Genomic DNA, 60,948 nt, shown 5'->3' with positions numbered 1-60,948 from the left:
AGGTATAAATGTGAGATTCTGATCAATGGGTAGACTCGCCTGAATCTGAAATGCCCTGCACTTTAAGGAAACTTTCAAGAGGAGTTTTCTGAAGATATTTTAGAAATATAAAGCTACTTCAAATGAGTTGCCCCTTCTTTTCCTCTTCCTAACACCTTAGGAATGGAGAACCATATACCAAAATCCAATGGTTCTTTCTATCTGAAGTCTAAATACTTTGCACCATGGCAGCTATCTCTCTTGGTGTATAAGGGGCTAGCTTTTCTCTCCCTCAGATAGCCTGTAACCTTGAGACCAGGACAATCATTAGAGTAGTGAAAACAGAAACTGTCCTCAGAAACAGGATGAGTCACAGTCCCAAATCTTTCAGAAATCACTGTACCCCTAGAAATCTACACTTGCCATATATCAGCATCAGTTCTAAATAGAAATGCATATGTTCACATTGTAAGCCTAAGCCAGATTTTTAAATTCTAAAATTCTGTAAGAAGGATGGTTATTACCAAGTATAATGTCTAGCATTACACTATATAGGTTTCTGTATGCAAGACCATATTTCAAATGGTCTCTATGCCAAAGACTCAGTAATAGTCATTTGCAAATGCAGCCCAGGAAAAGGAAAGAGCAGAATCATTATCTTATTTGACTAGGCTGAACCCAGTTCTGGGTTTCACTTTGCAAAGGACAGTCCCCCATATATCCCCAGACTTATGAAAGGACCTAATTGATGGCCTATTGGTTGTTACTGAAACCTGGATTGTTCTCCCTAGCACATAGACACTTACTTTTCAAACCCATCTAGGTAAGCTCTTTTGGCTTCTCAAGATGGAAGCTAAGTTTATTTTGGATGAATTTCAAATCTATTTTATAATGCTATTTTGTTCTTCCTGAATCAGTCTTGTCCAATATAAAGCATTTATTTCAATACTTCCATAGATCTTAATGATATATGAATTTTCAGCCCATCTTTTATTCATTTCATTCCATCAAATGGAATTCATCATTCCATTTTGTTCTTTCTTATTAAATTATAATCTTATAATTGTCAAATCTTTTCTCCATACACTCTAATGAAAACAAAAACTTTCTGTTGAGAAATATAATTTCTCTAAAAATAGAAGTATCCCAATCATTTAAAAACATATTGGCAATCACCCTGTTTTATAATTGTAATTGGACATTTCTGGGCATGGCCAGTTATAAGATGGAGACAAAGGGAGCATGTCCCCTTTGCCTAGCAAGAGCCCACTGCATATCCTAACCTGAGGGTAGAATCTGTCTCACTTTTCATTAGTACTAAGACACCCAGCAGGATATCTAACACAAAAGACACTTTTAAAATACTTTTTCTTGGGGGGGAGGGGAAGGATAAGGCAGCTAGGTGGCTCACTGGATAGAGCACCAGCCCTGAAGTCAGGGGGACCTGAGTTCAAATCTTACCTCAGATACTTAACACTTCCTAGCTCTGTGACCCTGCGCAAGTCACCTAATCTCAAATTACCTCAGGGAAAAAAAATACTTCCAGGATGATTTGATTGACTTTTAAGATCACACAACTAGTAAGTAACAAAGGCTAGAGAAATCTATTTTCTGATTTCCAGTCATGTGCTCATTCAGTTTCCCTAAGTATGTCTGCAATCTAAACACATGTGCATACTTGAACATTTCAAAATTCTGTAATTTCACTTTCTCTATCCACCTAGATCTTAACCTAACTATACCTCAAGGGGCAATCTTTATGAGTTACTGTGACCGAAGGAACTTGCCACCTGGTAACTAATCTTCTGTTGAATAAACTTGAATAGGATAGGCTGATCCTCAGATGAAAAACACAGTTTCTTTGGTGACTGTTCTCAAAGCCTTTCCAGTTTGCCCATACTCCCCCTGTAATCTCTAAGGATCCAGCTTCACTTTCGCAGTATGATGAACAGAAGAAATAGAATTTCAGTTAAAACTCATTGAATAGCCTAGATTTGTAGCTGGAAGGGACCTTTGATGTTATCTGGTCCAACCCTCATTATTTTACAAATGAAGATACTGACACAGAATAGTTAAAACATGCTTGGGCTATAACTTAGAATCCTAAATATAGAACTGAATAAGGTCATGGAGATTATAAAGCACTCTCTTCATTTTATAAATCAGTAAACAAGGGCCCCAAAATGTCAAGAAACAGATCATGATGTACAAGAGAAAGAACTCCTTTCTCAAGACACAACTAGTCAGTGACATATTTGTACCCAGGGACCTCTGAGTCCAAGTCCACTTTATTCTCCAAGGATGCACACGCACAAATAGAATTTAGAACGGTGACTTATGCGAAGTGCTCAGTAAAAGTTAGTAGAATGAGTCTATAATTATTTTGGGATATAAACATGGTATAATGAAGTGGTGTCAAACACAAATAGAAACCCAGGCTACAAAACTATATACATGAAGATCCCTGTGGACTATATGATGATATTTTAAAAATCACATATTAACGTTATCTGTTTAATCATTGTTTTCATTTATTTTGTAATATTTTTGTTTGGTTGGTTTTTTGCTGAGGTAATTGGGGTTAAGTGCCCAGGGTCACACAGCTAGGAAGTGTTAAATGTCTCAGATCAAATCTGAACTCAGATCCTCCTGACTTCAGGGCTGATGCTCTACCACTGCACCACCTAGTTGTCTTATTTTGTAACAGTTTCCAATTACATTTTAATCTGTTCGGGAGCATTTAGGGCTCCGTGGGGCCCAAACCAGAAGAGACGTGGTTTAATTCTGGCATAGTCATGTTGTGTGACCCAAGGCAAACAGCCTCTCAGAGGTTTATAAACTTTTCTAAGTCATGAAGAGTGTCAATCTGTACCGGGCGAGGGAAGCTCCTCGCTTGAGAAGTCCCCAATATCAAGAAAATCAGTGCCCCTATTTCTAATTATCTTCTTTTTATACAGTAGGTGTGCAGAGTACTCTGGAGAGTTTAGTGATTTGCAGACTGAAGAATTAGAAGGCCCGAGCTCAAATCCTGCCTGACGCTGGGTCGCAATATGAATTTGGATTCTTAAACGTTGCTTCGCTGGGAGCAACATCTTGGCAAATTATGCAGCATCTTCCTAAAGCGGCTTTTTCTTTCCCATCCTGCGAAAGCCCTGGCTCAAAGTACAGCTAAAGCTCAAAGCTCAGCTAGCGGGGTAAACCAAGCCAAATAGCGCCAGATTCTGATTGGCCGGCTCCTTTCCGAGAAAGAGCCAATGGAATGAGAGCCGAATCCCGGAGAACCAATCACAGTACTCTTCGCCACGATCCGCTGCGGGAGGGGAAGAGGAGGGGGTGGAGGAAGAGTTGTTGGTCTGGCTTCACGCCTGATGCAGCCTCAATTTAAATGAGGCGGTGTGAATGTCTGGAGGCTCTGAGCATCTTCCCTGTCACCTGTCTCCTTGTGGTCAGACCTTGAGACCTCGCGGGGGCGAGCAGCATGGGCGCCGCTCTGCTCCTCTGGGGCTTGTTGGCTCTCCTCACACCCGGCATCTGCGGTGAGTAAGGAAGGCGTGGGTAAGGCTTCGAGGCGCTAGCCAGCACTACGGAGCACAAGAACTCGGTCTCGTCCTGAGCGCGCGTGCTCAGCCCCTGCTCTCTCTTTCCTCCTCCCCCTCACCAGGGGTTTCTCCACGTAGCCCTCCTCCTCCGTCCCATCCCCTCGCTCTCCGCTGGCTTCGCTAGTCCTTCTACTGGTCCCTGCAAAGATGGGACTGGGAGGCGCAGGTAGTGGCAGGCACGTGCCCTAAAGCCAGGGAGCTCTGCAACACCTGCTTAAGTGCCTTGGTCTCCAATAGCCTCGTAGGTCTCTTCCAGCCCAGCCCCCTCCCCTCGAATTTAGGGCTTAGTTTAGAGCTTAGAGCAGGGGAATTGGCAATCGGACATATTTGGGCTTTTTAGGGAAATCAACATTCATTTTGTGCCCGGCATTATTTCTGTGACTATACAGGCTTCTCGCAGCCCATTTTTCCTGTCCAATAAAAAGGAAGGAAACTGATTTCTTGCTCCTTATTTCTTGCTCCATATTATTATGAAGGAGTAAGTATTGGCCGCAGAATTTTGATCTTATCAAATACTGGAGTAAAGAGTGAAGAATGAAATTTTAAACCTCAAATATTTGGAACTGGAAATCAAAGAGCGTAGTTATCTCAGCATTGTACTTCTTTAATAGTAAAATGCGTACCTGATGGTCTCATCCATATTTGTGAAAATATTTCTGTTACTCTAATTCGAGTGAATCATAACAATTCAAGAATTTCTCAAGAAAGTGAAAATTATCTAATTTTGAGATAAGCATTGTTGTTTTAGTGTCACTCTTCTGGGACCCCATTTTCTTGGTAGAGATACTGGAGTGGTTTGCCATTCCGTTCTCCAGCTCATTTGACAGATGAGGAAACTAAAGCAAACATGATAAAGTGCCTTGCCCAAGATCAGGCAACTAGTAAGTCTCTGACGCCAAATTTGAACTCAGGAAGATTCATCTTCCTGACTCCTAGCAGGGGACTCAGTCCACTGAACCATCTAGCTAACCCTTTTGTAGTTAGGTAATAATAATTTGTTACATTATTTCACAAGAGTAGTAATAAGAGTTTACATGAAGATGGTATAACTTTGAAAATTTTGAGGAAATAAGTAGGGGAGATTGTGATCATAGAAATGGCAGGACTTAATTAAGCAAGCCACTTATTGAGATTTAGTATACTGTACTTGATTTGAAATGGAACTAATATTTGGTTCTGAATATTCTGCCTCCTATTTTTGTATTCTTTGCTGACATCTTCTCCCAAGCTTTAAATTTATGGGTTATTCCCCAAGGTTCTTAACTTTGCATATGTATTTACTCCCTTAGAGGACTTATCCAGACAAAGATAAAAAACAATGTTCATTCAGTAATATGCTTGGGATTTTACCTACCCTTTCTGTACAGATAAGGGTAGGTAACAAACATTTATTAAGTACCCACTATATGCCAAACACAGAGTACTGGGGATGACAAAAAAAAAGCCATACTACGGTCCTTTTAACCTCAAGTAGTTTCCAGTACAATAGGGTAGAGAATACAAAAACATCTATGTACTTACAAATTGTTTATTGTGTAAATAGGACATGATCTTAGAGGGAAAATATGAGGAGATGATTAAAAAGGGGCAAAGTTGGAATGAAGGAAAGTCTCAATTTTTTCCTCTATAAAACAGAGTCTGGATTAGATGATTCCTTGCAGTCCTTAATGTTCTGTGAATTTGAAATTATACCATGGCAGTAAATATTTAAGAGATATTATATATGTATGATATATGTATAATATGTGTTGTGTGTGTGTGTGTGTTTGTTTCTGGGAGCCACTGTGGGTTTCTTTATTTCCTCTTCCCCAATAATCCAATGAGTAAATTGGATCCAAAAAATCCAAAGTAAACATCCAGGAAACAGTGTCACAAAAGGCAACAGGTGAGCTGAGTCATATAAATAGAAAAGAAGAGGGACAGTATAGTCACTTTGCCTTGCCTGGTTGATTTAACTACATGCCAAGGAGAAGCCACCAATCTCCAACAAGTGAACAGCTTGAAAAATTTATGAAGGTTATAGAAATAGAATGAATATAAATCTGGTTCCCAATAATGAAACTTTACTTAGATATGGACTTTTTCTCCCTTCCTGTAAAAGGGGCAAATTGAAAAAGGAAATTGCACAAGTGTGATCTCAGGTATTCATACTGGTCAATAAAAGTATTTCTGGTCTTAGTCTATTGCCCTTAATACTTTCAGATTTGTTTGGTGGGTGGTGGTGTGGAAAGGAGGGGAAAGGTTTACATTTTTTTATTCAAATATATTGCTGTTCTAGAAGAGTTTCACAAATACTTCAGCAAAGCATATAGTAACTAGGTGCTTTCCTTCTCAGGTCACTGTCAGATTCGGTCAAACCAATGATTACTATTATTTTATGACAAGTTTTTTTCAAGACTTGTCCTTTTTGAGTTTGGGTTCTTCTAAGAAGTGCCCGAGAGAATGATTTCTTCTTGCTTTTAACACATCTTAACCGCATATACAAGTTTGCTAATTTGTTTCCAAGGTCTAGTGACCTAGTCAGACAGGCCACTGGTGTTCAAAACAATTGCTTTTACTATGGCACATTTGAACATACATTTGAACTTCCATATGGGTTAAACATGTGCTCTTCTTCTGAACATATTTCCATATTCATCATGCTGCATAAGAAAAATCAGATCAAAAGGTGAAAGGAAAAAAAAAAAAACAAGCACACAAGAAAAAAAAGTTGAAAATATTATGTTTTGATCCACATTCAGTCTCCATAGTTTTCTCTCTGGATGTGGATGGCTCTTTCCATCACATCTATTGAAAATGCCTTGAATCACCTCATTGTTGAAAAGAGCCACGTCCATCACAGTTAATCATCCTCACATGTAGTTGCTGTGTAGTGTTCTCTTGGTTTTACTCACTTCACTTAGCATCAGTTCATATAAGTTTTTCCAGGATTTGTTGAAATCAGCCCTGCTCATCATTTTGTATAGAACAATAATATTCCATTTACATTCATACCATCACTTTATTCAGCCATTCCCCAACTAATGGGCATCCACTCAGTTTCTAGTTTCTTGCCACTACAAAGAGGGCTGCTTACAAACATTTTTGCATATGTAGGTCCTTTTCCCTTTTTTTCCTTCCCAGTTTTTTCCCACATCTCCTCCAACAGTTATCAATATCTATAATGTGGGAATAATAATGTGGGACATGTGGGACACTAATGCATTGCTGGTGAAATTGTGAAATGATCTAGACATTCTGGAGAGTAATTTGGAACTATGACCTATCAAACCATGCTATCACACCGTGCATATCCTTTGATCCAGCATTGCTACTTCTGGATCTGTAGCCCAAGGAAATTATAAAAAAGGGAATTTTCCTAGGATTGTTGAGAAGCTTCCATGATATAATATTAGTAAAGGACTTACCACAATGCCTGGTATATAATGAGTACTTAATAAAAGATGTTTTTCTTCTCTCATTCCTTCCTTCCTGACACCTTATGTCTAAAACATGCAAAAAGAGGGAGAAGGGAGGAAGATTCACAGAAAAAAGATATAAGCAAGACTCTGTCCCCAGAAAGAGAGTAGTAATAACTTGGGCAATGGTCTTTAAACTTTATTCAGAAGGATAAGGGGGTCATTAGGAAGATGGATGAGAAGCTTCCTTAAAAGTTGATACACCCAGATTCAGCCAAGCTCTTATCATTTTTCCTCACCTTGATTCCAGAACAGCTCAAACACAGTATTGAATTTTATAAGGAAATGGTGGATGGTGGTGTGTGATTTAGGTGTGACTAGTTTCTCACTCCTAATATCGTATGAAGGGAAAGATACTGGGGAAAGGATAGTAAGGCAGGCAGGGGACATAGAAGCTCCCAGAAAAGGACAAGGTAAGGAGAGAAGAGATGGAACGAATGTTAAACAGTAGGAATATGTTTAGAGGAAAGAAAACTTGCTGAAAACGAGTCTTATGGATATCAGGGAAAAAAATGTATACTGCCATACATGGTTTAGGTTTTATTTCATTACCTAAAGGCACCAAAAACTACTTTTTTGTTAACTTAGTAGCTATCAACAGATTTTTGCTGGGGTCTCACCGGAGTCTCTGTAATAACTATAAAGTAACATAGTCTTGGCACAAAATAAATATCAATAAATGTTCGTTGACTCCCTTTGCTCAATGAGCTTTTAGCTTAATAATTCTATTAAAGACACAGTCTGCCTGTGATACATCATAGGAGCTCAAATAAAGCAATATTGAAAGGAAATTCATTATGGAAATACCAAGTTTATGGGACTTTTTTCCTTTTCAGAAGTCACATTGCTAGTTTAGAAACCTACTTCTAAACTTTGGTTCAGAGCACTCTGGAGCCAAGCTTGAGCCTGCCTCAGTTACATTAACACTTGAAAGTTTACATACTTCATACTTTTTCTCATTTGATCTTCACAGTAACCTTATAAAAATAGATGCCCCAAGTATTGTTATCCTCATTTTAAAGCTAAGAAAATAAAGCCCATGAACATGCTTATGATCACAAAGTAAATGCCAGAGACATGATTCAAACCCTCTATTTTCCTGACGTCAAGCACATCACTCTTCTCTACTTTACCAAATTGCATAGTAATTATATAGATTTATAGATATTCATATAGCAGCACATGTTCCTTCAATAGGTTCTATTCCCAAATATTCCCTTGAATCTCTCAGTTTGCCTTAAAAATTTTTATATAGATTTCTTCACATTGTTTTCTAGGATGATGGTTGCCTAGGTAAATTTTTCTTCATAGCAAATTCTCATTCCAGAACTTAAAGTTACTAAAGTTATAAAGCAGGAAGCTTAGTCTTCCAATGTGAAGAAGCTAACAAGCATTATTGTATATTGTCTTGGTCTCTAGATCAATGTCTCTCCCCACCAAGGTTAAATTTTGCAATACCAAAATATAACTCCAAATCTGTGTTTAACATTGGAGATGCTTTGACTTTTGAATGCCTCCCTGGATACATGTCAAAAATGTTTCAAATCACCTGCCTGAAGAACGCAACATGGTCCAGTGTAGATGACAGCATATGTAAACGTAAGTAATCACAGATATGATACATCTATCAACTCATATAGATGAGTTAAAATTTTCAAATTGTTAATGTATGTTTTATTTGTGTTTCCCCAAAGTCCTTAGACCAGTGCATATGTGAAAATGAAAACTTCAGTAAGTAGGATCATGTTATGTTGCTCAGAGATTTATTAGGCTTCAAGAATGAGACTGAGCTGATAAGTTATTATCCCATTCAATTGTTTGAGTTTCTGAATCAAAAGGTTCAGTTTTTGCCTAGTTAAAGATGAAGACTGAGCGGGGCATTGAATTGCTTAGAGCTCTTTGATTGGAGATAAATATTCCTTTCTTGTCCACATGCCCCTCTTCCCAAGGTAAGGGAAGTCCCAAATTGACTTTTGGCTTGTTCTCTGTTAAGGAGAAAGATACTTTATGGGAACAAGATAGTTTTACCTTATGATTATTGAAGCTACAATTATGGAAGACAGCTTTTTGAATGTTCCCTTGCTCTGGGCATGAGAAATTCAACAAGCTCAATGTGGGAATGATATGGTCTATCTGGTTTTAAGTAACATTTTAAAGAATGGTTTAGCTGTTAACTAAGTAGATTTTGTCAAAATGATAAAAACTTTATGGCAGTCAGGTGTATGGGCTGGCTGGTAATTTAACAATGTTCAGGCTGGAACTTTATTTATATAGAAACAAAGACATTTCCAGCCCCAAATCATTTTTCTTTCTTATAGGCAAATCATGTAGGACTCCTGCAGAGCTCCTCAATGGAAAGGTGCAAATAATAAACACCCTGTTTGGTTCAACAATTAAATATTCTTGTGATGACGGGTGAGTTTTTAGTCAATATCTATTGTAAGTATAGGAATTAGGAAAAAAAGGCAAAGGCCCTGTCCCTTAGTCTTGGGGGCATGAACTATTGGCATCTAAAAATGTAGAAAAGGAAATAAATGATTTAAAACTTTCTCTAACCCTTTCCTGCCAAGACAACTCCTCTACATCTTCTAGTTCAAGGTTAACCTTTTTTGTATCACAGATTCTTTTGGTAGCCTGATAAAGCCTTTGCACCCCTTCTCAGAATAATGTTTTCTAAATGCATAAAACCAAATACAAAGGAAACCAATTATATTAAGTTACAGTTATAAAAAAATTTTAACAAGTCCACAAACCCCTCCTGCTATAGAAGGCAGAAAATACACCATATGTTAGGCTACAGGCCTAAGGTGATCTGACATTTATTTATCACTTAAGAAGTGATCTGATCATTTGGTACTTTCCTTATTTTTTCTTAATATTTTTATTTTTCCCAGTTACATATAAAACAAAGTAGTTAGAAATGTCTTAGCTGCCTCTAACAATCTTGAGCTTTTGATCCTTCTTTGGATTGACTCTGTTTTTTATTATTTTATTTTATTTTATTTTCAATTAACAAACTTATATTTGTCCTCCTACTTCCATCTATTCCACTAGAAAAGGAAAAGAAAAAGAAAACTCTTGCAACAAATATATATAGTCAAGCAAAACAAATTTTTTCATTGGGGCATGCCTAAAATATATGTATCATTCAATATAGTGAATATGTGATTTCTAGGTGGATAACATTATTCATCACCAGTCCTCTGGAATTATGTTTATCATTGTATTAATCAGAGATCTTATAATTTTTAAGCTATTCAGTTTTACAGTGTTCTTGTCTTTATGTAAATCGTTCTCCTGATTCTGCTTACTTCATTCTTCATCGGTTCATACAAGCCTTTCCTGGTTTCTTTGAAACCATCCTTTTTGTCATTTTGTATGACACAGTGGTTTTATACTATATTCACATATCATAATTTATTCAGCCATTCCCCTGCTGATGGGTACCTCCTGATATCCTAATTCATTGTCACCACAGAAAGTTGTTTTAAATATTTTTGTGCATAAAGTATTTTCCTTCTTTTTTATTGTCTTTGGGATGTAGGCCCAGTAATTATATTCTTGAATCAAAAGGTATAAGGCACAATTTTGTTGGACTAGTTTTTATAAGATCTTTTCTCATATTATAATCTTTCAGAACTGGAGACTAGTTCTATTCTACATTGTGATCTCAGTAGGGAAATTGTATATTTATAATGAGTGTTATCTTGGCTTGGAGTAATCATTTCACATATACTTTCTAGATATCAACTTATTGGCCACTCATCCAACCAGTGCATCATCTCAGAAAATACTGTCATTTGGGAGAATGAAGCACCTCTATGTGAATGTGAGTAAAAATAACATCCATAGAGTTTGTTTCATTATATTTGGTTTTTTTCTGCATGGGAATGAAAAATGATGTACAGAAATCAAAGTCTACTTACCATGAAGGCCTTGTTGTTCCCTGCCCCTGAGATACAGAGGTATGTTCTACTCAGGATGCTTCCTTTTTGCTTACTTATTTTCCACCCACAAGAAAGATCATAGGGCTAAATGAAAGCTCAAAAATCAGTCAATCAAATTATGTCAGCTTTATTCCATTCTGGAAGCATGACTTGTCTAGAAGGTGATCTGACATTTATTTATCACTTAAGAAGTGATCTGATCATTTGGTACTTTCCTTATTTTTACTTAATATTTTTATTTTTCCCAGTTACATATAAAACAATTTTTACATTTGTTTTTAAAAGTTTGAGTTCCATATTCTCTTTCTTCTTCCCCATTTTCCCATTAAGAAGGCAGATGTGAAATTATGTCAAACATTTACATAAAAATCATGCTGTGAAAGAAAACTTAGATCTCCTCCCCGCCCCCCCCCAAAAAAAACCCTTGAAGACAAATAAAGTAAAAAAAAAAATAGTATGCTTCAATCTGTATTCAGACACAATTAGTTTTTTCTCTCAGTATGGATATCATTTTTCATTATAGATCCTTTAGAATTGTTGTGGATTATTGTATTGCTGAGAATAACAAAATTATTCACAATTGATCATCCCACGATATTGCTATTACTTTGTACACAGTATATTTCACTTTGCTTGAGTTCATGGAGGATTTTCCAAGTTTTTCTGAGAGCATCCTGCTCATTATTTCCCACAGAATAATAATATTCCTTTATAATGACATACCACAGTTTATTCAGCCATTCCACTATTGAGGTTATTCATTCAATATTTGATTTCAATTTATGATACTGAGAAGAGAGCTATTATAATTATTTTTGTGTATATATAGGTCCTTTTCCTTTTTTAAAAAAAAGTCTTGGATTTTATGCCTAATAGTGGTATTGTTAGGTCAAAAGACAAGCAAGTTTTTATAGTTCTTTGAGCATAATTCATATCTTTTGATCATTTATCAACTGAGAAATTGCTCTTTTTTTTTTATAAATTTGACTACATTCCCTATACATTTGAGAAATAAGGCCTTCAGAGAAACTTGCTTCAAAATTCTTTTCACAATTATAATTGCTAATTGTATTTCTGCCCCATTTGCTCTATTTTTTCTCTCTCTCCTTTCACCCTGATAGCCCAAAAGTGTTTTCCTACTGACCACTCCCTCCCCTAACATGTCATCTCTTCTGTCATCTTCCCCTCTTCTCATATCCTTTTCCCCTCCTACTTTCCTGCAGGATAAGATAGATTTCTCTATCCATATTGAGTATGTATGTTATTTCCTTTTTAAGCCAATTCTGATGCAGGTTCACTTGTCTAGATATTCTAGATCCAGAGGGTTTTCTCTCTTGCATCCCTTTTCCCCTCCACTGTAAAAACTTTTTCTTGCCTCTTTTATGGCAGATAATTTATGACATTCCACCTCTCCCTTTTTCATTTTCCTAGTATATTCCTCTCTCATTCCTTAATTTTATTTTTTTTAGATATTTTCCCTTCATATTCAACTCACACATGCCATAATAATGAGAAAATTCTTATGAGTTACAAGTATCGTCCTCCCATATAGGATGTTAACATATAAATCTTATTAAGTCCCTTATGATACCCCTTTCCTGATTACCTCTTTATGCTTTTCCTGAGTCCTGTTTTTGAAAATTAAATTTTTCTATTCAATTTTGGTCTTTTCATCATGAATGCTTGAAAGTCCTCTATTTCACTGAATATTCACCTTTTCCCCTGAAGAATTATACTCAATTTTACTGGGTAGATGATTCTTGGTTGTAATGCTAGCTCCATTGCTCTTTGGAACTTCATATGCCAAGCCCTCTGAACCTTTAATGTAGAAGCTGCTAAATCTTGTATTATACTGACTATGGTTCTACTATATTTGAATTGTTTCTTCTTGACCTGGGAGTTCTGGAATTTGGCTATAATATTTCCTAGGAGTTTTCATTTGGAATATCAGGAAGTGATCAGTGGATCTTTCAGTTTCTATTTTACCTTCTGGATCTAGGATATCAAAAGTTTTCCTTGATTATTTCTTTTAAGATGATGTCTAGGCTCTTTTTTTTTTTTTTTTTGATTGTGGTTTTCAGAGAGACCAATAATTTTTAAATTATTTCTCTTGGATCTTTTTTCCAGGTCAATTTTTTTCCACTGAGATATTTCACATTGTCTTCTCTTTTTTTTTCATTTCTTTTGGTCTCATAAAATCATTAGCTTCTCTTTGCTCAAAAATAATTTTCAAGGAATCATTTTTCTCAGTGAGCTTTTATACCTCCTTTCCCATTTGACCAATTTTGCTTTTTAAGGCCTTCTTCTCCTCATTAGCTTTTGTATTTTCTTTTGTACCACTTTCTCTTACTAATTTTTTTCTCTCTTTCTTTTACTTGATTTTCAAAATCCTTTTGAGCTCTTCCATGGAGTTCTTATTTTTCTTGGAGACTTTGGTATAGGAGCTTTGACTTTATTATCTTTTTCTGAGTCAGGGTTTTGAACTTCCTTGTCACCATAGTAACTTTTTATAGTCAGAATCTTTTTTCTGTTGTCTGCACATTTTCCCAGCCTATTATTTTGCTTTTAACTCTTTGTTAAAGTAGAGCTGTGTTGATTCCTCGGTCTTACTAAAGAGATTTCCTTTGAGCTGAGGCCTCTGGAAGCTGCCTTTGCCCACAACCACTTCTGATTTCACAAGGCCCTCTCACTCTATTGACAAACCTTTCCTGCTGACCTTTGTTTTGATTGTCTGTGGGCTGAGAGATCTGCTAACTGCCAGTATTGCTACTAATTCAACAGCCCCTATTGTTCCTACTTTTCTGGGGAGGAGCGTGTGACTAGGGTTAGGATTGGGGCTATTCTGGTGTGACCTTTGGTGGCACTGCCCACTGGACTCCAGAGACTTTTCCTGTTGACTTTCCAAGTTTGTTTTTGGCTGGAAAATTGTTCCACTTTTTCTTTTTGTGTGTTCTGACTCTCTAAAACTTGTTTAGAGTCATTCTTTAAAAGAATTTGGAGGGGTTTGAGGGAGAACTTGGCAACTCCCTGTCTTTATTTCTCCATCTTGGCTCTCTGCCTCTCCTCCCCTGGTCTATTTGGTACTTTTCTAATGGGGAGGAGATAGACAGTGGCCAGCATGCTGTATATTTTAGGTAAAAATGTGAAAAGCAAAATGTGATAAAATTCAAGTTTTGTTTTCAAAGAGAAAAGATGAAATGCCCAAGAGAGTGCCATTTTCTATTCTCTCTCCAGCTATTCGTTGTGAGCTACCTCCTGCCATTCCCAATGGAAGATATAAAAGCACTAATGAATATTTTCAATATGGTATGGTAGTATCCTATGAATGTAATACTGGACCTAGAGGAGAAAAGCTATATGACCTGGTGGGTAATAAAACATTATACTGTACTAGCAAAGACAATAAAGTTGGAATCTGGAATAGTCCTCCACCTCAATGCATTACTCCAGCCAAGTGCCAGACCCCAGTAATTGCCAATGGAAGAAGAGTGGGGGGCTTCAAACGTATCTTCTCATTAAATGATGCTGTCCTATTCGAGTGTCATCCTGGCTTTACTATGAAGGGCAGCAAAATAGTGCAATGCCAGAGCAACAGCCAGTGGGAACCTGCATTGCCAGTGTGCTTCAAAGGTAAGTTTGCCAGAGCCTTTAGAAATTTGGGAAGGAGGTGAACTTCTTGGACTGGGAGATAGAGATAATTTTCAGGCCAGAAAGAATGAGAAGCAAGAAAGTCAAATGATTATATTTTCAGGAAATAGCTTAAAAATGAAAAGCTTTCCTAAATAATGTTGAGTAACAATAGCTGAATGTAGAGAAGAAATGGAAATCTAAATTGAGAAAGTCCTTTATTTCATTGAATATAGTATTAATATATAATTCATTATCTGTATAAATCTAGAGAGATCAATGGCAAATAAGCCAAAAGAACAGATAAAAAAAATTTGTTTTTCCCTCAGCAGAATTAATTCCCTGATAAAGTTTTTGTTCAAGAGAAAAATAATATAAGTTTGCATTTCCTGAGCTCACCTCAGGAGCTTTTGTATAAGTTTGCAGCTGAAATCAGATTTTGATTGAAAGGGACGCCCCAAATATGTCCTTTTTAAATGAAAACTCTTTCTGTTCATAAAACAGAATATGGCTATTTGGTAAAGACTTAGAAGGACTGTGAGAACAATTCAATACTCTTAGGACACTGGCTTTTTCCTTTTGGATATGAGAAATTTGAGCTTATAGACTGATGCTATTTCTCAAATATCAAGATAGAAAAAGCAAACCATTAAATGGATTAGAAACTTCTTAATGAATAATCAGGAGGACGAAGTGCCCCCAGTAGAACTTCAGGCCTAGACCAGTATGTTTTTCTTTCCTTTCATCCACCCAAAGACTTCATTTGGAGGAAGAGTATTCTTCTATAATAGCTAACAGCATCTTTTCTTCTTGCTTTTTCTTCAGGGTGTCTTCCACCTGAGAAGATCTCCCATGGTAACATCAGCAACACTAAGGACTCTTTTTCCTTTGGAGAAATTGTATCCTATGTTTGTGAGCCTGGCTATTTTCTCATTGGAACTGCTTTGATTAAGTGTATAGAGCCTGGGAAATGGAACTCCCAAACTCCTAAGTGTGAAGGTGCTTAGAACTAGATTATCTCTTGGGAATCTCTTCTTTTTGTTTCTTACTTGCTGGTCTCATCCCTTTCTTGTTCTTCTAGTGAAATCATGTGAAAACTTATTGGATCAACTTCCTAATGGCCATATTATTTCTCCTGATCCCCAAGCCTTGGATCAAAGGTTTCCTTTGTTTGTGATGTGGGGTGAGTGTAAGATTGCCTGAGTCCTGGATACCGTGCCTGCATGTAGCAGTTTGGGAGCTTTGCAAAGCAAGTAATGATGAAGATTCTTCCTCTTCTTTTCTTCCACTTTCTTTTCTGTCCTTGGGGGGGAAAATAACTTCTGTTGTCTGCTAACCACTATCTACTAACTTATTTTCAGTGGTAACTTTTCTTCAATGCTATCTGAAATGTATTGAAGACAAAAATCAATTATTTACCTAAACATACTTTGTTGTCAAGTCAAACTAGGAATTGTTCTGTCTGGTGTTACTGAGGGGACGTAAATTTAAGAATATATTAGAATAAATTACTCCTAATAGTGAAAATAAGTGGGCTTAAGTTGGAGCAGGAGAGTCATTGAAAATTGTACTTTAAGGTGTGTGGGGATCTTATTTTTAGCTGTTTGAAAGCTACTGCTCTTACATGGACATTGGGCCCTTGCTATTTGGTAGTGCTTTACAGTCAACAAAAAGCAAATGGAGATGGAAGATGGATCAATGATCATAAGACACTGTGACTCACTGGAATGATTTGCACTTCTGCTAGTTATTAAATTCATGACTTAATTTTTATTCTTTTCAACCTCTGTGTAGCCTTTGACACTATCCCCTACCCTGTTCTCCTTGATACTCTTTTCTAAGTTTTGTAACACTACTCTTCTGATTCTCTTTCTCTCTGTGTAGTAACTATTCTATCTCCCTTACTGGATTTCCTTCTGGATTACATCTACTCACTTTTCCCTTTGTCCATTATTTTGCATGGGATATTAAATCCTATGGATTCAAGTAACATCTCTGTGCAAATGACTTTCAGATCTATAGCCCAGTCTCTTACTTGATCCCCATTCTTCAATCTTTAGCTACCTATTGGACATCTCAAACTGACTGTTTGTTCTGTAGTTACCTAAAACTCAGTATGCCCCAAGCTGAACTCATTATCTTTTCCTGCATTCCTTCTTCTCTTCTCTGTCACTGCTAAGGGCACCAAGTTGCCAGTGATCCAGTCATCCAATCTACCTGTCATCCTCAATTCCTCACTTTCACTTCCCTCATAATTCAGTCTGTGGTCAAGTCTTGTTATTTATACCTTCCCAACATCTCTTATATCTGTGCCCTTTTCTCCTTTAACATCGACACTACCATAGTCCAGGCCCTTAGTGCCTCTTGCCTAGTCTGCTGTAATATCCTTTGGATTGGTCTCCTTTCCTCAAGTCTCTCTCCACTCCAGCTCATCCTTCATCCAGCATCTCTGAAGTTCAAGTCCTTGCTTGCTTGCTTGCACACTATCTCTCCCTCTCTCTCCCTCTTCCTCCCTCCCACCCTCTCTCTCTCTCTCTCTCTCTCTCTCTCTCTCTCTCTCTCTCTCTCTCTCTCTCTCTCTGTCTCTGTCTCTCTCTGTCTCTCTCTCTCTCTCTCTCTCTCTCTCTCTCTCTTTCTCTCTCCGTTTCTCTCTCTCTTTTTCTCTTCCCCCCCCCCTCTCCCTCCGTCTCTCTTTCATGTGTACACACACACACACACACACACACACACACACACACACACACAAAATAAACTCCAGTGGTTCTCTTTTACTTTTAGGATCCAATATAAAAAGTAAGGTCTTCTGTTTGGATTTTAAGGCTCTTCATTACTTATCACTCCACTCTGCCTTTCTAGTCTTTTTATACCTTGCGCCTACCATGATCCAGCAACATTGGTCTCCTTGCTATTTCTTGCACAAGACACACCATCTCCTCACTCAGAGCATTGCTTCTCTGGGAGACTGTTGCTTTCCATGCTGGAATGTCTCCCTCCTCACTTCTGCCTCCTAGTTTCTCTGATTTCCTCAAGACGGCTGAAATGCTACTTTCTGCCAGAAGCCCTTCCCAATCCCATTTAAGGCAAGTACCTTCCATTTGAGATCACTGTCAATTTACCTTGTGTCTTGTTTGCATATGGTCATCTGCTTGTTGTCTCTCCCAGTTCAGTTGTGAGTTTCTTGATGGGAAGGATTGATTTTACCTTGCTTTTGTATTTTCATTTCTTTCAGTAAGAGCTTGATCAATGTTTGTTGACTAACATACTGACAGAATTGAATTGAATACTGGAATTGGCAAATATATATGATTAAATGTTTTCTTTTCCAGCAGTGAAGACTCTTCTCTTTCATTGAGGTTTGTTCTTGTGATCTGTACATAATTCCCTTGTTCTCTAGGTTCTGGTTAAATGGCAGCTCTTCGAGTACATGTGTCCTAAGAGGAATGACAGTCTTGTGGAATAATAAGATTCCTGTCTGTGAACGTGAGTAGAAGCACAAATCAATCCTTGAGATTCTTTTCCTTGCTTTTGAGGGGCACATTTTTACTACATGCATATATGTCTCCTGTCAGTGTGTCACCCATTTATAATCTCATATATATATATATAATTTCAAATATAATATTTGACAAATAAATGTGTCACTCTTCATTTTTCAAACTAAGATTATTGTGGAAAAGTTGTCCTAATGTCAAGATACTTGAGTTGTCCTGTGTCAAAATACTGTAGCTGCTGCCTTTTATGTTACATAGATGGGGAAGCTCAGTTCCTTTACCTTTTATGTAACAATTACTCATGAAGCCAAAGGGAATCTGGCTGTAATCATTGATACTGAGAGTTCCCTGCAACTTTTACCTATTTGAGGAAAGGACTAAGATATATAGAGAAAACGGCAAACTACGGCTGTCTCCAGGGTGGGGGGAGCAGATAGACAGAGGATGTGAGGTTACTGTCAGTATGTGCTGGTCAGTTTATCTATTATTTCATAAGCAACTGCTTGACCTACTGATAGTAAATAAATGGAAATGACTTTAGATAATTTAGATTATTTTGTTTTTCATGGAATAACTTTTATTTGAAATTTAAAAAAATAAATTGCTGTCTCAAAGCAGTCTTGGAAATTCTTTCCTTAATTCTAACTTTCTGTGATAATGAGTTTTTTAAGAAACTACATTAAAGAGAAGGCCTTTGGCAGTTGAAAATTAATAATGCAAGGAAAAGAGGAAACAAGAAGAATCAGGAGAGATATGCAGACTAGAGCTTCTTCCTTAGGGGCCATATGACTTGCACTTAAACCTTAATTTACATTTTTACATTGATTAACATGAGTCATTATTTTATATTTAAAAATCTATAAATATTAAGACAGACGATAGAGATGTCAGTTTTCAGCACCAAGTAGGTTTCTTTTTGAGTAGCAAAATTTAGATTATGGCAAAACTTGAACTTGATACACTTAATTTATGTTCCTTGTTTGTCTTTAACCCCTTTAGGGATTCTTTGTGATTCCCCTCTTCCCATCAGCAATGGTAGATTTCCACCCCTTCCCTGGGATAAAAAAGTTCCCTATGGGACTACAATAAGATATAGCTGTTTCAAGTCATTCCGTATGATTGGAACCAAAAGTACTATTTGCACAAGTAAAAATCAAGTGAGTGGAGTCTGGAGTGAACCTGCCCCTCGGTGTGAAGCTTACAGTAGAACTACTCTTTGTCCTGAGCCAAAAGTCTTAGACAGACATCTAAAGTTGAGGTCCCGACCTCCATATCGACATGGTGACACCGTGATATTTGCCTGTGATACCAACTTTACATTAAAAGGCTACAGCACTCTCTGGTGCCAAGCAGATAACAGATGGGGACCATCACCAATGCCGACATGTGAGAGTGGTGAGTGAGAGAAAGAAATTGATGTGAATCACTTGGGGAAGAAGTTGAAGGAATGTTATTACTGATCAAGAGAGGAGTTTCTGTTCAGCCCCAATCCCAAATCACACTTTAGAGAAAGGGTGGGGGTAAAGGGAAAGGAGTTACACATCCATATTGAGGCATTACTTTTCCCCAATAAAAATGAAATGTAGTCAGTGTATGCAGGGAACCCGGTGTAATAGGGCCAGTGCATTTGGGGGGCAATCAAAAATAACTGGATTGATTATAAGACACTAAGTCCAAAATGGGGCTTGTACAAAATAATACATGATTTTCTGATCTTTCAGTCTGGGTCAATGTTGTAGCCAATGAGAATTTGATTTTAATTAATTAAATCTGCAGCTAGTTGTTAATGTCTAGCTTTATAGCTATGTCCCAGAGAACAATTTTCTGTGCCTAATTTCTGATGTCATTTTTTACCATGGTTCTACCATATCCACTAAATGTAGGTAGGAAGGTACCTAAAAGTTACACTAGTCCAATTCATCTCTGAACAAGGAGCCCTTTTTCAGTATACCTGCAGGTTATCCTCTAATCTTCACTTGAAAACCTCTAGTAAGAGTTAACTACTTTCTGACACACCTGTTCACTTTTGGATAACTTTTGGATTAGAAGGATTTTCTTTACATAAAGCCTGAATTTTGCCCCTCTGTAATTTTTGTCCCAAGGCATGTTCTTGTCAGCAGAGAAATTTGACTATATATAGGAGTCTGTTGTTTCCTAAGTTGCTCAAAGAAGGATAAAATTTACTTGGATTTTAGACAGCTAGACACCATAGTAGCTAGAACAAATCCTTTAATCAGGAAAATCTGACTTCAAATCCTGTCAGACATTTTACTAATTGGTGACTCTGTGAGTGTGTCACTTAATTGAGGTCTGTCCCTGGATACACAAGTGTAAAATGGGGATCATAACAGCAACACTTCTCAGGATCATTTGGAAGATAAAATTAAACAACATTTATAAAGTGCTTTCAACCCTTAAAATGTAATATAAATAGCTATTTTATTATTGTATTATCATGTATTTTAAAGATGGTTATAAAATAAAACAAGGGAAGTGATCTAACAAAAGTCTGGTATATAACATAATTTGTTTTCATTCTTCTATAGTATAGGTTCAAACAATAACTATTGATTGATCCTTGAAAAGCAACTTTGTGAATTAATTGCCATTTATCCAAAATTTCTTGCTGTTTTTAAGCATTCTTTGCTGAAATTCATTGTCATCTGACTATACAAACTAACAATTTTTATCTTGTGTGTATATGTATGTATATGTGTGCATATAGATTTTTCATTAGAATGTCCTTCACCTCCCATAATTCCTAATGGTCAGCCTAGAAATGGCCACAGTGGTCCAGTTGCTCCTGGCTTGTCTGTCACTTATAGCTGTGAACCTGGCTACATTCTTGTTGGAGAAAAGACCATTCACTGTTTGTCTTCAGGAGTCTGGAACACCACTGCTCCCAAGTGTGAAGGTATAAAATGGTCTGGTCCTATTTCTTGAATTTCATCTGTGGCATTACTTGCCATGTACTTAGTCTGTTACTTTCTTCTTCATTTAGAGGCACTGTGTGATCCTGTAATAAAATTCCCCAATGGACAGGTAGAGAAACCTTCACATCTACAGATTGGGGCAGTCATGACCTTTTCCTGTAATAAGGGGTGAGTGTGATGTTGTCTTGTGATTCAGAACACATGAATTGCATATGAACTGTGCTCACTGCAAAATGAATTCTTACAAAGACTTTTTTGGCTATTTTTTTGTATAATCTTTTCCACTGGTTGCCCATTCCAGCATCACTACCTTCTATAACTTTCTGCATCTACTGGTTCCTTTCCTGCAGCCTCTTAATGTCCAAGTCTTTCTCACATAGAACCTGTCATTCCTTCAACTCACTAACCTACATTTCTCTGATACTTCCACTTGCTTTTTCACTTTCTTCCTAACACCCTAAAGTCTGGCTTTGGAGTGATATAAATTGTGTCTCTTTAACCTTTTTTTTTTTTTTTTTTTGGGGGGGGGGGGCTGATGTAAACTGTGTCCACTTTGGGGGAAGGGTGTTTCTGACTCTCAAATCCTCTCAGCACGCTTCCCAGACAACTCCCAGATAAGTAATCTCATTCAATTGGAAATCTCGGCCTGGGGCTTAGTCAACATTCTCTATGGAATGGCTCAAACTGCTCCCCAGCTCCAGGTCAACACTGGCCTGATATAACCCAGGCCAAGTCAACCTCTCTTTGTAGATGTCCTAACAGGATTTTGTCCACTGATAAAGATATTTTCTTCTCAGTGCAAACTTATCTTTGCAATAATCCTCATAGGATCTTGCCTACTAGGAAAGCTGTCTTCTTAGCAATCTGTCTTCTTAGTGCAAATAAATCCCATTCTCTGCCACAAACCTTGTGCCTGTATTTATTGGGATTTTGTGAATTCTTTTGCAAAACCTGCAACCAGCCAAGGGGATCCCACTGATGTTAGGGGATCTCTTGCCCTCAATTCTTGTACCTCATCAAGATCTTGTCACTCAATTGCAATCATTCTCTCCATAGTGACCAGACGTGCTATTCACTTAAATCATTTCTTGGTTTTTCCTCTTCCTTGATCTCTGTGCTGCTTTCGGCACTGTTGGCCATCTTCTTCTCTAGTATAATCTCTTTTCTTTGGATTTCTAGGACATTGTTGTGTTCTTCCTTTCCTCCTATCCATACAACTGATGAGGTGTGAGAATTGAGGGTGAAAGACCTAATAGCAACGGGATCCCCTTGGCCAGTTGGCTAGGGAGCAGTTTGAGCCACTCACTAGAGGATGTTGACTATGCCCCAGGCCGAGATTTCCAACTGAATGATATTACATATCTGGGAGTTGTCTGGGAAAGGTGTGCCCCTCCCAGGGTTTGAGAGTCAGGAGCACCCTTCCCCCAAAGGGGACATAGTTTACATCAGAACCCCCCCCAAAGGTTAAAGGGCACACAGTTTACATTTCCCCTCCCTCAAGCAGGGCCCCCAAATTCATTTGGGACAATGGAGGAAGGTCTCATCTTCTGTAGTTGCTTCAAGCTGACAAGGGTTGTAAAACTGTCACTATGTTCACTGGGGGTTCAGGTCAGGAGGGGAAGTTCGAGATCTGAAGATAGCAGCAGCCCAGACCAGGAGATGCAGAGCGTCCTATGATCTTCTGGCTGCAGAAGTAGTTAGAAGTTCACTTGGAGCCTGCAGGAAACCAATCTCAGCGGCAGATTAAAAGTGGGGTAGCCTCCAGGGTGGGAATGGTGACATTTGGGAATGGGGCCTTTGCCAAAAATGCATCAGGTCCCCTCTGTGGGCTGCCTTAATGATTCTGATGGTCCACCCAACAATCCTGAATGCCCTACTGCCCGCGGAGCTCCCTAGCTGAAAGGCTCAGGAGTTAACTATTGGCAGGGGCCATAGAATGACATCAAAAAAAGCCGGAGAGAATGCTAGGAGCAAAGTTCTCATGGTGAGAAAGGAAGGAAGGAGATTATAGTGAGAAGGATACAGACAATTTCACCCTTCTTTCTCCAGAGTTTTTTTCAGGGATCTTGTGGAAGAGAAACTTCAGGGCCTCTATGGATTCACAAGAATATTCTAAGATATCTGAGAAGTGAAAGCTGGACTATTTGTCACTCTGCAAGGAGCTAAGCAGGCTTAGGCGAGGTATGATCTCTTTTAGCAAGTGCCTTGATACCTCCCAAGCCTTCTCAGACCTGCAGGGAAAAGCTTCTACTCAGTTAGCAAAAGTGTCAGTAAAGATTAAAAGCACCTTGAAATCAGTCTCTCCTGGGTAGGTGCCCTTTCTCTGAACAGGCTTCAGGAGAGGGGGAGATTTAACAGCTCTTTCAGGATTTACTTGGGCATAAACTGGGCAGGCTTGGCAGACCTGCCTGATTGTTTCTCCCAGGTAGTGACCAGTAAAAATGCATTTCAATGAAACCTCTCTGCGTCTGTGGACAGCTTGTGTTAATTGTAGAATTTCTCCTGTATATTTAATAGGAGAAGTCTTTGCTGTCAAAAATCCTCTTTCTTTCCATATAGCCCCGTAAGCATGCAAAATATGAAAAGCATATTTGGAGTCAATATAGATGTTCACTCTCATTCCCTTCCCCATTCCAAAGCTTTGATCAGGGCAATGAGTTCTGCTTTCTGGGCAGAAGTCCCAGCGGGCAGTGGCTTAGCCTCCAGGGTACTATTCAGGGTCACCACAAAATAACTTGCCTTTCCCCATTTTCAAGAAAGCTCGACCCATCTGTAAACTACTCCCCATCTGGGTTGTCAAGGGGAATGTCTTTTAAGTCAGGTCGGCTGCAGTAGACAGAATCTAAAGCTTCCTCACAAGTATGATTGATGTCTCCTGACTGAGTGTTGTCAGGGAGCAGGATGGCAGGGTTAAGAGTGTGACCCAACTGGAGAGTCAGTTCAGGGGTCTCCAGAGAAGAGCCTGTTATCTAGTAAGCCTCCTACTACCAACCCACTGCTGCCCTTTGGTTTTTAAAAGGTTCTAGTGACTTAGGGTAAATTTTGAGGCTTCTCTAAGGCACAAGAGCCATTCTAGGGAAACTGAGTCCAGTTCCTTTGAGAAATAGATAATCAGTCTGGGATTGCCCAGGGTGTGGCCCTACTTTTCAGGACTGAGATCAAAATAAGATTGCAGTTAAGTGTCTCTGAATCGCTTAACTCTGTAGGTAAAAGTTTGTGCTTAAGAAATTTTTCAATTTCTTAAGGATTTCAGATTTCAGAGGAAATATGGGAGGGCTTTGAGAGCTGCACAAAAAGACCATCTGGAGGTCTGAGAAGAGAAAATTGGGTCCCCAATTTCACCATTAAATCACGCCTCAATAAGGGAGCAGGATGGGAGGGAATAAGAAGAAATGATCATCAAGCTGGCAAGACAGAGGAAAAGTCTCAAAACAGTTCTTAAATTCCCCTGCAATCCCCATTCAATGGGGGGAGGGTAAGTGAGACAAGAGTGCCAGGAGGAAGGAGAAGTCCCCAGAACAAAAATTAATTCAATGGTCTTACTGGCCACATCCAGGTGTCTGGCTGTCGGTATTGGGCTGTCATGGTGGAGCAAGAAGGAGCTTGACCAAGCCCCAAACTCCTGCCAGAGGGCAGGGCTTGGGGGGCAGCTTGTCTTCTGTAGGCAGTCTCTCCTCCGGTGTCCCTCCTGGTTGAAACCTCTGTGGTTCCCAGAAATGTCAGCAGCCAAAAGTATGTACTGTTCTCCATATCTGCATTTTTTTTCCTCTGCTGCAGTTTGATCCTTATCATTAAGGACTCCAACAGCTGTTTCTAGCAGCTGAGAGGGAAAAATTTGAGGGCCCAAATCTGGCTTCTGCAGCTTCCTCAGTATTTTTGGGGCAGATTGTTTAATAATAATATTTCCCCAGGACAGATCAAGGAAGGTATTGGCCTTGGACACCTCAAAAAGTTGGGTGGGGTCCTCAGAATAATGGCCTCAGAGTAATTCCTTGGTCTGGGAGAGATTTGACATTGAAAGAAGCACCTCTGCTCTGAGTGTCTCTCCCTGAGAATCTGCTGCTTCTCCTAGGGGCAGAGGTTAAAATCAGTATCCTGAGGAGGAGAAAAAGGTATCCCGTTCCTTATATCAAAGGGATTGAGGAGTGGGGGCTGGGAAGTCTCAGGACCTGGTTCAAGTAAGGGGAATAGAGTTAAAGAAATATTGTCGGACATAAGGTCCTGTTCTGGAAGCCCTGATAGGGACTGCATAGAAGTGCAGAGGAAGGATCCTGTGTCCCTAGAGGAGCAGGAAGGGAGGGAGTTTGATTTCCCTCCAATAAATGTAAGCAGCATCTTGCAGTGCTGTTTTAATTTAAGCTTTTTAGTTTTGAGATCTTTTAAACTGAATTTGTCTCTGTTTTTTTAAGAGACTGCCTAAGAAAGACTCCTTAGAGATAGAGACAGAGGTAGATTGTCCCATTTTGCCTTAGATTTCCCCAATTCTATGGTGCCTTGTTCTCCTAGGTGTCCCTAGGGAGAGAAAGAGAGAGAGATGACAAAATATTCCCCGATTAGGGGACTTTTTGTCAGAACGCAGGAATTTCAGCCTGAGCATCCCTAGACAGAGAATTCTGCTGAGCATGGAGCTCCAACAATTCAAATCTTCCCAGGTATTTGCATATCCTAGCTATAGAATAGACAAGAGAAGGCTTACCTCTTCAGCCAGAATTTCAGGGATCCCTATACCAGGCCACCAAAAGATAAGGTACAAGAATGAGGGTAAGAGATCCCCTCTGGTCGATGTCGCAGACTCTTTATGAAAGAATTCACAAAACCGAAGTTTGTGGCAAAGGGGGACTTATCTACACTAAGAAGACAGTTTTCTTAATGGGCAAGGGCCTGTCAGGACTATTACAAAGATGGGTTGACAAACCTTTGGTTATATCTGGCCAGTGTTAGCCTGGAGCTGGGGAGCAATTTGAGCCACTTAATAGAGGAGGTTGACTATGCCCTAGGCCAAGATTTCCAATTGAATGAGATTACTTATCTGGGAGTTGTCTGGGAAAGGTGTGCCCCCTCCCAGCGTTTGAGATTCAGGAATACCCCCCCCCAAGAGGACACAGTTTACATCAGGGCCCCCCCCCAAAAAGGTTAAAGGGGACACAATTTACATCACAACTACTCTTCTATCACCATTGATTATCACATCCAATTTCTGTGGATGTAACTCAGTGGTCTGTTCTGGTCCTTCTCATTTCTCTTTATGTTCTCTTAGTGTCCTCTTTATATAGATGACTCCTACATCAAGATAGTCAGCCTTAATCTCTCTTCTAAGATTTAGTTACTCAACATATCCCAAATCTACCTCTTTTCCAAACTTCCCTTACCAGACTCCAGTGGCTTCTTATTATCCTGAGAACTAAATAGAAATCCTTTTGTTCAGCACTTAAAGATCTTCACAGTTTGGCTACTTCCCTCCTTTCCAGGTTTCTTATACTTCACTTTCAACTTCTTACTATGTGATGTGATCATATTCGCTTAATTGCTACTGCTCTTACATAAAGCCCCATCTCCCATTTCCTTACCTTTGTGCTGGTACAAACTACACCTTTAACTTATAAAATCAAATTCTCATGTTCCTCCCTTTCCCTTAAAAGCATCCAGAATTCTCTGCAACTTTGCTGCTTGAATATGTGGTTTCCTTTAAGATTCAGTTCAAGTGCTACCTTCTTCATGAAGCTTTCCTTTGCCCTCCTACTCACTGCAAATATTGGGGAATCGCTTCCCACAATTACTTCATATTAATTTTGCACATTTTATGCGTATATGTGTTGTGTTACCCCACTCCATTAGTATATAAGCTCCATAAGAGCAGGGACTTTTCCCACTTCTGTCTGTGTATTGCCAAAGCTTAGCACAGTTACTGGCATATAAAAAGCACTAAATAAGTATTTGTTGATTATCTGAATATTGGCCATCCTGACATGAAAAAATAGACAAGAAAAAAGATTCTTTCTAATAATTTACTTGGATTGGGACAGCTTGCATTCTAATTGGAAGGGGCTTTTGTGGTCCTTTAAGTGCTTGTTTGTGTAAATCTGAAAGAGACAAACTGATGGTTATTATGGATAACTCTGTCTCTAGGTACCATTTACAGGGCCAAGCTTCTAGTCAGTGTGTGCTTGCCAAGGAGGGCGTTGTTTGGACTAAGATTCCAATCTGCATAAGTGAGTATGGTAATAACTCTAATTTTAGGTTTTGCTTTAAACTGGAAGAGACATCATAAGACATCTAGTCCAATGTGTATTTGGATGAGAATGTCATGTACAGTATAATCATCAAATGACCATGGAGAATTTGACCCATTTTGCTTTTGGATATTTCTAATTTCCAGGAATTATTTCCTTAAGCCTACATCTAATAAATTTATTTGTGAATTTTCCAAATTAAAAAAAAAAGAAAGAAAAAACATACATATAGTTGCAGTATTTTTTTTGTGATAAGCAAGCATAGGGGTAACCAAAATGATGGTTCATTATTTGTGCTATCCATATATTGACATCATCTTCTTTATTTCATGCACTTGCCTTCTTGCTTCCTTATTTCCTACACCTATTTCAGGGGAAATTTTCTAGGCTGCTAATGTACCTGGTGTCTCTTCCACATTTGAATTTATTAACAAGAAAAGATATATGAGTGTGTTTTTTTCCTATTTGTTTTTTTTTCTCCTATGTATCTCCTCTGTCTCGCCTTTCATTTTTTTCATTATCTTTCTAACACATGTTCTTCCTTTCCTCTTTTTCTCCATTTCTTTTTCATAAGAAGGGAACAGATTTTTTTAAGCTGTTCCTCAAGGGAGTATGATATTACTCCCTTGGTCATCAGTTTGTTTTGGAAAAGCCAGGATATTAAACATGATGTATATCTCACTCAAGTTCAATGAATACCTTTCTGAAAAATCCCATTTTTATCTTAGGGTCTTTTTAGTGACAATTGACTTTTATTTACCGCACTATTTCATACCAAATGAAATAATTTATTCTTAAAGATAAACTTTAGATGCTTTAAGACTAATATAAAATTGTTCTATGCAAGTCTACTTAATAAAAGCATATCTTTCAGGGGGAAGCCTATTGTGATTTAGTATTTTAAGATAAAAATTCAGAGTATAGAGATAAATGTATGTTATATAGAAAATGTATATTCATTTTATTAATGAATATCAGAGATATATATGGTCAATGTGCTTAAAGATTGTCAGTTTTATCTTTAAGCATATGTAAAAGATCTAATAAAAAAATCTAAAGCAAAACTATTATTTATTATTATTATTTTATTATTTATTATTAGTACACATTTAAATCTTACTGTGGTTGAGAGTAAGTGTACAAATGATACTCAAGGTTTTCTATGGAAAATTTTGGCAGTGTTCTCTGCTCCTCTCTTTGTAGAAGTGTTTTGTCCTCCTCCTCCTGTAATTGAAAATGGGAAGTACACGGGTGGCTCTACAGATGATGTTCCATTTGGAACCAGAGTAACTTATGAATGCAACGCTGATCCAGAAAGAGGCAGGACATTCAACCTCATTGGAGAGCGCACCCTCCAGTGTATACATAACCAAGAGGGCACGGGGACGTGGAGTGCGGCTGCCCCTCGGTGCGAGCTTTCTGCTTCCCCTGTACAGTGCCTGATTCCCACAGTCCCACATGGCCGCACGATATCTGAACAGGGAGCCCCATATCTCTTAAATGACACTGTGGCATTTCTCTGTGATCCTGGCTTTACCCTAAGGGGCAGCAGTCAGATCCGCTGTAGTGCCAGTGGCACATGGGATCCCGAAGTGCCAGCCTGTGAAAAGGGTGAGTGAGATCTCCAAAAGGAAAGCAGAAGTTTTACTTCTCTCTTTTGGGAGCATCTATCTGGGGGGAGGTCCTTGAAGTAGCGAGGGGTTTCTCCATCTCACCAGCCATTCCTGTGTCCTGCTGCATCGCTCATTTTAAAAAATGGGACTGGTGGCTGAATAGAGTTCTTTCTTTACTATGGACAATCCCATAAAACAAGAGAATTTGCTCATCCAGGCTCCAAGGTTTAAGCACAAAATCAATTTTCTTTTGGATCCTGAGACAAATATATCTTGTCCTGTACTATATACAGAAGAACAGTTTGGAGCAGAAAGCATAAGAAGCTACTTGGTGAAGGTAGAAGTATCCCTAGGGAAGCAAGAGGATTCTCTTGGTCGGGAAAGACCCTTTTGCTGCCATTATTTGTTTCTCTCTGATCAGTTGGTACTTTGTCAGGCTGTTCTGTTTCTTTATGCTGGTGTTTGATATGGGAAACTCTTTCCTCAGCATGCCAGCCCCCTCCTGAGATCCCCCATGGGCATCACACAGGCAGGAATATGGGATTTTTGGACCCTGGGACATCTGTAAACTACAGTTGTGATCTCGGCTATTCGCTGATAGGAGAAGAGACTATTCACTGTACTGCTGGAGGAGTATGGAAGCCTTCTGTCCCTCTCTGTAAAGGTGCTCGTGCTATTGATGCTGTTCTGCCCCAAGCTCAGATATTTCCATCCACTATAATGATGGCTGTCATAGTCAGCACTTTAAAGATTGCTTAACACTTTTTGCTCTTATTTGATAAGCTTAGCTTCCCAAAATTTCAGGATAGAAATGCCCTTTTGTCAACCCCAGTATACACCAGAGGGATCATCCAGTAAGCATGAGTAAACAAGAGCTCCAGAAATGCAGCAAGACCACTATACACCCTGTAGTCAATATGAAATGATGATCACTAGAACCTGGTCCCCACATGCACTTGGCAGCAGTTCCTGATCATTATCCCTAGGTATAATCACTTAGTATTTCTGTAGTCAGTAATCCTGGGGAGTATTTTACAATGGGATGTTTCCCATGTTAAATTCTGGTTTACCTCTACTCATTCGTTTTTATGCAACTGTGCCACAGGAAGTCCAAGAGCAAGTTGTCCTCCAGCTTCCTTTAGAGTTAGTCTTGAGAGCAGAAACTGTCCTTGCTTTAGTGTTCAGGAATCCTATAGTCTCCCTCTTTCTTCTCTCTAGCAATCCTGTGTCCTCCTCCTCCTGTAATTGAAAATGGGAAGTACACGGGTGGCTCTACAGATGATGTTCCATTTGGAACCAGAGTAACTTATGAATGCAACGCTGATCCAGAAAGAGGCAGGACATTCAACCTCATTGGAGAGCGCACCCTCCAGTGCATACGTAACCAAGAGGGCACGGGGACGTGGAGTGCGGCTGCCCCTCGGTGCGAGCTTTCTGCTTCCCCTGTACAGTGCCTGATTCCCACAGTCCCACATGGCCGCACGATATCTGAACAGGGAGCCCCATATCTCTTAAATGACACTGTGGCATTTCTCTGTGATCCTGGCTTTACCCTAAGGGGCAGCAATCAGATCCGCTGTAGTGCCAGTGGCACATGGGATCCCGAAGTGCCAGCCTGTGAAAAGGGTGAGTGAGATCTCCAAAAGGAAAGCAGAAGTTTTACTTCTCTCTTTTGGGAGCATCTATCTGGGGGGAGGTCCTTGAAGTAGCGAGGGGTTTCTCCATCTCACCAGTCATTCCTGTGTCCTGCTGCATCGCTCATTTTAAAAAATGGGACTGGTGGCTGAATAGAGTTCTTTCTTTACTATGGACAATCCCATAAAACAAGAGAATTTGCTCATCCAGGCTCCAAGGTTTAAGCACAAAATCAATTTTCTTTTGGATCCTGAGACAAATATGTCTTGTTCTGTACTATATACAGAAGAACAGTTTGGAGCAGAAAGCATAAGAAGCTACTTGGTGAAGGTAGAAGCATCCCTAGGGAAGCAAGAGGATTCTCTTGGTCTGGAAAGACCCTTTTGCTGCCATTATTTGTTTCTCTCTGATCAGTTGGTACTTTGTCAGGCTGTTCTGTTTCTTTATGCTGGTGTTTGATATGGGAAACTCTTTCCTCAGCATGCCATTCCCCTCCTGAGATCCCCCATGGGCATCACACAGGCAGGAATGTGGGATTTTTGGACCCTGGGACATCTGTAAACTACAGTTGTGATCTCGGCTATTCGCTAATAGGAGAAGAGACTATTCACTGTACTGCTGGAGGAGTCTGGAAGCCTTCTGTCCCTCTCTGTAAAGGTGCTCGTGCTATTGATGCTGTTCTGCCCCAAGCTCAGATATTTCCATCCACTATAATGATGGCTGTCATAGTCAGCACTTTAAAGATTGCTTAACACTTTTTGCTCTTATTTGATAAGCTTAGCTTCCAAAGTTTCAGGATAGAAATGCCCTTTTGTCAACCCCAGTATACACCAGAGGGATCATCCAGTAAGCATGAGTAAACAGAGCTCCAGAAATGCAGCAAGACCACTATACACCTTGTAGTCAATATGAAATGATGATCACTAGAACCTGGTCCCCACATGCACTTGGCAGCAGTTCCTGATCATTATCCCTAGGTATAATCACTTAGTATTTCTGTAGTCAGTAATCCTGGGGAGTATTTTACAATGGGATGTTTCCCATGTTAAATTCTGGTTTACCTCTACTCATTCATTTTTATGCAACTGTGCCACGGGAAGTCCAAGAGCAAGTTGTCCTCCAGCTTCCTTTAGAGTTAGTCTTGAGAGCAGAAACTGTCCTTGCTTTAGTGTTCAGGAATCCTATAGTCTCCCTCTCTCTTCTCTCTAGCAATCCTGTGTCCTCCTCCTCCTGTAATTGAAAATGGGAAGTACACGGGTGGCTCTACAGATGATGTTCCATTTGGAACCAGAGTAACTTATGAATGCAACGCTGATCCAGAAAGAGGCAGGACATTCAACCTCATTGGAGAGCGCACCCTCCAGTGCATACGTAACCAAGAGGGCACGGGGACGTGGAGTGCGGCTGCCCCTCGGTGCGAGCTTTCTGCTTCCCCTGTACAGTGCCTGATTCCCACAGTCCCACATGGTCGCATGATATCTGAGCAGGGAGCCCCATATCTCTTAAATGACACTGTGGCATTGCTCTGTGATCCTGGCTTTACCCTAAGGGGCAGCAGTCAGATCCGCTGTAGTGCCAGTGGCACATGGGATCCCGAAGTGCCAGCCTGTGAAAAGGGTGAGTGAGATCTCCAAAAGGAAAGCAGAAGTTTTACTTCTCTCTTTTGGGAGCATCTATCTGGGGGGAGGTCCTTGAAGTAGCGAGGGGTTTCTCCATCTCACCAGTCATTCCTGTGTCCTGCTGCATCGCTCATTTTAAAAAATGGGACTCTGGTGGCTGCACAGAGTTCTTTCTTTACTATGGACAATCCCATAAAACAAGAGAATTTGCTCATCCAGGCTCCAAGGTTTAAGCACAAAATCAATTTTCTTTTGATCCTGAGACAAATATATCTTGTCCTGTACTATATACAGAAGAACAGTTTGGAGCAGAAAGCATAAGAAGCTACTTGGTGAAGGTAGAAGCATCCCTAGGGAAGCAAGAGGATTCTCTTGGTCTGGAAAGACCCTTTTGCTGCCATTATTTGTTTCTCTCTGATCAGTTGGTACTTTGTCAGGCTGTTCTGTTTCTTTATGCTGGTGTTTGATATGGGAAACTCTTTCCTCAGCATGCCATTCCCCTCCTGAGATCCCCCATGGGCATCACACAGGCAGGAATGTGGGATTTTTGGACCCTGGGACATCTGTAAACTACAGTTGTGATCTCGGCTATTCGCTAATAGGAGAAGAGACTATTCACTGTACTGCTGGAGGAGTCTGGAAGCCTTCTGTCCCTCTCTGTAAAGGTGCTCGTGCTATTGATGCTGTTCTGCCCCAAGCTCAGATATTTCCATCCACTATAATGATGGCTGTCATAGTCAGCACTTTAAAGATTGCTTAACACTTTTTGCTCTTATTTGATAAGCTTAGCTTCCCAAAGTTTCAGGATAGAAATGCCCTTTTGTCAACCCCAGTTTACACCAGAGGGATCATCCAGTAAGCATGAGTCAACAGAGCTCCAGAAATGCAGCAAGACCACTATACACCCTGTAGTCAATATGAAATGATGATCACTAGAACCTGGTCCCCACATGCACTTGGCAGCAGTTCCTGATCATTATCCCGGGTATAATCACTTAGTATTTCTGTAGTCAGTAATCCTGGGGAGTATTTTCCAATGGGACATTTCCCATGTTAAATTCTGGTTTACCTCTACTCATTCATTTTTATGCAACTGTGCCACAGGAAGTCCAAGAGCAAGTTGTCCTCCAGCTTCCTTTAGAGTTAGTCTTGAGAGCAGAAACTGTCCTTGCTTTAGTGTTCAGGAATCCTATAGTCTCCCTCTTTCTTCTCTCTAGCAATCCTGTGTCCTCCTCCTCCTGTAATTGAAAATGGGAAGTACACGGGTGGCTCTACAGATGATGTTCCATTTGGAACCAGAGTAACTTATGAATGCAACGCTGATCCAGAAAGAGGCAGGACATTCAACCTCATTGGAGAGCGCACCCTCCAGTGCATACGTAACCAAGAGGGCACGGGGACGTGGAGTGCAGCTGCCCCTCGGTGCGAGCTTTCTGCTTCCCCTGTACAGTGCCTGATTCCCACAGTCCCACATGGTCGCATGATATCTGAGCAGGGAGCCCCATATCTCTTAAATGACACTGTGGCATTGCTCTGTGATCCTGGCTTTACCCTAAGGGGCAGCAATCAGATCCGCTGTAGTGCCAGTGGCACATGGGATCCCGAAGTGCCAGCCTGTGAAAAGGGTGAGTGAGATCTCCAAAAGGAAAGCAGAAGTTTTACTTCTCTCTTTTGGGAGCATCTATCTGGGGGGAGGTCCTTGAAGTAGCGAGGGGTTTCTCCATCTCACCAGCCATTCCTGTGTCCTGCTGCATCGCTCATTTTAAAAAATGGGACTGGTGGCTGCATAGAGTTCTTTCTTTACTATGGACAATCCCATAAAACAAGAGAATTTGCTCATCCAGGCTCCAAGGTTTAAGCACAAAATCAATTTTCTTTTGAATCCTGAGACAAATATGTCTTGATCTGTACTATATACAGAAGAACAGTTTGGAGCAGAAAGCATAAGAAGCTACTTGGTGAAGGTAGAAGCATCCCTAGGGAAGCAAGAGGATTCTCTTGGTCTGGAAAGACCCTTTTGCTGCCATTATTTGTTTCTCTCTGATCAGTTGGTACTTTGTCAGGCTGTTCTGTTTCTTTATGCTGGTGTTTGATATGGGAAACTCGTTCCTCAGCATGCCAGCCCCCTCCTGAGATCCCCCATGGGCATCACACAGGCAGGAATGTGGGATTTTTGGACCCTGGGACATCTGTAAACTACAGTTGTGATCTCGGCTATTCGCTGATAGGAGAAGAGACTATTCACTGTGCTGCTGGAGGAGTCTGGAAGCCTTCTGTCCCTCTCTGTAAAGGTGCTCGTGCTATTGATGCTGTTCTGCCCCAAGCTCAGATATTTCCATCCGCTATAATGATGGCTGTCATAGTCAGCACTTTAAAGATTGCTTAACACTTTTTGCTCTTATTTGATAAGCTTAGCTTCCCAAAGTTTCAGGATAGAAATGCCCTTTTGTCAACCCCAGTATACACCAGAGGGATCATCCAGTAAGCACGAGTCAACAGAGCTCCAGAAATGCAACAAGACCCCTATACACCCTGTAGTCAATATGAAATGATGATCACTAGAACCTGGTCCCCACATGCACTTGGCAGCAGTTCCTGATCATTATCCCTGGGTATAATCACTTAGTATTTCTGTAGTCAGTAATCCTGGGGAGTATTTTACAATGGGATGTTTCCCATGTTAAATTCTGGTTTACCTTACTCATTCATTTTTATGCAACTGTGCCACAGGAAGTCCAAGAGCAAGTTGTCCTCCAGCTTCCTTTAGTGTTAGTCTTGAGAGCAGAAACTGTCCTTGCTTTAGTGTTCAGGAATCCTATAGTCTCCCTCTCTCTTCTCTCTAGCAATCCTGTGTCCTCCTCCTCCTGTAATTGAAAATGGGAAGTACACGGGTGGCTCTACAGATGATGTTCCATTTGGAACCAGAGTAACTTATGAATGCAACGCTGATCCAGAGAGAGGCAGGACATTCAACCTCATTGGAGAGCGCACCCTCCAGTGCATACGTAACCAAGAGGGCACGGGGACGTGGAGTGCGGCTGCCCCTCGGTGCGAGCTTTCTGCTTCCCCTGTACAGTGCCTGATTCCCACAGTCCCACATGGTCGCATGATATCTGAGCAGGGAGCCCCATATCTCTTAAATGACACTGTGGCATTGCTCTGTGATCCTGGCTTTACCCTAAGGGGCAGCAATCAGATCCGCTGTAGTGCCAGTGGCACATGGGATCCCGAAGTGCCAGCCTGTGAAAAGGGTGAGTGAGATCTCCAAAAGGAAAGCAGAAGTTTTACTTCTCTCTTTTGGGAGCATCTATCTGGGGGGAGGTCCTTGAAGTAGCGAGGGGTTTCTCCATCTCACCAGCCATTCCTGTGTCCTGCTGCATCGCTCATTTTAAAAAATGGGACTCTGGTGGCTGCATAGATTCTTTCTTTACTATGGACAATCCCATAAAACAAGAGAATTTGCTCATCCAGGCTCCAAAGTTTAAGCACAAAATCAATTTTCTTTTGGATCCTGAGACAAATATATCTTGTCCTGTACTATATACAGAAGAACAGTTTGGAGCAGAAAGCATAAGAAGCTACTTAGTGAAGGTAGAAGCATCCCTAGGGAAGCAAGAGGATTCTCTTGGTCTGGAAAGACCCTTTTGCTGCCATTATTTGTTTCTCTCTGATCAGTTGGTACTTTGTCAGGCTGTTCTGTTTCTTTATGCTGGTGTTTGATATGGGAAACTCTTTCCTCAGCATGCCATTCCCCTCCTGAGATCCCCCATGGGCATCACACAGGCAGGAATGTGGGATTTTTGGACCCTGGGACATCTGTAAACTACAGTTGTGATCTCGGCTATTCGCTGATAGGAGAAGAGACTATTCACTGTGCTGCTGGAGGAGTCTGGAAGCCTTCTGTCCCTCTCTGTAAAGGTGCTCGTGCTATTGATGCTGTTCTGCCCCAAGCTCAGATATTTCCATCCACTATAATGATGGCTGTCATAGTCAGCACTTTAAAGATTGCTTAACACTTTTTGCTCTTATTTGATAAGCTTAGCTTCCAAAGTTTCAGGATAGAAATGCCCTTTTGTCAACCCCAGTATACACCAGAGGGATCATCCAGTGAGCACGAGTCAACAGAGCTCCAGAAATGCAGCAAGACCCCTATACACCCTGTAGTCAATATGAAATGATGATCACTAGAACCTGGTTCCCACATGCACTTGGCAGCAGTTCCTGATCATTATCCCTAGGTATAATCACTTAGTATTTCTGTAGTCAGTAATCCTGGGGAGTATTTTACAATGGGATGTTTCCCATGTTAAATTCTGGTTTACCTTACTCATTCATTTTTATGCAACTGTGCCACAGGAAGTCCAAGAGCAAGTTGTCCTCCAGCTTCCTTTAGAGTTAGTCTTGAGAGCAGAAACTGTCCTTGCTTTAGTGTTCAGGAATCCTATAGTCTCCCTCTCTCTTCTCTCTAGCAATCCTGTGTCCTCCTCCTCCTGTAATTGAAAATGGGAAGTACACGGGTGGCTCTACAGATGATGTTCCATTTGGAACCAGAGTAACTTATGAATGCAACGCTGATCCAGAGAGAGGCAGGACATTCAACCTCATTGGAGAGCGCACCCTCCAGTGCATACGTAACCAAGAGGGCACGGGGACGTGGAGTGCGGCTGCCCCTCGGTGCGAGCTTTCTGCTTCCCCTGTACAGTGCCTGATTCCCACAGTCCCACATGGTCGCATGATATCTGAACAGGGAGCCCCATATCTCTTAAATGACACTGTGGCATTGCTCTGTGATCCTGGCTTTACCCTAAGGGGCAGCAATCAGATCCGCTGTAGTGCCAGTGGCACATGGGATCCCGAAGTGCCAGCCTGTGAAAAGGGTGAGTGAAAGATACCTAAGTAAAGTTGATTTTGTTTTTTCATGAGTTCTCCCTTATGAAAAGTTGCTATGTAGAAAATCATATTGAATTTAAAATATTTTCAAAGTAGTTAGTCATCAAAACCAACAAAGAAGTGATTCTAATTTTCCCAATTTTGGTATTAGACCTATGGGACCTGCAAATCACTGCTTCTGTTATGTCCTCTGTACATACTTTGTTACAGTTACTGTTTTACATGCTGGGGACATAAATGTAAAGACAGCTCTTATTCTTAGGGAGCTTTCAGTCCAATGGGAAAAGACAACATCCAGTATTCTATTTACTAACAAGCTATATACAGGCTCAGTTGCAAATAGTCAGCACAAGAAAGATATTTGAATTAAAAGTATGATATTTTATTTAAGTCTTGAAGAAAAACAGGGAAGCCACCTTATAGAAGTGAGGAAGGAGAGTTACTTACTCATGTGGAAAAACTGTTACCTGGACTATAGCCATTGGTATATCAGAGAAAAAAATGAAGTTTATGGAAGAAATGTTGCAAAGGTTAAATTAATAGCCATTGGTACATTTGGCTATAGTCTGTGAAAGATAATGAGGAGATACAAGTAGAGTTTAGGTTCCAATATTGAGGGACTAGATGGATAATAATGATTTTAATGTAATTCAAGAGTTTGGAAGAGGGGAAATTTTTTTGAAAGGGAGTCCAGTTTTGGATTTGTTGAATTAAAATGTCTGCAGGATCTCCAATTTGGGATGTCCATGAGGTAGTTGGAGGGTGAGAACAGAAAGATTAATTAGAGGCTGGATCATTATATTTCAGACTTATTAGCAAGAGATGATAAATGCATGCATAGAAGCAGATGAAAAAATAAAACATGATGGTATACAGGGAAGAGGGCCCCCGAATGGAGTTTTGTAGGACACCCATGTTTGTGGGTATGATATAGGTGAATATCTTTGAGAATCAAGAAAGATCAGTGTCATAAAAACCCAGAAAGAAAAAAATATCAAGAAGAGTTACCAACTGTGTCAGAAGCTGCAGAGAGGACAAGAAGGATGAGGATTAAGAAAAGACCATTGGATTTGGCAACAGAAAGATCATTAGTAACTTGAAAGAGACAGTATTCAGCTGAATTATGGAACTGGAAGTCAGATTGTAGAGCATTAAAAAAATGAAAGGAAAGGGATGACGTATGAATGACTTTACCAAGTTTAGCCACAAAAAAAGATAAACTATAAAAGCTAACAACAGTGCATCGATCAAGTGAGGATTTTTTTTTTTTTATGAATGGGGCCGATATGGAAAAAAGTAGTCAGTAGATAGGGAAAGATTAAAGTTAAGTGACAAAGTAGGGATGATTGAGGAAACAATCTGCTGGAGAAAATGGGAAGAAGTGAGATCACTAACACTTGTAGAGAGATTTGCTTAATATGGAAAAGGACTATCTCTTACTGTGAAATGAGGGAAAGAAGAGATAGTGGTAGAAGACATCTGGGGAGCGTGAGCTCAGGAATACAGCATGGGGAGCTCTCAGTGAATGGTCTCAATAAAATATGAATTGTATTAGATAAATCTCTAATATATCCTTAGATCTTCTGAAAAAAATGTACGGAGTATGATGTAATTGTAATTGTAGAAAGCTTTGCAAATGCTTTTTCCCTTATATCTTTTGAAAACAAAAATGCTTTAATAGGATCTTGTTGGAGAATTACAGAATTGAATTGAAATGAGAGATCTTCCAAAGCCTGTCATTTTTTCTTAGAATAGGAAAAATTATTCTGATTGAATGAAATGCATTGGTATTCTATTAGAATTTCAGATCAACTTTAACATGAATTCCTTTTAGTTGGTGTTTTTACATAAAGAATACTGTTTCTTCAGAGTGTCCACCACCTCCTCAGATATCCCATGGTCAGCACACAGGTCAGGAGAGAGACCACTTTGCTCCTGGCATGTCTGTAAATTATACCTGTGATCCTGGATACTGGCTCCTAGGAAATAAATCCATTTACTGTATGTCTTCAGGAGTTTGGAGTCTTTCGGCCCCACAGTGTGAAGGTACTAATGATTTCAACTTAGGCTACTTTTTTAAAATTCTGAAGTATCTTTAAATGATCTTAGTCTTGATTCTTTAGAAGCCTCATGTGAACCCATAGAAGAACAATTGCAGTTACCCTCAGATGGCAGTCCTGTGGTTCCAGTTAATTCCTCTTGCCATGAGGGGTAAGTGTAAATTGATACAGCTTGAATAAGAGTTTTTGTCGTATTTCTGTGCATTAGTTATTAGTTTAGCCTAGTGATTTCCTTTAAAAGCTCTTCATTGTCATCCAACTCTATGTGTGAAATCCTAGACCTTTATTTAACAAGTATTCTTCCTTCTTGGGCTTTTGTATATATGGAAATGAAATGTCTGTAAGTAGCTGCGTCTGTGGTGTTTCATCCACCAGAAACCCCAGCTCAGTGATACCTACTTTGGCTCTAAATGGCATGGGTAGGAAGGGATCTTGAGAGGTGAAGCTATGTTACCATCTGTCTCTAGGTACCAGTTAACTGGCCATGTTTATAAACTCTGTCGGAATCCTGAAGCAGGGAATAGGTTTTGGTTCCAAAAGATTCCACTCTGTAAAGGTGAGTAATCCTACTCCTTTTTATTTAGTTGGGATTTCAGGGTGAAAGCTGGAGGAAGTTTTGGCTTAAGTTTTTTGAGAAGCTGATACGGTACTAATTTTGATAGGGTTTAAAAATCTTTCTAAAGGTGTTTTGTGAGAGAAGTTTAAAAGGGACAAATTTGGTCAGGATAGGAATTTCAGAAGATAGGTTTACTACCTAATCACTGTAACTCTTTTAGCTTTGGTAGGTTAAAAAAAAATCAATAAAATGTTAAGTGGATATATCTGAATTTGAGGAGATGGTCTAATTATATAATTTTATCTTGAATTCATATGGGGAAGAAAAGGCTTCCTGATGATAAACTAAAATAAACAACCAACTTCAACTCTTCTCTGGTTATTAATTGTTCATTCCCTTTAAGTATTTCCAGTGGAGAGTATGTAAGTGAAATGATATCTACCCTTCTCTATGAAAAAGAAATATTTTATGAATGACTCCAAATGATACCCCTCTTGGAAGAAAAATGTATAAGAGATCTTCAAGAGAATGGAGTGTAGCATAGACTTAATTTTTTTCAATACAATTTTATTGATATCACTTGGGGTTTTTATATCATCAAAAATTTCTGTGAGTATCCCCCTTCCTTTTGCCCTCCCAGAAAGACATTTCATAATGACAAATAAAATTTTTAAAAAGGAAAAAAAGAATAGAAAGTGTCAACAAAACTGACCAGTATATTGGAGTACTCTGAAAATATGTGTAATATACTATATCCATCGGCCTCATCTCTACAAAGGGGTGAGTGGGTAGTATCTTCTATCTTTTATGGAGCCATGCTTGTTCTTTGCAGTTTTATAACATACACTTTTGACTTTAGTGATTCTTCTTTCTGATTACATTATATTATATTATACACATATTTTTTCTGCTACTTCACTCTGCATCAGACTGTGTAAATCTTCCCATGCTCTTCTATTTTCATCATACTTGTTATTATTACAATACAGTGATATGGCACTGCATTCACATATAATCATAATCACACCAGCCTTTCCTGATTCATGAGCATCTAGTTTGTTCCCAAATCTTTGCTTTCCTAGAAAGCTAAGATATAAATATTTTTGTATATATAATAGCTTTCTTCTTATCACAGACTTCCTAGGATATAAACCTAGAAGTATAATCTCTGAGTCAAAAAGTTTAACATTTTAGTGACTTGATTTGCTTAATTCCAAGTCATTTTCCAAAATTATTATGTGGATTTACCAACAATGACTAGTATGGCACTGTATAACTCCTTCAACATTGACTGGTAGCATCTATGCCAATTTCAAGATGTGGGGTGAAATTTGTGGGGTTGTCAGGTTGTTTTGATTTGAATTTCTTTTATTATTTATTAGTGATTTAGAGCATAATTTCATATTGCTAAGTGTCATTTTTCTTTTGTAGTGCTTTTTTGGAGCCTTCTTTCTCTTGTTATGGTCAAAATTATTCTGGGATGTTAGTATTTTATAAATGTGATTTAAGTTACTTCCATTTGAGACAGTCGTTCATAAGTTGTACCAGTGAAGTACCATAGAACAGATTTGTCCCTTAAGGCAAAGATTTTCCTTTTTCCTGCTCGAATTTGTTTAGGCTATGACAAATTGGTATGTTTGGGCATCAAATTCTCGATGCATTTTAAGTAACTATTCTACAAGCCACTGTGCTAAGTTCTGATTATACGAAAACAAAAAATAGTCCCTACTCTGAAAGAGCTATCATTAAAATAGTACACATACACACTCATATATAATACATATACATATCTATGCACATGTGTATACAAAATAAAGCAGATTAATAAAAATGAATTAAAATAGCTTAGGAGAGTAGTTTAGGAGAAAAATCACTTGCATTTGAGATGATGAGAAAAAAGTGGTCTTTGATCAGAAAGATGGTGCTTTGTGTTTCTCTTGAAGGAAGAGAAAAATGCTCTTAAGAGGAGATGAGAAGGGAAATACATTCCACACAAGTACAAAGGCACAGCTATGGGAGATAGAATAGAAAGAAGACCAGTTTTGCTGGATCAGAGGACAAGAAAGGGAGAGACTTTACAATGAAATTGTAAAGCTAGATTGTGATCAGGTTATAAGGATTTATAAAGCTAATAGATGAGTTTCTATTTTAATCTAATAGCAATAGGAAGCTAGTTATCTTTGTTCTTTTTTCTTAATATTTATTCAATATTTCCCCCGATTACATATAAAAAAATTTTAACATTCATTTTTAAAGTTTTTGATATCCAAATTCTCTATCTCCCTCCAAAAGTTTTTCACTTCCAAATTCTTTCTTCCTTTCTCCTCTCTACCATTCTACCTCTCTCCATTGAGAAGACAAAAGATTTGATACAGGATAGATTAAAAAAATAAAGAAAAAAATTTAGAAGCATATTTTGATTAAGACCCCATGTTCCACCATAAGTCCTTCAGAATTGTCTTAGATCATCGAATTGCTGAGAATAGCTAAGTCATTCACAGATGATCATCATACTATTTTGCTGTTACTAGAATGTTTCCTTTGTTCTGCTCATTTCAGTTTGCATCAGTTCACTTAAGTCTTTCCAAGTTTTTCTGAGAGCATCCTACTCATCATTTCTTATGGCACAATAATATTCCAGCACAAGCATATGCACTAACCTGTTCAATCATTCCCCAATTGATAGGGCATCCCCTCAATTTTCAATTCTTGGCTACCACAAAAAGTTGCTATCATTATTTTTGTACATGTAGCTTCTTTTCCTTTTCCTTTTAATTTTAATCTTTTAGGATACACACCTAGCAGTGGTCAAAGGATTTTATAAGTCTTTGGGCTTAATTCCAAATTGTTCTCTATAATAGTTGAATCAGTTTAAAACTCTATCAACAATGCATGAATGTCTCAATTTTCCCACATCCCTTCCAATATTTATTATTTTACTTTTACATTATATTAGCCAATCTGATAAGTGTGGGGTGGTATATCAGAGTTGTTTTCATTTGCCTTTTTCTAATCAGTAGTGATTTAGAATATTTTAATATTCTATTGAAAACTGCCTATTCATATTTTTAAGCACTTGTCAATTGGGGAATAGAGGTCATTTAACTTTATTGAATAAAAGACTGATCTGATCGGTTTTGTACTTAAAGAATTCACTTGGGCTGCAGTGTGTAGGGTGAACTGGAATGGTGAAAAACTACATCTTGTAGTAATATGGGTGAGAAGCGATAAGCTATGTATAGTTGTATGATTAGAGAAGGGATCAGATGAAATAGATGTTGTTAAAGTTGAAACAGTAAGATTTGGCTGATATTCAACTATGTAACATGAGAGAAAGTTAAGAAGTTCAGGATAGGTCCAAGGTAATGAAGCTGGGAGACTGGATGACTTGCAGTGCTTTCAGCAATAATAAGGAAATTTGGAAGAGAGGGTGGGTTTTGGGGGGAAAATAATGAATTTATTCTATAAATGTTAGGTTTGAGAGGTCTTTTGGCCATTCAGTATCTAGTAAGAAAAAGTAAAAATAACACAAATTAGAATACAAAAAGTTAATTTTAAAAAGAATATAAATATGAAGCATAGATTAGACAATTAAACAATAAAATGAATTTTGAATTGGTTGGACAACAAAATTCAACAAATAATTATTGCTACTTCAATGTCAGCATGGTAGAAAGTCTATAGTGGAGAGTACCCAGAAATTTGTTCTTGGCCCTGTGGTTGTTTTGATAAAAACATAAATGTTATGCTCATCAGATTTGCAAGTGGCACAAAGCTAGGAAGGATGGTTATCATAGCAAGTAAAAGCTTTTTAAATCACTCCATGTGAGATTGTGTAACTGAATGTGGTTAAATTGCCAAAAAATGGCAATGGTAAAAGGTATCAAATATTTCACCAAGATTTAATTATTTATTTAAAAATAAACAAACATCCATCTCATTAGTGTACAAACTTACTTTCCTCTGTAATAAATGATAAAATTATATATATATATATATATATATATATGTATATATGTATGCCAAAGAATTGTTTTAAAATAATTTTTTATTATTTATTATCAGTAAATGTTTGATTTGCATATCTATTTCATATACTTATATACTTGGAGTTGAATAAAATTTTTTTAGGTGAAAAGGGGTCATGAATGAGAAAAAGTTGAAGAAGCCCTGGAGTAGAACATTGAGCTAAATCTAATAAAATGTACTTCCTAGAGATAAATGTGGATTTTTGAACTTGGGCACAAAAGATTAACTTCACAAATGTAAGCTGTGGAAAACATGGTTAAAATAGCAATTCTGAAAAAGTATTGGAGTTTTAATGAATTGCAAGTTCAATGTCACCAATGTGATACAGCTGCCAAAAACTAATGTAGTCTTGATTTATATAAAGAAAGACATAACTTCCAGGAATAGGAAGATGATATTCTTGTGAACTCTGAACTCATCAGATCTCCTCTGGAGTACTGTGTTCAGTTTTGGAGACCATGATTTTAGAAGGACACTAATAATAAATAAAAAGTATTCAGAAGAGGCCATCGAGGATGGTGAAGGGCCTTGAATTCATGTTATATGAGGATTATTTGAAGGAAATGAATTTGTCTAGTTTAGAAGAGGAAGATTGTGGGGAAAGAGTAAGAATATGATAGCTGTCATCAAGTACTTGAAAGACTGTTATTTGGAGAAGAGATTGGACCTATTCATTAAACTCTGAAATTTTGTAAAATCAAGAGAATTGGATGGAAGTTGCAAAGAGATAAATTTAAGCCTGATATTAAGATAAACATTTTAAGTAAAGCTGTCCAAAAATGGAAAAGGTATAATGAGTTCCCCCTCCTTAGGAGTCTCCCAAAAGAATTTGGATGGCCACTTGCTGAGTACATTATCGTTGGTTATTTTCCTTTATTCTTGAACAGGACCAAAATGACATCATTATGCTGGAGTCAAGGCACAGTGTGTCTGACTGTGCAATATGAGTTCAGAATCCTTTACAAGAAGTCAGGCACAAGTAGTCCATATGGAGATTTCTCTAAATTTGCACATCTGACATTTCTTTTGCATTAGTCTAATTCTGCTTTGCTCATAGAGCAGTTATACCATGTTGGAAGATCCTTTGCCAGTGTCTGCCATGACACCCAATTAAGTCCAAAGTTCCTCAGAAAAACCTTAAAAGTATCCTTATATCACTTCTTCTGACCTCGGTATGAAGACTTGACTTTGTGTGAGTTTTCCATAAAATCGTCTTTTAGGCAAATATGTGTTTGGCATTTGAACTGTGTAGTTAGCCCATTGAAGTTGCACTCTCTGCAGTAGAGTCTCAATGCTTACCAGTTTAGCTCAAGAAAGGACCTTATTAGTAAAGGTCAAGGACATTATCTTTCCAGGTGATGTTCAGAATCTCCTCAGATAATTTAAATGGAAGAGATTCAGTTTTGGGGCACAGTGCTGGTATATTGTCCAGGTTTCAGAGACACACAATAATGAAGTCAGAACAAAGGTTCAGTAGACCTTCAGTTTGGTAGGCAACCTAAGATCTCTCCTCTCCCATACATTCTTTTGGAGTTTCCCAATGCTGAGCCAACACTGGCAATGCATGTGTCAGCCCCATCATTTATATGTACATCCCTTGGAGAGTAAACTGCCAAGGTAAGTGAACTTAGTCATAGCATTCAAAATTTCTCCATTTACTGTAACATTTATTGTTCCACATGTGATTGATGTGATGTTGACTGGAAGAGAATCCGTTATTTTCTTGGTATTTATTGCTAGGAAAAAATTAGTATAAGCAACAGAGAATCAATCCACACTTTATTGCATCTCAGGCTCAGAGATTGCATCGAGTGCACAATTAGCATCATAGTAAGAACTCCCTGGGATATAAATTGTACTAGATGGCTGTCAAGATTGCTTCCAACTCCAAAATTTCTGCTTCAGTGAAATCCAAGCAGCTTTCAAGGAGACCAGTAAAGAAGGAGAATTTCTAATAAAATTTTTAAAAAAGAAAGTAATTTGTACCCTAAAATCTAGAAGTACCTCGAGATTTCAGAGATTAGGATTTACAAATCAACAGTTCTTGTTCATTTTCTTTTCACTAAGATAATGATAAATATACCATGATAATGGTAAAGATGGATTTTTGTCATAGATTTAAAATCCTTAAGAGTATTGTATTTCTCTGAAAGAAGTTAGAAGATGGTCATAATCTCAATCTCCTTTCCTTGATTTCAGAAGCAAACTGTCACCTCCCAGAGTTAATAATTGGTGCCCACAATGTGTCAACTAAAAAATTATATGATTTTGGAGCTATCTTTACTCTGAAGTGTGATGAAGGATATATGCTAGAAGGCAGTCCTCAGAGCCAGTGTCAAGAAGATCATAGATGGGACCCTCCTTTGGCAGTCTGTAAATCACGTATGTATAAGTATTCCTACCATGTCATGTTCTATCTTTTGTCCTCTAATGTTGGACTGTATTAGAGATACCTTTTCTATTGCTGTAAAATTCACAGAAGGAGTTCAGTTCACCAAATATTTGAAAGTAAGTTGATCAAATTTCAGATAGCACTTTGGGAGATTTCCTTTAATTGTATATGCTATGGAGTTTTAAAATTTCATATATCCCTCTTTCAAAGTGCTTAGATGTAGCACTTAATAAAGGTTTATTGATTGATCAATGTAGTTCAGCAACCACTGAATCCTCACCACTACTGGCCTGCTTCCTGTTACCCGCAAGTCTCCATTTCCATCTCTGAGTCTTTGTACTGCTATCTTTTATTTGGAGGATGGTATCTCTTCCCACCTGTACCCAATAGCTTCCCTCTTTTCCGTCAGTACTCAGCTCAAATCTCCTTTTGTTAGTGTTAGATAGATGTTGGTGCTTTCCCCTCTGAGCCGACCTTCCCTCTATTCTTTATGAGTCTTGGATGAACTTGGTGACACTCATGTTAACTCCCTCGGAGACTGTGAATTCTTTGTGGCTAAGAGCTATCTTTTGCCCTTCTTTGCATCCTTAGCACAGAGGAAGTGGCTAATAAGGGCTTGTTAATTAACTGAAAAGAATCATCTCTCAGTGGACATAAAGAAGTGGTAGGGTGGGAGAAAACCTTTTCCATCCCAAGAAGGCTCTGCTTGCAATGAATGCAAAATCAGTAATTTTGTATTTTAGAATCAGAGTCGATACTGAGTCTTTTTCCCATTTCATTTCTTCTTTTTAAAATGTTATCGTTGCCACAATATAGCACTTACACATTTTCTGTTATTGTTTGCTTGCATTTTTGTTTTTCTTCCCAGGTTATTTTTACCTTCTTTCTAAATCCGATTTTTCTGGTGCAGCAAGATAACTGTATAAATATATATACATAGATTGTATTTAACATGTATTACCTGCCATCTAGGGGAGGGGGTGGAAGGAAGGAGGGGAAAAGTTGAAACAGAAGTTTTTGCAAGAGTCAGTGTGAAAAATTACCATGCATGGGTTTTGTCAATAAAAAGCTATAATAAAAAATAAATTTAAAAAATGTTACTGTTCACATCTACAGATAATTATCCAAGTGTGATATATCATTGGACACAGTTCAGATCCCGCCATTGTGACTTATTTGTGTAATTTTTAGCAAGTAGCCCTATCTTTCTGAGGCTCCGTCTCTTCTGTAGGAGATTGGACTTGACTTTGAGTTCTCTTCCAGCTTGAAATCTCTGATCTATAATTCTGACTACATAATATGTAGACAGATATATGTGTGTGTGTGTGAGTGTGTGTATGTGTGTATAAAATGTAATTTGTTTCATAGCATTGATGTTCCCCAAATAGCAAGTTGAACACATTTCACTTGGTTTTCTTGTCATGGTATTTTTAAATAATTTTTTAAAATATGTGATCAAATACAAAAGCTAAAATGATGGTTTTGTCAAATCTTTCTGAAAGTTCTTATATTCGTTTAATGATGACATTGTAAGAATCTGTTTTGAGGTTATGCTAAATTCTTAAACTGATATTTTCTTGTTTTTTCCCCAGTCAATTATTCTTCCCTTCTAGGCTCCCAAGGTCCTCTTGTTCTCGGTGGTAAGTTTTAACAACTAACTTTAGAAAAGTAATGGTTGCTTTTATGAATCAATCCAGATTCCTTTTTTCTACCTAAATATTAGTTTTTCGTTTCGAACCATTAGATAAACATGCGATATTCTTTAGAGTTACAATTTCAGATCTTTATACACCTAAAGAAAAACTCCAAAAAAAGCTCTTGCTTTTGATGTTGGAAAAAGTTTGTTTTATGTTAATATAATCTTTTCAGATTATTCTGTCTAATTGATAGTAAAAGTCTACTTGAAGCAGTCTATGGCTAGAAGAAATAGAAGACCTGTTAGTATGAAATACATTCATATCTGTATTATGTGGGAATGAGAAAAAGATTGATACTGCTTCCCAGTCTAATTATTTGACTAGAATGGTGCTGTTAGACAAAATAATAGATTATAAAGTTTTATATTTTATAAATTTAGCCATTTGATTAAACAAGTTTGATACTTAGATGTTTGGCCTTCAAGGTTTGATTCTGAGTCCTCTATAGGATCTATACTCATATAACCTTATATAACATATGTGTTATATACATGTTATATATAACACATATATAAAACATATTAATAAATTGATATCTGTTAATATAAAAGAATTCAACTATGGTTAAAGAGGAATTTGCTAATAAATCATAAGATAAAAGTTAAGAAACCTGTTGGTCCCATTTTTCCTAGTAGTTAATGTTCCTATTTTTCTACCTAGGCATTTCTTTGGGTACAGTATTACTTATTCTATTTGCTGGTGTCGCATTGGCAATAATATCAAAATATAAAGAAGGGTGAGTTCAATTATTTGTCTTACAAAATATATAATACTTCCTATGTTTCTTATCAGAAGCTAAGATCAGTAAAAGAAATGCTTAATATAAATAGTTAGCTTATTGGTGACTAAGGTACAAATAGAAACATTGGGTTCTCATATGAAAATGGGAGATTTTTTAGGAAAAAATATTTAGCACATAAAGATATTGGGTGATAGAATCATTTAATAGCTTTTGGTTGTTTCAAAATAGATGTCACGCATAGGCATATCACACTTGTTTTGTCCAAAATAGAACTCGCTGTTTTTTCCCTCAAAATCCTACCTCTTCTGGATTTGGGGATTTACTTCTCAGTGCACCAGATCACCCAGCTTCACAGCTTCAACATAGAATCCACTCTCATGTTGCCTATGCAAAGTCACAGCACTAGGGAGTGGGATGTTTTGTGTGAAGAACAGTCAGAAGGCCAGTTCAGATGAACTGAAAGAGAGGAATATGAAGGGAAGGAATATGTGACCAAGTGGATCCAGACTGTCAGGGACTATATAAATAACAAAGAGAAGAGTATTTATTCTTGAAGAAGTAGGGAGCCACAAGAGTTTGACTCAGCAAAGAGCAACATGTCACACCTAGACAAACTTTAGTGGGCGGAGAACAGAGGGAAGGAGTCAGAGCCCTGGGGACCAATTAAAAAGCTGCTCTGGTGATCCATGATAGAAGTTTAGTAGGATAGATAGAAAGCAGTATGTTGAAAAGAAAAAAAAAAGTAACTGAAGAAGTTTGACTTCTCTGACTTAAAAAAAAAGATTAAAAGGTGACAGTTTAAACTAGGTTGTGACTGAAATTAGAAGACAGGGTTCATATATGAACTGGATTGGAGGCTCTTCCTTCAAACTTAGTTCAAATACTATCTTCCACATGAAACCTTTTTTGATCCTCTCCCAGCTTCTGGTGTCCTCCCTCTCATAGCTGCCTTATATTTATTTTGTTTTAATTTTAGCTATGTGTTTGTGTCCTGTTTTTTACTGTGATATGATCTCTTGAAGACAGGGAATTTCAATTTTTAAAAATTTCATTCCCTGTGCCTAGCTTAGTATTTAATAAATGCTAATTGACTGATTGATTAATTTTAAATTAAAAGATGAAAAAGCTGATGCTTACTGTTCTTCACATGGTTGTTTATATACTTTTTCTGTAATTTCTAAGAGGATATGAAATTACATCATACATAATTAGCATCACAACAAAAATAAATTACAAACATTAGTGCCATCTTTTGCTTTCAGTTCCTTAAAGTAGACAAATATATTTTCCCCTTAGTTATAACTAACTCATGTACATTGTACCCAGCCTTCTTTCACATTTCATTTACTTTAAAGAGATTATTCATATTCCTGCAAAGTTTTTCTATTTGTCATTTTTATGGCAGTCTAGTACCCATCTTTCTAAAGTGTCAATCTGTTGAACTTTTTCTAATAAAATTCTAATTCTAATAAATAAAATAGCTTTCTAATAGCTATTTATCATAAACACAAATATACACAAAGTCCATAAAAAGCAGGTCAATCAACAAACTTTTCAAATTGCTTACTATATGCTAGACACTGTTGCAGCTGTGAACAGCTGGGAGGCAGCACTTTTAAGAACAAAGAGGAGTCAATTTTCAGAGGCAGAGGGGAAGAGGGCCAGCATTCTGGCATCTCCAGCAAGCACTGCAATAGGGGTCAATATACCTGGACACAAGTCATGAAGACAGTGATGGCTCCATATTATGAAATGCTGAAGTGGCAGAGGTGCCTGAAATGAATCTTAGGTGTCATAGAAGTCGCTAGAAATTACTTAGTTTGTGTGGTGTGAAATGCAAATAATACATTTTCTATATTGTGCAATTTTTCTAACAGTATTAACTATGTATCGATAATTATATATTATGCAGTTTAATTGTTAAACTGTATATTAATTTTTGTATCGAGACAATGGGCTTCAAATCTGCTTTTGAATTATATTGAGTCACTACGAACTAGTTACTTAATCTCTTTAAAATCCTAGGCAATATTCTCTGACTATTAAAGTTCAAGAACAGTTGTTACTATGTATTGGTAGAAGTTTCCTTCTTGGGGTACATCAGTGAAGTCATAGGTCTCAACAAAAAGTAATCCTGCACAGACATAGTAGATAAGATGCCGGGCTGTAGGCAGAAGTATCCAGGTTCAGAATTTACCTCTGGCACCAGCTGGGTGACTACACATGGCACTTTACCTTATATCTCAAGCAACTCCATAGGACTGAACTCTTTAGACAGAGATGGGACTGTGTTGGTCTTTTACGTATTTATATACTAATCTTGGACATGATTTCAATCCCATCTTCTATGTTCAACTGGTGTTTTTAATGTAGTAGGTATTTTAATGACTCACCTTTTAATCTTTTTTTTAAGTCAGAGAAGTCGAACTTCTTCAGTTACTTTTTTTTCTTTTCAACATACTGCTTTCTGAAGTCTATCCTACTTAAATTTGGAGAGTATCATCATAAGGGAGCAAGGAGGGTGCCAATGAATTCTTTGGCTATGGCAACTCATAAAACAAAGGAAAACACAACGTCCACTGCAACCCCTTATGTTTCTGCAGGGATTGCCGTAGAATGTACTAAGAATCATAGTTTTCAAACTGACTATATGCGGCAGTCTACCATTTGTACTCTAAATATTAGAGCCTTGTCCAGTGAATAGCAATGAGACACACTCTGAGAGGAACCATAACAAATCTTGAGAAATAAAACCAGAAAAATAAACAAACAAACAAAAAAAGAAGTTGCAGTTAAATGGAAGGATTTATTGACAAAATTTTCAGTGACAAGATCTTAAATTAATTTTATCATGTATTCAAAGGCAAAAGGAAATATAATTTGATGGGAAACATCATCTTATATTACTCCATTTTGGAAAAAGATTATCATGAAATTAATTAAAATTTATTTTTGCCAAAAATTTGTCACTGAGGATGAAGTAGAGAAATTCTGCAAAGAACTTCCTAAGACTTTCCAAATTTAATGAGCATTTACTTTGATACTTGATAACCTCAAGGAAAAGCTAGGCACAGGGAAGAACAATGAAAAATGTTTTTGTGATATTGTTTGATGTTAGCCATGTCTAGTGTTGGATTCCACTTGAAGTGCATAATCATGATATAACTTTAAACCATCTGGATAGTCTTTAAGTCTTTTGGTATATTATCTTTTTAAAAATAAATGTGCAATACATGATCACCAAGTCACTCATAGGTTGTTTTTGCTACTTTTTGAAAACAGGATAAAACTAATTTGTCAGTTTCCTTTTGCTCTTTTGAGAAAACTCTGTGAATCATCTTTGGGTGTGATATTCTGACTAATATATTAACTCACTTTGTGCTCATTAATTGATGCATAATATATCATTTTCACCTTCATTTAAGTTTCCCATATTAGCCATACTGCACAGCCATTGATGTTATTCTTTATATTTTTCTTACTCTAATCTGACCTAATTTATCTGTTTTGTGATTTTCCCATTTGCTATTCAAATCCATTAAAAGTTTTGAGGTTAACTAAGCTTGGTTTCTTTTTACTTCTTTTCTTCTTTGTACTATTATTGTTATAGCTTAGGGTTATCCAAATCAATGTTTTTATAATAACATCCATCATAACATCCACCCTATTTGAATGATCATTTGGGTAATCGTTAGTTGTTAGTCTTCTTAGATAAGGCCTTATTATCCATGATGTTCCCCCTAACTGTGGCTGTTCCTCTCCGTTCCTCGTTCACTCCTTCCTTCTCTCTCTCTCTCTCTCTCTCTCTCTCTCTCTCTCTCTCTCTCTCTCTCTCTCTCTCTCTCTCTCTCTCTCTCTCTTTCTCTTTTTGTGCCTCTCTCTCCATCTTTCTCTATGTCTCTGTGTGTGTATCTGTGTGTCTGTGTGTGTCTCTCTCCTCACCTCTCTGTCTGTTTCTGTCTGTTTCTATCTCTCTCTCTCTCTGACTTTCTCTCTCTGTCTCTGTCTGTCCTTCTCCTCCCTTCCCCCCGTCTCTATCTCTCTCTGTCTCTTTGACCATCTGTCTCTCTGTCTCTCTCTCCCCACTCTCTGTCTCTGTCTGTGTGTCTCTCCCCCACTCTGTCTCTCTCTCCCTGTCCCTCCCTCTCTCTCTCTTTCTCTGTCTCTCCCTCTCTGTCTGTGTCCCTCCCTCTCTCTCTGTCTCTATCTATCTCTGTCTCTCCCTCTCTCTGTCTCTATGTGTGTCTCTCACTCTCTCTCTGTCTCTCCCTCTCTGTGCTTCTCTGTCTCTGTCTCTCTTTTTGTCCATCTCTCTGTCTTTGTCTCTCTGTCTCTGTGTCTCTTACTCTCTCTCTGTCTCTGTCTGTCTCTCTATCTCTCTTTCTGACTCTCTCCATTTCTGTCTCTGTCTCTCTCTGTCTCTGTGTACGTCTCTCTCTCCGTTTCTGTCTCTGTTTCTCCCTCTGTCTCTGTCTCTCTCTGTCTCTGTGTATGTCTCTCTGTTTCTGTCTGTCTCTCTCTGATTCTCTCTGCTTCTGTCTCTGTCTCTCTCTGTCTCTCTGTGTTTCTCTCTCTGTGTGTGTCTCTCTCTCACACACACACACTCACTCACTCCAAACTGGATATTTCAGAGAAATCTCAAACTTAACATGTCCAAATTAGACTCATTACCATTTATCTTCTCCCACTTACCCCTCCCCCCATTACTTCTTCCAAATTTCCCTACTTATGTTGAAGGCATCAGGGCCACATTCAGTCTTTTCAAACTGTCAGGATCTCTATACAGAACAGGACAAGTATCTATAAATCTCTTGAACCTAGATATTTATACACACATAGATACATACAAACACATACATATCATAATGTAGGAAAAGTTTTTTTTCTTTTTAAATGAGAATTTGGGGGCAGCTAGGCAGCGCAGTGGAAAGAGTTCCTGAAGTCAGGAGGACCTGAGTTCAAATCTAGTCTCAGACACTTACTTCCTAGCTGTGTGACCCTGAGCAAGTCACTTAACCCCAACTGCCTCAGCAAAAGAGAGACACACAGACACACACAGAGAGAAGAGAGAATCTGAGGCTTATTTTCAACTTTTTTATTGTAAAAATTCATCCCCAATTTTATAAGGTAATTAATATAGTTCAATTTATAGAAATCTATTCTACAACCAACTTTTAAAAGAAATAGTTATTTTTTTAATTAGGTAGATTTGTTAGAGACAAATAAATTGCAAAGCCTCTAATGTTAAAAGATAGTTAAAAAAAAAAAAAAGAAGGGAGAGAGGAAAGGAAGAAAAGAAAGGAAGGTCAACTTGTGCAAAAATGTCATCAGTACCATCTGCACTGTTACATTCATTTTATGGCCTTTAGGAATAGATTAAAATTGTAGTGATAAAATAGTAAAAATCCTTTGCTTTGAAAAACAGAACTTGGTCTTGTAAGTTCTTTAGGCCTTATATTAAATCTTTTAAATGATTTTACTCTGGCAAGTTCTTTCCAAGTGAGTTTGCTTAAGCTGTGGGAGTAGTAACTTTAATAAAATCAGCTGGGAAAACACTTAATTTTCTGATTGTTATTTTTAGTTGCCACTTTAAAATTTTTAAAACAGGAATGTAGCCAAATCTTTAAAATAGTTTATTAACTTTAGCTTTCTTCCAAAACTAAAACTTTTAAATGAATTTTTCCCCTCTTGTATTTTTCTTCTTCTATTTAGCAATTATTATACTAATGAAAATTGTAAAGAAGTAGCTATCCATTTAGAGACACACGCAGATTACAATAATGATACTTACAGCTTCGCAACTTAACCAGAAGACTAATAGCAGGTATCTAATTAATTCTGAATATTTTTATCAATCTGTATTGATAATAAACATGTTCTGAACTAGGTATATTAATGGTTGCAACTTGCAATATTTCCCTTTATGAATTAAACATGCTTTAAAAACCTACATGTAATGATGATTTATTTCTGATTTTCAAATTTATAGCTTTTAATAATTATCTTCTTATGTCCCTGAATATCACCTTGATTATTTAATATTTTGTATAGAACCAGTAAGTTTATAATGTATAGTTGTTAATAATATTCATATTTATATATTATTTTATGACTTACAAAATACTTTCCTCATAGCTTTTGAGTAGATAATGCAAATATTATTTTCATCTCATTGGTGACAAAAGGTAAATATTAATAATTACTTTGCTTTAAAATAATGCAACTACCAGTTTAAGATATTAGTAAAGATTATATATTACTTTCTTTACAAAAAATTTTTGTTGTATAAAGATTACTACATTTTATTATGTCCAGAATTTTAATGGCATTTGAAATGTCCAACTAGTATGTGATTTTTATACCACTTTTATATGTATTTGCTCTATAAATAAAGATGTATCCACAATTTGCACATACAGACAATTGAACATCTTAATAAAAAAAAAGAGAGAGAGAGAGAGAGAGAGCTAAGCTTGAAAGCTGTTGTGATGCCAAAATTTCAAACTTTCTTTTTAAAGGCCAGGTAACTTAGAATGTAAACATCATAATCATCATATTTAAATGTTTGTATAATATTATTCACTTATGAATAGAGTGCCACAGTTGTCTGCATTCAAAGTTTTGTAATATAATTATCATCTTTTCTACCAACTAAAGGGAAAAATCTGTTATTTCAGTTGCCAACTGAATGCTGTGAAACTGGAGAGTGATCTGGAAAGGCAGCTTTAAGCTGGATTTGGAAAAAAAAACAACCTGCTTGTGAAACATCAGATATCTTAGAATCGATTTTACAGAGGTGCAACTTTTATCAAAACATGAATTTTCAAGTGGAACAAAGCAAGGTTTCCTTTTTTGTTGGAGGGGTGTTTTTTGTTTTTTGTTTTTTTTTTTTAAGTTGGGCTAGCCAAATTCTGACTACCTTCTTTCAACCTGACCATTCTGTTTGCTTTTGTTATCAGCATACTATTATTTGAACACTGAACTTGAGACATGGTTTCAATTAAAGAAAAATGATGAAACCTTTTTTCTAAGCATATTTGACTTTGATCACTTAGAAGAAAGACTTACTTTAAAAAAAATTAGAAGCTGCTTAAAACAGTTTTTTCAATTATAAAGATAGCATTTTGCTTTTTTTTTTCCTCAGGTTAATATTAGTTTAGTATCTGCCTTGGGTTTCCCTATGATCCTGTGATTCATAAAAGTGATGTCAAACAATAATTTAATAAAATTATTAAGGAAATGTTATTAAGGAAGCATTTAGAAGAGAGGATATTTTGATGCTCCTTTATTTGTATTTCAAAAATTGTAGTCTCTTATTTTTAAGAAGTACTTTATATGAACAAATAAAAATTATTTCTATAGAATATTTGGTGAATTTATATAGATTGCATTTTACATGAAAACTTCTATTTACTTAAAATTCTTAATGTGTCAGTCAAGAAGTAAAGAACTACATGAGGAAGGTATTTTACTGGGAAATGTTCCTATAGATTGTGTGTGATACAAATGGGTCTATGGTGTAGAGAACTGCAGATATTGGGGAACTCTGGAAAAGTTATACTTGAAGCAAAAATACTTACAGCAGGGTGTATATTCAGTGTGACTGATGAGATAATGGTTCTTTAGTTTACATATATTTAGTGTGATGTAATGATGTAATCACTCTAGTTTGATATAATGATGTAATCACTCTAGTTGGCATATACTTATTGTGATATGGTGATGTATAGTTGGCACATGCTCGGTGTGCTGTAGTGATGTAATCGTACTAAGGTATTTAAGGGCTGAGAGGATTGGAGACAAGAGTGTGTGTTCCATCTCAGACTCCATCTTTGACCAGCCTCCTGGTGGTTCTCCTGCTTTCATCACTTCTCCACCTAAGAACAAGGCTCATCCAGAGATCCTTCCAGAAAGCTAGCCAGGACATTACATTTTGGCGTCCAATGTGGGGCACTAAACATGGGACTCTAGATGTGAGGCTCTGGATGTAAGGACCTATACTCAGCAATTCAACTAATGTGATTGTAAGCTCAGTGGAGAAGTCCCTGTGATCCGGAAATAGGGTGAATACAAAAATAGATAAGCAGGAAACTTTGGTAAGGGCTAATTTAGTCACTTTCATTTTTTTTTCGGCTGAAATAGGGCAAATACTAAGAAAAGAGCCTTCTCTACCCCAAGGGAAGTATGTAGAATGCATAGTTAGATTAATAAAGAATCAAGGTTTGTTGTTAACTCAGAGGCAAATCACTGGGCTCTTAAATATATTAGAGTACACATGTCCTTGGCTCTCTAAGGAAGAAAAACTAGAGCCAGACATGTGGAAACTAGTGGGAGAGCAATTAATTGAATATTATGAAGCTAAGGGTCCTGATTCAATTCCTGAGGAAACATTCTTTATATACAAGATAATACAATTGGCTTTAAAGGAGTCCACAAGTTCTTAAAAAAAAAAAAAAAGAAAAGAAAAGAAAAGAAAAGATTTTAATGAGAACAGCTAAACAAGGAGATGTGAGGAGAAAGAGAGTGGGGGGGAGGGGGGAAGAGGGGAGAGGAAGGGGTACTTCAAAAGAAGTACCTAACAGTAAAGAAAAAAATCTTCCAGAATACAACTTTATTAAGAATATCCCCCCCAAAAAAAAGAACATCTCCATCCTTAACAGTCTTTAAAAATGTTAAAAACAATTGATTAAAATATAATTGTGAAATAGTTAACAAAATAAATAAGGATCCAATAAAACATAGATAATGTTAAGAAATGAAGGAAGGAAGGAAGAAACAAAGGAAGAAAAAATTAGCAGAAGTAAGAGCAACACCAAAAAGAACCATCCTTTCAGGAGTCAATCTGTCCCACTGGATCACCCTCCTAGTATACCAATGAGTTCTTAGTTCACTTAGAAGAACAGAGACTAAACATGTCTATAAATAAACAATCCATAAACAACTACATTCCTATTTTTGCGTAGGTGTTTTGCTATTGATAACAATGGTCTATCTGGATTATTCCTCTAATTGCTCCAGAACCACCAAAATTAAGTTCAGAAACTATTTTATTCATCTTGGTATTCCCACAATGCCTTGCATTTACTAAATAATTACTTGGTTAATGAATAAATGAATCCTCTAAGCACTTCTATGTCATTTCCATATGAGTATGTTCCTTGGAAGTGTGATTTAGGGTTAATTTAGGATTAAAAGTTTTGCCTTTTTCAATCTCTGCCTGATGACATAATTTAAACTATACCAAAGAATAAGAGTATAGACTGATTTGAGGTCTTTTGCAGTTCTATTCACGGTTGAACCATCAGCAAAGCTGTTATCCATGGTCAGACACAGCTGGCTTAGCCATGTTGACCTTCCATAATGTTACCCAGTCACTGTTGCCAGATGAGAAGGGCACAGAGAACAGGGGCCCATTGTTCAGAAGTCTGAATAAAAATGAGAGATCCAGGACCTAGAAAATATTTGACTGTTGGTTTCATTGTTAAGGCCATTTCCAGGAACCTGAATTGATATCCTAAGCCAACTTGGAAAAATGGGTATTTATAATCTGTTCTCCATCCCTTTAGATGGAAAAAAACAGGGAAATTTTACCTATCAGATCTTTGGAGAAGGGAGAAATTTATGATCAAAGAAGAACTAGAGAACATTATGACACGCAACATGGACAACTTTGATTACATTAAATTTAAAAAATTTTGTGCAAACAAACCCAATAGAAACAAGATTAAAAGGAAAATACAAAACTGAGAAAAATTTTTTACAGCCAGTGTTTCTGATAAAGGCCTCATTTCATATAAAGAACTATGTCAAATTTATGAGCACAAGTCATCCTCTAATTGATGAATGGTCAAAGTATATAAATAATTTTCAGATGATGAAAATAAAGCTATCTGTAGTCATAGAAAAACTGCTCTAAATGCAAATTAAAACAATTCTGAGGTGGCATCTCAGATTGGCTAAGATGACAGAAAAAGATCATGATAAATGTTGAAGGGGATGTGGAAAAACTGGGACACTAATGCATTGTTGGTGGAATTGTAGAATGATCCAACCATTTTGGACAGCATCTGGGACTATGCTCAAAAGGCTATAAACTATGCATACCCTTTGACCCAGAAGTGCCATTACTGGTTGGTCTATTGGTTATATCCCAAGGAAATCATAAAGAAGGGGAAAGGACCCACATGTGAGAAAATGTTGGTAGCAGCTTTTTTGTGGTGGCAAAGAATTGGAAAATTAGTGGATGACTATCTGTTGAGAAATGGCTGAGTAAGTTATGGTATATAACTGCAATGGAATTTTATTGTTCTATTGAAAATGATGAACAAGCTTTTAGAAAGGTCTGAAAAAATTTAAATGAACTGATGCTGAACAAAACAAGCAGAACCAGGATTATACATAGTAACAGCAAGATTGTGTGATGATCAACTATGAAAGACTTGATTCTGGGGCAGTTAGTTGGTGTAGTGGAGAAAGCATCAGGAGTCAGGAGGACCTGAGTTCAAATATGACTTCCTGGCTATGTGACTCTGGGCAAGTCAATTAACTCCAATTTGCCTAAGGCGGAAAAAAAGACAGACTTGCTTCTTTTCAGTGGTTCAGTAATCTAAGGCAATTTCGATAAACTTTGGATAGAAAACACCTCTGCATCCAGAAAGAGAATTATGGAGATTGACTGTAAATGAGCACATGCTATGTTCACTTCTTTTATTCTGTTTTTTTTTTCTCTCTCCCATGATTTTTCCCTTTTTTTCTGATTTTTCTCTTCTAACAAGATTCATAAAGAAATATGTATTAAAAAGTTAATGTACATGTATAACCAGAAAAAAATAAAACAATTAGTAAAGAAAAAAAAATTTTAATGATAAAAGAGAAAACATAAAAATGTCAAAAGAAGAAGAAGAAGAAGAAGAAAACACTAGCATAATCCCTCTGATTAATTCTAACTACAACTATTTCCCAATACTTCCTATACAAACTTTCTATTGGTCTGCACATATATACTCCTTTCACATCATCTATCCTTGATACATTTTTGAGAAAATATTCTACCTCTCTATTATTTGTGTTAGATTGACAGGATCTGAAGGTTTTAAGTAGGCCACAAACTTTATTGAATCAACAATGTGACATGGCAATTAAAAATCTCCAACAAGCTAATGCTAGATTTTTTTAGATGTTCAGAAAAAGAAAAGCAATAATAAGTAGTCCTCCTAAAACTCAGTCCTATTTAAAGTACATTTGGAGAATTGTATTTACATCTGGCCATTACATTTTTTTTAAAGACATTGACAAGTTAGAATGCAATATGAAGTGACCAGAATGAATGGAGTCTATATTATATGAAGATCAGTTGAAAAAATTGGGAATATGTGCTTGGAATATATTTGAAATATTTAGTGATGGGAAAGAAGGATTAGACTTGTCTAGCTTGGTACTAAATGACAGAACTAGGAAAAAAAAATTGGTGTCAATTGCAGAAAAAAAAAAATATAAGCTCAATGTAGAGGAAAATTTCCTAACAAAAAGAACTGTTCCAAAGAGGAATGGGCTCCTTGAGGGCAGACACTATCTTTTTTCTATTTGGATTCCCAATTCTTAGCACAGTGCCTGACACACAGTAGGCTCTTTATAAGTGTTTATCAATTGGATGACCTCAGGAGATAGTGGTTTCTCTCCTCAGGAAATTTTCAAATGGAAGTTGGATACTACTTACTGGAAATATTTTTTAAGGAGAGAGGGTTTGGGTTTTTTTTTTTTTTTAGTTTGGGTTCAATTATCTTTGAAATTTCATTGGGATTTTAGAGTCTGATTTTTTGACATGGTGACCTTGGTGGTCTAAAGTGGGGAATTATCAATAACTGTTATTCATCTCTTCTTCCTCTGATCTCTATCATTCATTCTGGCTTGAGACACTTTACCCAACTTCCGCCAATACTTGTTTGACATTAAAAATAAATCTCTGAAAGAGAGTGATTTGGAAATTCTCTTACCAAGTGGAATTGCTAGAGCTATTAAAGAAATGAAGTTCTTGTTCAGATTCTTAAGGCAAATAAGTAGTGATGCTACTGATTCCCTAGACACTCAAACAAAATGGCTATCATTAGGATAAAAGTTCTCTAGAACTATATATCTCTGGATTTCATTCCTGCTAGTATGTGTACTTACCAGAAAGAGTGAGGGACTGACCTTGGCCCATCTGACAATACCCATATTTGGTTGATCATATTAGAAAAGAGGTGTAAAACATCATGAGATTCATGAATGGGATTCAGAATCTCTGGCAAGCCCTTGGTTTTGCTGATCTGACGGTATTTAGGATTATTCTACTCTTTGGAATTTGTGTAACAATAAGAACTATATAATCCTATTAAACACATTCTGACATAAATACAAAAAGGTTTTAGCTGAAAACAAAGAATAGCATATGCTCACATTGTTGAGCTGAAAG

At 37.7% G+C, this 60,948-nt stretch overlaps 1 protein-coding gene across 1 annotated transcript; it reads left to right on the top strand.

Moving 5' to 3' along the window:
* Positions 1-3,374: 3,374 nt before the first annotated feature.
* LOC127562612 (complement receptor type 1-like) lies at positions 3,375-55,861 on the top strand. The gene is given in 32 exon segments (XM_051998469.1): positions 3,375-3,515; positions 8,456-8,635; positions 9,355-9,451; positions 10,780-10,865; positions 14,218-14,613; positions 15,436-15,609; positions 15,692-15,745; positions 15,748-15,793; positions 18,005-18,090; positions 19,101-19,496; positions 20,827-21,015; positions 21,103-21,202; positions 27,161-27,243; positions 28,468-28,875; positions 29,365-29,541; positions 30,096-30,503; positions 30,993-31,169; positions 31,722-32,129; positions 32,620-32,796; positions 33,349-33,756; positions 34,246-34,422; positions 34,975-35,382; positions 35,873-36,049; positions 36,601-37,008; positions 38,891-39,067; positions 39,145-39,232; positions 39,549-39,637; positions 45,866-46,048; positions 47,651-47,698; positions 48,416-48,491; positions 54,210-54,321; positions 55,175-55,861. Coding segments are annotated over 31 exon segments (6,033 nt in total). The 5' UTR covers positions 3,375-3,457; the 3' UTR covers positions 54,304-54,321; positions 55,175-55,861.
* The last annotated feature ends 5,087 nt before the right edge of the window (positions 55,862-60,948 follow it).

The sequence above is a fragment of the Antechinus flavipes genome, chromosome 4, assembly GCF_016432865.1.
Source record: "Antechinus flavipes isolate AdamAnt ecotype Samford, QLD, Australia chromosome 4, AdamAnt_v2, whole genome shotgun sequence".
NCBI classification, from domain to species: domain Eukaryota; kingdom Metazoa; phylum Chordata; class Mammalia; order Dasyuromorphia; family Dasyuridae; genus Antechinus; species Antechinus flavipes.
This window is presented reverse-complemented; position numbering and strand designations above follow the sequence as displayed.